Source organism: Venturia canescens, chromosome 11 (genome assembly GCF_019457755.1).
Source record: "Venturia canescens isolate UGA chromosome 11, ASM1945775v1, whole genome shotgun sequence".
Classification (NCBI taxonomy): domain Eukaryota; kingdom Metazoa; phylum Arthropoda; class Insecta; order Hymenoptera; family Ichneumonidae; genus Venturia; species Venturia canescens.
The window spans coordinates 16,340,605-16,412,693 of NC_057431.1; the positions used below are offsets into that span (position 1 = coordinate 16,340,605).

The 72,089-nt window shown below is 36.6% G+C and overlaps 3 protein-coding genes across 3 annotated transcripts; 2 read left to right on the forward strand and 1 right to left on the reverse strand.

Annotated features, from left to right (window-relative positions):
• The first annotated feature begins 2,839 nt into the window (after positions 1 to 2,839).
• LOC122417787 (uncharacterized protein K02A2.6-like) lies at positions 2,840 to 7,210 on the forward strand. The gene is made up of 3 exons (XM_043431585.1): positions 2,840 to 2,961; positions 3,012 to 3,079; positions 3,465 to 7,210. Exons 1-3 carry the CDS (start codon positions 2,840 to 2,842, stop codon positions 7,208 to 7,210), a joined length of 3,936 nt encoding a protein of 1,311 aa, XP_043287520.1.
• A 6,610-nt stretch (positions 7,211 to 13,820) lies between these two features.
• LOC122417788 (putative uncharacterized protein DDB_G0291812) lies at positions 13,821 to 15,563 on the reverse strand. The gene has a single exon (XM_043431586.1). It carries the CDS (start codon positions 15,561 to 15,563, stop codon positions 13,821 to 13,823), a length of 1,743 nt encoding a protein of 580 aa, XP_043287521.1.
• A 33,718-nt stretch (positions 15,564 to 49,281) lies between these two features.
• On the forward strand, positions 49,282 to 51,880 carry LOC122417789 (uncharacterized). Its single transcript, XM_043431587.1, has 4 exons — positions 49,282 to 49,902; positions 50,024 to 50,518; positions 50,674 to 51,684; positions 51,785 to 51,880. Exons 1-4 carry the CDS (start codon positions 49,282 to 49,284, stop codon positions 51,878 to 51,880), a joined length of 2,223 nt encoding a protein of 740 aa, XP_043287522.1.
• Positions 51,881 to 72,089: the final 20,209 nt, after the last annotated feature.

Sequence of the window (72,089 nt, forward strand, 5' to 3'; positions counted from 1 at the left end):
CGAAAAATAGGTCTTTTTTTTGTGGAAACTAACGATATAAGCCGAAAATCATATCGCAGCCTCCAACCCGCTTTCGACCGTGCTCTTTGATTCCTAATTGATAAAACACATTAGAGTACATGGAAAAAAATCCTCAAAGTCCAAGGACAGACCTGTGACGAAATATTTTCAGTACTATTTTGACGAAAAATAGGTCTTTTTTCGTGAAAACCAACGTTATTAGTATATAGCCGAAAATCATAAATAATTCGTAGAAATTTAAACTAAAATCCTATAGTCAACTGAACATAAATAAGGAACTTTAGAGAAAAAATACGTGATATCAAACCATAAACTTCCCCTAGGAAAAAAAAGGTTGGGACAAGTACATTGATGGTGCCTCGTTTGCTGATAATTCCATCCATAAAAAAACTTTAAAAAAAAATTTCTTTAAAAATTGTCAAAAAAATTATTTTATAAAAAAAAATACAGTACAATTCGAAAAAAATTTCACAAATCTAGAAAAAACATTATGTTTAAAAAAAAAATATTCTGTATCTATTTTTTAAAGTTCAAAAAAATCAAATAACAAGTAAAATATAAAAAACCGAAAAATCGCGTTTGAAATCATTATGCAAACCGATGCCTCATCCTTCTTATTTGATTCGAACAGCTAAATCAATTGAAAAAAATTCCATCTAATTTACGTGCAGCATTAAAATTTATTATATCAATTCGAGGCCAAGTATTTTCTAATGAATTGAAAAAAGTTACCACTTGAATTACGTACAGCACTAAAATTTATGATATCAATCAGTGGACAAGTATTTTATTAGTAACTCCAAATTTTGACATTATTAAAATGTTCTAAGAAGCTTTTAAATCCAAAAAAAATTACATGAAAGCTAGTCATTCGTTACTCTATGGTGGCAAAGACTTATAAGAAAATCGATTTTTCTCAGACTTTCAGGATCCTTTGGTATTATTCACAAAATTCAACGTCGATTGGATCGATACAAATTATGTTTAAATATGTGTTAAAAGTACTTGTCCGGCCCATCACTATTCATTCAATAAAAAATCAATCATAAAAAAATGAAATTGTACGGCAGAATCTGGTTAAAAATTTGTTGAAATGCGATTCATTATTAGTTTAATGCTTTTAATAACAGTAGAGGTTAGTTCTTAGTCCGTATGGAATTCGTTCGCTGGAAGAATAAGTAGGAAGTAAAAATTGACATCATTGAATATAAACTGGAGAGTTATTTTGGAAGCTTGAACATATATATTATATACAATTTGTTTCATTTATCGATGCAGAATAAAATCCCTTGTATATTGCAGAATAATTTGTTTCCGTTTTTTATTAAATTAGTGCAACTAAGTAAAAATTACGTGAAGATAATTCTCTCAATTCCCTCTGCATGAATACTTGTGACTTGTGAACCATCAGTTCTAGACAAGCCCTGATTTTTATTTGGATAAACAATTTAATCGGAAAGTGATGGGCCGGACAAGTACTTTTAACACATATTTAAACATAATTTGTATCGATCCAATCGACGTTGAATTTTGTGAATAATACCAAAGGATCCTGAAAGTCTGAGAAAAATCGATTTTCTTATAAGTCTTTGCCACCATAGAGTAACGAATGACTAGCTTTCATGTAATTTTTTTTGGATTTAAAAGCTTCTTAGAACATTTTAATAATGTCAAAATTTGGAGTTACTAATAAAATACTTGTCCACTGATTGATATCATAAATTTTAGTGCTGTACGTAATTCAAGTGGTAACTTTTTTCAATTCATTAGAAAATACTTGGCCTCGAATTGATGTAATAAATTTTAATGCTGCACGTAAATTAGATGGAATTTTTTTCAATTGATTTAGCTGTTCGGAACAAATAAGAAGGATGAGGCATCGGTTTGCATAATGATTTCAAACGCGATTTTTCGGTTTTTTATATTTTACTTGTTATTTGATTTTTTTGAACTTTAAAAAATAGATACAGAATATTTTTTTTTAAACATAATGTTTTTTCTAGATTTGTGAAATTTTTTTCGAATTGTACTGTATTTTTTTTTATAAAATAATTTTTTTGACAATTTTTAAAGAAATTTTTTTTTAAAGTTTTTTTATGGATGGAATTATCAGCAAACGAGGCACCATCAATGTACTTGTCCCAACCTTTTTTTTCCTAGGGTATTATTTTAGGTTACAAAACCGGATAAATGCGAGGAACAAGAGCAAGGAATCGAGCAGAAGAATGAATTGGTGGTGGATAGTACATTGAAACTTCACTCAGAACGATAATTATTGTTGTAACAATTGGTTCGTTTATTCCAAATATAACGAACGCTTTAGGGATGGCATCAATGCTATTCGTGCAAGTGGTGCTAATGTTGACCTCATATTTCTGGTCAAGAAGAAAGAGATCAGCCTTTGTGGTGCGTTTGCTTCATGTATTAGCTAATGTAATGTATTACGTCCGTTGGGATAAGCCTACGACAGTAACTTGGCAACACTGTAAAGCGTTAAGCGTTAGCAAAGCAATCCAAGCCCAAGCTCCGGGCAGTCAGTCGTTGATCGCACCTTGTCGAAACTAGTCCGTCTGCAAAGCGATTTATAAGAGGAACACCGTATAATAAAAGATATACATCTAAGACAGTAACAGCGTGTGGTGGCTTACTCCTACCCCCATCCCACTACATTACATTGGCGACGAGGATAAAAAGTGTATTAAAAGGTGACATGGAGTCACAGGAATAAATATAAATATATAAAAAAAAAAAAAGTTTTTTTTATATAAAAGTATAAACGGAAAAACCTCACGAAGAAAACGGATTTCTGTCGAAAATCATGCCGACCAAGGAGGAATTAGACAAAAGGCAGCAATTTCTCGAGGCAAAGCATGCGGAACAAGAGAGTTTTAAGGAAAAACTCATAGAGCAGCAAAAACTCCTACAAAATCAACAGAAGGAGCAAGTAAGGAAAAAGGAGCAGCTTGATGTAGAACGACAACGGTTCGAAGAAGAACGACGGCAATTCGAAGCCTCAAGGCCGAGCGCTCGAACTACGACAATAACACCGACAGACCAGGTATCGAACATAAATTTTTTTTCTACCATTGGTGCCTTAACGGAATTTCGTATAAGCGAGGATTGGGACATATACGAAGAGCGTCTCAACCAGTATTTATTAGCAAATAAAATCGCAGAAGATCGTTGGGTAGCTGTTTTGATAACGTTGGTGGGTCAAGAAGCATACAAAGTGTTGAAAGACTTGTGCGATCCACAGCTACCATCAACAAAATCATTTGCTCAGCTGTGCGAAATTCTGAGAAAACAATTCGCTCCAAGGGTCACGGCTTTCAAAGAAAGAAGAGAGTTTTTCAATATGACCCAAGGAGATTCAGAGTCGGTAAATCAATGGTACGCTCGAATAAAAAAAAAGGCGTCTAACTGTAAATTTGGATCTTTATTAGACGACAAAATCAAGGATGGATTTATAACTGGTCTGAAAAGTGGACCTGTGTTGGACAAGGTGTTCGAACAGAGTCCAACCGCTACGCTAGATGAAATTCTCGAAGTGGCGAGAACGAAAGAGGCATCGCTGGCGATATCATCGAGATCAAGTGCATCGGAGTTACACAAGATCCAGTCGAGGAGTCCGAAGGAGCGAACGAGTAAAAACATCTCAGACAACAAGAAGTCAACGGAAGAGCGCCTAACAAGACACCCGGCATCGAGATCTTCGAACAGTCGAGCCAAGGAGGCTGACTCCGAATCGTCCTGCAACCACTGCGGCGGCGTGCGTCATAATTATAAAACATGCAAGTACAAAGAATATCGGTGCAAGATTTGTAAAAAGATTGGCCATTTGGCAAAAATATGTCGCGAAAACGTCAGATCGCATAATTTTATCGAGGTCGAGTCAGAAGAATCGTTCGAAATCTCCGATATGTTGAATCTCGAGATAGACAATAGCGAAACGACACACGAATTAATAGAGTTAATGGTTGAAGACAGTAAAATTAAATTTGAAATTGATTCCGGGGCTGGTAGATCAATAATTCCAGAGAAAATTTACAAACAATTCCTTAATCGCTGCGTTTTAGAAAAGACATCAGCTCGTTTGAAAATGTACGATGGTACAGTACTAGTTCCAAGTGGTCAAATAAACGTGAGAATAAGTAATAAAAAATGCAAGGTGCAAAGTCAATTAATAGTCGTAAAAGAAGGCTGCAGACCACTTTTGGGCAGAGATCTAATGAAACCATTGGGTTTTTATATCGCATCGATAAATTGCATTTCGACTGAGTCTGAAGTCAAAGAAATAATCAAACAATATACCGAACTTTTCGACGGAAAATTAGGAAAGTACAAATACGAGAAAATCAAGATCAAACTCCAACAAGACGTAGCGCCAAAATTTTTCAAACCGAGGCCAGTGCCTCTAGCTATGAAAAAACAACTCGAGGAAGAACTAAAAAGACTAGAAAATGAGGGAGTAATTTCACTAAAAAGCGTAAATGCATGGGGAACTCCTCTAGTACCGATCCTGAAACCGGATGGTAAAATTCGAGTGTGTGCTGATTATAAATTGACGGTCAACCAACATATCGAGGACATTAGACATCCATTCCCCCGAATCGAGGAGATTTTTGCCGCATTAAGCGGCGGGGAAAAGTTTACTAAATTGGATATGTCGTCAGCTTATAATCAGCTTGAACTTACCGAAGATTCAAAAGAAATTTTGGCATGGAGCACACACCGAGGCGTTTATGCAATAAATAGATTGCCGTTCGGTATCAAATCAGCTTGTGCGATTTTCCAAAAAACGATCGAAAAGATACTGCAAGGAGCAAAAGGCGTAGTCTCGTTTCTTGACGATATTATAATTACAGGTAAAAATCGCGATGAACATTTGCAAAATTTGAAAGAAACTTTTGAACGTCTTTCGAAAGCAGGTTTAAAATTAAATAAAGAAAAATGCGTTTTCTTTCAGTCCGAAGTGCGTTATTTGGGGCATATTTTAAACAAAGATGGGTTAAAGAAAAATCCTGAAAAAGTTGAAGCGATTATAAATGCTCCAAAACCAACAAATATCAAAGAATTGCAGGCTTTCATTGGAATGGTCAATTATTATGCAAAATTCGTGCCGAAATTCGCGGACATAATTTCGCCTCTTTATAATATACTAAAAAACAAGGAGTTTAAATGGTCAAGAGAAGGCGAACTTGCGTTCAATGAAATTAAAAAGAAAATGTCAGGCGAATGTTTTTTGACCCATTTCGACCCAAACCTGCCAATTAAATTGTCATGTGACGCCTCAAACGTGGGAATTGGCGCAGTGTTATCGCATATTCTTCCTGATGGAGCAGAAAAGCCCATAGCTTTTGCATCGAGAGTCTTGAGAGACTCAGAGAAAAATTATTCCGCTATTCATCGTGAGGCGTTGGCAATTTATTGGGCCGCGAACAAGTTTTTTCAATATTTGATCGGGAACGAATTTTTGCTATATTCCGATCACAAACCGCTACAAGCCCTATTCGGGGAGAATAAAGGATTGCCACAGTTGGCCGCCGGTAGGCTCCAACGGTGGGCACTATTCTTGAGTGGTTTAAATTACAAATTCGCGTACGTGAAAGGCACAGAAAACGGCGGAGCCGATGGGTTATCGCGACTCCCACTGCAAGTTGAGAAAAACGTAAATAACACAGATTTCGATTATTTTCACTTTGTTGTCGAAGATCACGTGCCAGTCTCAGCCGATCAAATTCGCAGAGAAACAAACCGTGATGTTGTTTTGAGTAAAGTATTACTGTATACAAGAAACGGCTGGCCTGAAAGCATTAACGACAACGAATTGAAACCATATGCTTATAGAGCAAACGAATGTTATATCGAAAATGGAATCGTGATGTGGGGTTATAGAGCTATAATACCGAAAAAGTTATGGCCGATTTTCTTAGCGGAAATTCATAGCACGCATATTGGCATGGCCAAAATGAAAATGTTAGCGAGACAATATTTTTGGTGGCCTAATCTCGACAAAAACATCGAAGAGTATGTAAAAAATTGTAATGCCTGTATGTCGACGGCGAAGGCACCGCCGAAAGCAGCGCTGATCAAATTTCGCGAGGCAGAAGCACCCTACGAGAGAGTTCATATAGATTTTTTGGGGCCCTTTCATGGAAAAAGTTATTTATTGATCATCGATGCGTATTCAAAATGGCCAGAAATTTTCGAAATGAACAAGACAGATTCTAATAATACAATCGAAAAGCTAAGGGAATGCTTCGCGAGATTTGGCCTGCGGCAAATAATTTTTTCGGACAATGGTCGACAATTTACATCTGATGAATGTGCAAAATTTTGCGAACTAAACGGCATTCTTCACCGAACGTCGGCGCCGTATCATCCGTCGACAAACGGACAAGCCGAAAATGCGATAGGTACATTTAAACGAAGCATCACGAAAACTTTAAACGAATGCGACAGCAGAATTAAAATGACGACTATAATAAGTAGATATTTGTTAACGTATAGGAACATTCCACATTGTACGACCGGGGAAACCCCCGCGAAATTATTATTAGGATACAACGTCAGAACGCGTTTGGGATTTTTGAACAAAACGATATCGCAAAAAATGAGAGAAAAACAAATTAGACATTTTGGAGGCAAACGAGAGATCGAGTTTAAAAAAGGGGAAATAGTATATGCCCGTTGTTACAAGAATCCAAGTAAACCGACGTGGCGAAGGGCTGTGGTCAAAGAAAAGTTGGGAGAAAGAAATTATTTATGTAATACTGAAGAGGAAAATGTGGAATGGAAGAGGCACGTAGATCAATTAAAGAAAAGTGGTACTTTTTACGAAAACGAACTTTCAGAACCTAGTTCCGAACATCGGGTATCAGCTCAATCGAGAACGGACCACCGGGTGTTAGAAGAGTGCGAAGAAAAAACGCAAAATTCCGGGGAAATGTCTGGCGAATTAATCGCGAACGGAGAACCCGAAGGAAAAAATGATCAAGGATCGAAAGACAGTTTGTGCGAGGAAAATCAGGCGCAGTTAAATGCTCCGAATGTCGAGATAAGTCGAAATACATTGAAAAATGACACGTTAATCTCAGCGTCGAATAAAGATGTTAAACGCGACGAGAGCCTAAACGTGAATAGTAGACCAAAACGGGTAGTCAAACCTATAAAACGCTTGAACTTGTAAATACAGGGATAAACCCTTATAGGATTAAGTAAGTCCTCGCGATAGGGTAGAATTCAAAGTGTAATACGAGGTTAGCAACGTTTTGTAAAAGAGCTGCGTATCGAGTAAGCATCCGTAATACAAATTTAAAAAATGCCTTATGTGTAACATAAACTAGTCGAGGGGGAAATGTAATGTATTACGTCCGTTGGGATAAGCCTACGACAGTAACTTGGCAACACTGTAAAGCGTTAAGCGTTAGCAAAGCAATCCAAGCCCAAGCTCCGGGCAGTCAGTCGTTGATCGCACCTTGTCGAAACTAGTCCGTCTGCAAAGCGATTTATAAGAGGAACACCGTATAATAAAAGATATACATCTAAGACAGTAACAGCGTGTGGTGGCTTACTCCTACCCCCATCCCACTACATTACAGCTAAATAGTTTAAAATAAATAAATCAGACACGATTAACATATGCTAGCGAGACAATAAGAGTGGAAGTGATTATTGAGCGTCACATTCGAAAAATAACATGAATACACAAACACACAATCCAAATCTTGTATGGCAAACAGCAGCTGAAAGTATTGTGCAAAGCGCTAAGCAAAGCAAATATCGAGTACCAAATGACGTTGCTCAAGGTTCTTTAAGAGATCTGGAAAACGTCGGTAATTGAACATTTTGGTGCATATTATTTGGGAACCTTTTATCAACATGGTGCACATAAATTGGAAAACACTTTATCAAGTCTCATGAGGAATTTATTCGTGCAAATATGTTCACGGAAAAACCACGTGAATAGACAAATTCAATTTAACGATCGCATATTAGTGAAAAAAATTCGTTCTCAAATTCTGTCATGAAAAATACTTTGTTTCATTTAATTATATATATGCCTAACTTGAAAATAAAAATCTGTTTCACTGATTGATTAATACTTTTGACCAGCATTGTCCTTTTTTGCATTCTCATCAATTTACTGGTATATTCACAAACAGAACGAAAACGACCCAAGGAATAAAATAAAATTCCTAATATTCCCAAAAATTAATTATATGGAAGTATCACTGGAAACTTTCAAGGCCATTCACTTGTTAATTGTGTATATTGTAACGGTACGTTTATGCTTGTGCACACCGTCACGCCAAGATTCGAGCAATTCGATAATAAAGAAGAGCGGGCATGAAGGAAAAACAAAAGTAAAATGAAATTAGATTGAAATGACAAATGCTTTATTCAATTTTAAATCGTTTTGTACCAAATTACAAAAATAAAGGCTTTTTATTTGAAATCGTGTTTTTAGCTTTATTTTAATTGCATGAAAAATTTTATTTCCGGTATTTTCCTTTGTGACAATTTTCGCAATTATTTAATGTCAAATTTCTAATACTTTTCGCAATAATAATCACGACAGTGAATTTACGCTCGCACTAATAGTCTCGCTCGTAATAATTAATTTCTGATTTATTTTGCCAACGCTATTAGGAATTGAACAATTGAGCTATGATTCTTAGAGACTCACTTTTTGACTCTATACAATACAAATTGATTGTTCGAGTGGATTTCTTGCTGATCTCACTCTTTTGACTCGATATAATTCAAATAATGATTTTTAGTGAGTGATTTCGCTTTTTGAAATAATTTAATTGGCTCAAAATAATAAATGACTCGCAATTGTCTCGTTATGAGAATAAAGAAAATTTGTTTGATTTTAATGATTTCTACTGAATTAGATCACCACTCAGAAAACAATAACTCATTGATGGAAAAGAATCCACCCAGAGATCTTGAGACAGAACGAACCCGAACTGTCCCGGCCCCTCTGGCGTGGAAAGGTAGGAGTCCTACCCAAGAATCTTGTGACCGAACGAAATCGAACGGCCACGGCCCTCTTGGATAGAAAAAGGATTGGAAATCTACCAGGAATCTTGAGACAGAACGGAATCGAACTGTCCCGGCCCTCCTGGATAGATCGGAAACTCTCACCTAAGAATCTTGAGTTCAAACGAAATCGAATGAACCCGGCCCTCTTAGCGTGAGAGAGGAAAGGTGTTATTCTATTTGAATTCTGAGTGGGATAATAGCGATGTTATTTTGCTCTTTGTTTTTAGAGCTATTTTTGAAATGAGTGAAAATTCTAGGTTTCTTTATTCTCGATTTTATGGCGAGTTCACGCGGCGAGATCCGGAGGCAAGACTGGCTTTTTGTTTTGGCATGCGAGTCGAGCTCTCAGGGATTCGAGACGTGACTGGCTCTTAGCGTGGCGAGATTCGAGACGAGACTAGCTACCGGAGCTTCTGCGCTCGGGTTTTTATACTCTCTCAAACAAAGGAAATAATAATAATAATGCGCTTGGACTTTGTCCCTCACTCTAATTCGCTGCGCGACTTAATCTCAAACCCGGGACTCCCACTCTAAATTCTCTGATTGGTGCGCTAACTCCCCCGCGTGGGTCCCAATTGGCTGAGTTGAGCTGCAGTCACACTGCGCATGTGCGAGAATTTAATGAAATTTAATAAACTCAATTTTTATCGTTTTTATGCACAATTCGTATCTTTCTCAATTATTTTGTTATGATTTCTAACAAATTTCTAAACAATAACATTTTTATTTCATTTTAATTAATTATTTGCTCGTGACTGCGCCTATTGCACGTGCCTATGAAAGTAGGTCATCGCGCATGCGCATTGTGCACACTCAAACTTGTAACGAAAAGTTTTCTTAAAATTTTAAATAATTTTACTCTGAAATTTTCACCCGTTTATTCAAAATATGTTTCTTTAATAGTTCGCATCATTATTTTTAATAAGAAAAAGATTATTTAATTGATATTCAATAAAATAAAGAATTTCATGAATCTAGGGAATTTTGGTGGAACGAAATTAAGTTGGCAGCGCTGAGCGCCTCGCTTCCCGAGCGCCGCTTCGCGAAGTGACAGTTTTTCAACATGGCCGCCGGTGTAAACACTCGTGCGTGCCATGGCGTCAAATAAAATAAAGTTCTCGAGTCAGTGTTTCGCTTCAACGCCCCCCAGAACAAAAAGAAATTTTGAGACTCTAAATTGATTTTTGTTCTCAACAGAAAATAATAAAAAAAATGAAATTTAATTTGGGATAGTGGGAGGACAGGGCGATGATCTCTTGAAGATGATGATAATTTTGATGATTTGCAGCTTTTTCTCTAGGATCTTGATGTTTTTTCAGCTTGGCTCAAGATGACAGCGATGTTGATTTTCAGCGGAGTTCTCGATGGTGATTAGTCGCTCCAAAAATCGACCTCTCTCTCCTGCTCTTCCTCCAAGTCCATAAATTGCAGATGTTCTAATTGCCTCAGCTCAGCCTCGATTGGATCGAAAGGTTCCTGCCGTTGTTCTCCATTTACCAGTCTCTGTATTTCTTCTGGTGTTGCACATTTGATGTCATTTCGAAGCGAAAATGCATATTCGCCTTCTGTAGCGTATCCACGTTGAATGAGGCTTTCCCGCAGGTTGACGTAGTGTGGAGTGATAAAAAGATCGACCTCATGTCCATCTAGGGTTGGATGATCCCTGAGGATGTTGACTTTTGCCCTTTGATTGACTAGCTTTCGTTGATAGTGAAGGCTGCAAACCATATCCCATCGATCCCCAATGTACGGTTTAATGTTGGTGATGTATGCCTTTGTACAGAAAGGTGGCACGCTGGCATATTGATGTGGTAAATTATGAAGTTCATCAACCGGATGCATGAGCGTCATCCCTCGATCAATGAGCATCAAGGTAGCTTCTTCATCCTCGACGTTGGTCAATCTCCCACGACAGGCACGGTCACCATTTATAACAGCGTACATTCGATCTGTTTTTAGAGACACCCTTTGATCGTGTCGTCCGTTTGTGAGTTCGATGAATAATTTTTCTTCGAAAATACGCAGCTCTTCAAATTTTGAAGGAGTTGTATACGAAAAGTTGGTTGGATTAAGAAATTCCAAGATCTTGACGTCATGAACGCCCTCCCAAGTCGCTGGCCATGGAGAAGGTGTTGGAACTCCCGGAATGACTTGTTCGATTCTCATTTTGAGATAGTTTTGGCAATTGGGTGTGAGCTGGTAGAAGGTTCGACTCGAGGTGTTGCTTGTAGCTCGTCTCGATGTGGACTGAAGGATCGCTGCTCCGCTCGGCTGCTTTTATACTGCTCCGGCTTCCCCCACTCCTCGCTCGGTGGTGCTGCCCTCTGGTGGCCCGTGATGAGTCGAGTTGGTGGTTTGGGGAAAGGGAAATTACATTTTTTTATCCCTGGTACTTCTTACAAGTGCTGCCCTCTATAATTTTTTAATTTTCATTTAACCCCTTAAATGACTTCCCCTTCTTCACTGTTTCTCCCCCTTAATTTCTCAAGGTAAGTAAAAATTTTGCTAATGTTCTTCTTTCAGGTTTAGGTGAAAATTTCAGGTAAGTGGCGCTTTTTGTGTTTCATTTTTATCGCTTTTTTATAAAAATAATAATAATAACCTTTTTTATTTTCAGGTAACTCAAAGAAAGAAAAACACCGGAAATTTCGTGTGTAACAAAAATAATAATGACAGTATTTATTCAATGATTTTGTTCAGAAACAATAACAATAATAGTAAACTTTGTTTTTCTTGTAACAAAAATAATAAATAATTTGTTCTGATTAACACTTTGTCAACAAATGGTGCCTTTTGGTCAATCAAAATAAAGAATTTGTTTGAGAAAATAGTTCGAAATCCTTATTCTAATTTTCCTTGGATTAAGGATCTTTTTTTTTTTTTTTTTTTTTTTGACGTTTGGCTGCCATGTCCTTCTGACAAAAATCGATTTCACGCCCTGAAGCCTCACATTCGGCAAAGGAACAAACAAAAATCCCATAATTAAAATTATTTGATTGTTTGGGAATATCGTTTTTTAATAATGATCGACCAATAAATTGGATCGAAGGACGCTTGTTTTTTATTGGCTGCTTTTAAGATCAAGAATTCGAAGTTAAAGGTAGGATACTCTTTGTTATTGCTCATCAAGCTATCAAAATATTTATTTTTTCAACTTTTGAAGTCAATGGTTGTGAGGCACCAATGTGCTCCCGAGTGTACTAGAATGAGGACGAGATTGAATTCGAAGATGTTGACCTTTCTGGTCCAACCTTTAATAGACAAATAACCTCCATTTAATAATTTTTCAATTTCTTTGTTAACTTTTTCACGATGCATCAATGGTACCTCGTTTGCATGAGCGACAATCGGTTTCTCCGATGTAATGTTCAATTGATGCTCATAAACGGAAATTCTACCAGTGTCCTTGCGAAAGACGTTCCGTCTATTCCAAAGCACCTGTTTGTGAATTTCTTTTTGGTTTTCAGGGAGTCCGGTTTGATCTACGATTTCATTAATTTCTTCGATTGTAATATGATCATCATCATTTTTATCATTAAAAATCAAATTTTGAATTGGCTGAACATTTTTCTCACTAATAATTTCAATTGTTTTTAATTTTGGCATTGGCTTAATAATTTTCACTCGACTTTTGATTTTATCATTTGATTCTCCCCTTAATTCTTCATTTTTCTTTTCAATTTGTACAGTTTTGATTGCCCCCCAGTTAACAACATTTCTTTCTACTTCTTTTGCTTTTTCAATAACTTCATCTTCAACAACATTTTCTTCACTTTCAACATTCTCCTCTTCATTAACATTTTTCTCAACATCAACTTCTTCCTTTTTAACTTCATCAACTTCAATTACTTCTACTTCTACTTCTACATTTTCAACTTCTTCATCAATAACATTATTCTCATCCATAACTTCTTCAATAACTTTTTCTCCCACTTCAATAATACTTTCTCCCACTTCAATAACTTTTTCAATTTTTTTAATTTCTCCCAAAACATTAACTTCATTTTCTCCCTTTCTAACTTCAACTTCATCATTATCAATTACTTCTTCTTTTTTAATCAAAACTGTTTCTAAATTTTCCCCAATTTTTTCTTTTATTTCTTTTTCAATCAATTTTTCTTTTTCAAATGATCCCACTGTGGGAATGATCTCAGTTACATCATTATATTTTACCTGGAGAGACATCTCTCCCAGATCAATCAAACTCTTTAACGGTTGGAGTGAATCTACTCCCAACAATACATCCCTTATTAAGCCAGGAATAATCAAAAATTTGATAAATGTTTTTATTTTGCCAATTTGAGTTACAGCCATAATTTGATGTTTAATTTTTGTCAATTTGCCTTTAATAGCACCTTTCACCGTGACTCCCGTCACAGGTAAAAGAGGACAATTTTTCAAAATTTCTTTATTTTCGAGATAGAATTCTTCCGAAATCGTAGTCACCTTGGATCCCGAGTCAACGAGAGCTGTCACCTGAATGCCTTCAATTTTTGCGTAAATTTCAGGACATTCAATAATCGGGACTGTTTCACCGTTGATTTCCTCTCCCATCAAATACTCTCTAGTATCAGTGAAAATTGTATTTATTGGAATTTGTTCATCGCGACTGAGGTCCATTTTTAATGCGTCGTGCGGGTAATTTTTAATTTTATTCCTTTGATTTTCATTATTGTTTTCCGTTGTACCTCGCACTTTTCTATAATTTTCATTTTCTCGATTGTTTGTATTTATTGCGGGTACAACGCCTACGCGTTTCCCGCTTTCGATGTTGATGGTTGAGGTTCTATTTGCGCCTCAATCGTTTGAATCGGTGGTTGCTGCGTATTATTATTCGCAGGTGGCCGATATCCCCCGTTGTTTTGAGGTGGTCCTCTATTTTGGTTTGGCGAACCCCAATTTTGATTTTGATTTTGTGGAGGATTGTAATTTGGGCGATTGTTTCCTCTGTTTTGCCCGCCATTTTGTTGATTCCGATTGAAATTTCCGTTGTTCGGACGCTGGTTATAATTTTGTTGGAAGCTCTGATTGTAGCTCCTGTTTTGTTGCTGATTCCAATTATTGTTATGGTAACCTCGATTATTTTGGTAGCCTCCATTGCTTTGATTCCAATTCTGGCGGTTGTTCTGTTGCCAGTTTGAATTTCCACGGTTATTGTTCTGGTAACCATTGTTGTTCCAGTTGTTTGGCGGAGGCATTTTGAATGGACGCTGCTCATTTTTATCGTTATTGTGAGTCGGGTTTTTCGGACTTTGAGTCTTCTGCTCGTCCGTCCCGGTGTTAACCGGCCCGCTCTGATCGAGTTTTTCCAGGAACTCGATCAGCTGCTCGAGGGTTTCGAACCCACGACTTATGATCGTGGCTCTAATCTCCTCGGTAAAGTGCTGAGAAAGCGATGCAACAATGTCCGGATCGCTCGGTGGTGGAATCAAATCACGGGCCGCTCCGAACGTCCGAGTTGCATATTCCACTTTTGTTAATTTGCCTGGCTTTTCAGGATATTTCCCGAATTCCAGGTCTTTACGCACTCTTCGTTGCACATCATGGCTCCAAAATCGATTTATAAATCGTTTTTCGACGTCTTCAAAACTATTAACCTGGTCCTCGACCAGTTCCCACCATTCCTTGGCGGCTTTCTCAAGCGATTGGCTGAGTAAGTACTTCATTTCGGTGAACGTCGGGTTCGTCACCTCGCAATAATGCCGAAATTCTTTTATAAATTTGATTGGCCGCTTGTTGCTTGACCCATCAAATGTTGGAGGCTTGATTTTAATTTTGTTGGTTGACGTCATCTCGTTTCGGAAAGTTGGCCTCTGCTGTTGTTCCTCATCGTCCTCCGAATCTTCATCTTCTTCCTGTTCTTCCGGAATTTCCTTCTGCCGTGGATGGATCCGGGTGCTCTCTGTATTTGGACTTTGTAATTTGTCCGTTGACTCCAAATTTTCTACCCTTTTTTTGATTGCACTCACGTCGAGTTGAATTTGGGCTACGTTTACTCCGATTACGGCGCTTTTGGCCTCGTTTTCTTGTACAATTCTAGTGAGCCCCGTAACATAACGTTTGATTGGATCGTATATGCTATGAACGTCCGAAGCTATTTTAGCCTGCATGACGGTCAATTTTTCAGAAAATTCTGTTCTCAAATCGATCGTTGCCTGATTATTTTTCGCGACTTCATTCGCCATGCTTTGAATTTGCGATTTCATTTCTTGTATTGATTCAATCAAATTAATTAGCAACTCATTGTTTACTGTTACTGTGTTGATTTTAGCCCGATCAGATTTTGGTGTACCGAATTCCTCTAATCTGACATCTTTTTCATCGCTTTGATTTTCAAATTCTTCCCCAAAATTAGCTCTAGATTCATTGAAAATATCTCCCGCACCGGGATGAGGCAACGTGGTCGTGAAATCGCTTTGAATATCATGCTCTGGATTTTGAATTCCCGAATCGCCAGTGGCGCTATCAATTTGTTCTTTATTTTCAGCCATTTTGAGATTTCGAATAATTTTCATGTATTAAATTTATTGACCCTTGTTTTTCCTACGCAATGCCCGTCCCTGTTCGGGCGCCAATAGTTGTAACGGTACGTTTATGCTTGTGCACACCGTCACGCCAAGATTCGAGCAATTCGATAATAAAGAAGAGCGGGCATGAAGGAAAAACAAAAGTAAAATGAAATTAGATTGAAATGACAAATGCTTTATTCAATTTTAAATCGTTTTGTACCAAATTACAAAAATAAAGGCTTTTTATTTGAAATCGTGTTTTTAGCTTTATTTTAATTGCATGAAAAATTTTATTTCCGGTATTTTCCTTTGTGACAATTTTCGCAATTATTTAATGTCAAATTTCTAATACTTTTCGCAATAATAATCACGACAGTGAATTTACGCTCGCACTAATAGTCTCGCTCGTAATAATTAATTTCTGATTTATTTTGCCAACGCTATTAGGAATTGAACAATTGAGCTATGATTCTTAGAGACTCACTTTTTGACTCTATACAATACAAATTGATTGTTCGAGTGGATTTCTTGCTGATCTCACTCTTTTGACTCGATATAATTCAAATAATGATTTTTAGTGAGTGATTTCGCTTTTTGAAATAATTTAATTGGCTCAAAATAATAAATGACTCGCAATTGTCTCGTTATGAGAATAAAGAAAATTTGTTTGATTTTAATGATTTCTACTGAATTAGATCACCACTCAGAAAACAATAACTCATTGATGGAAAAGAATCCACCCAGAGATCTTGAGACAGAACGAACCCGAACTGTCCCGGCCCCTCTGGCGTGGAAAGGTAGGAGTCCTACCCAAGAATCTTGTGACCGAACGAAATTGAACGGCCACGGCCCTCTTGGATAGAAAAAGGATTGGAAATCTACCAGGAATCTTGAGACAGAACGGAATCGAACTGTCCCGGCCCTCCTGGATAGATCGGAAACTCTCACCTAAGAATCTTGAGTTCAAACGAAATCGAATGAACCCGGCCCTCTTAGCGTGAGAGAGGAAAGGTGTTATTCTATTTGAATTCTGAGTGGGATAATAGCGATGTTATTTTGCTCTTTGTTTTTAGAGCTATTTTTGAAATGAGTGAAAATTCCAGGTTTCTTTATTCTCGATTTTATGGCGAGTTCACGCGGCGAGATCCGGAGGCAAGACTGGCTTTTTGTTTTGGCATGCGAGTCGAGCTCTCAGGGATTCGAGACGTGACTGGCTCTTAGCGTGGCGAGATTCGAGACGAGACTAGCTACCGGAGCTTCTGCGCTCGGGTTTTTATACTCTCTCAAACAAAGGAAATAATAATAATAATGCGTTTGGACTTTGTCCCTCACTCTAATTCGCTGCGCGACTTAATCTCAAACCCGGGACTCCCACTCTAAATTCTCTGATTGGCGCGCTAACTCCCCCGCGTGGGTCTCAATTGGCTGAGTTGAGCTGCAGTCACACTGCGCATGTGCGAGAATTTAATGAAATTTAATAAACTCAATTTTTATCGTTTTTATGCACAATTCGTATCTTTCTCAATTATTTTGTTATGATTTCTAACAAATTTCTAAACAATAACATTTTTATTTCATTTTAATTAATTATTTGCTCGTGACTGCGCCTATTGCACGTGCCTATGAAAGTAGGTCATCGCGCATGCGCATTGTGCACACTCAAACTTGTAACGAAAAGTTTTCTTAAAATTTTAAATAATTTTACTCTGAAATTTTCACCCGTTTATTCAAAATATGTTTCTTTAATAGTTCGCATCATTATTTTTAATAAGAAAAAGATTATTTAATTGATATTCAATAAAATAAAGAATTTCATGAATCTAGGGAATTTTGGTGGAACGAAATTAAGTTGGCAGCGCTGAGCGCCTCGCTTCCCGAGCGCCGCTTCGCGAAGTGACAGTTTTTCAACATGGCCGCCGGTGTAAACACTCGTGCGTGCCATGGCGTCAAATAAAATAAAGTTCTCGAGTCAGTGTTTCGCTTCAATATATATATGATTTTTTTATAAAAATTCCGTTTCTCAAAGATATTTTTAGTGGATCTCTACGGTTTAATGACAAATTTAAATAAAACTTTTTGGATTTATTTTATTATAAACTTTCGTGGAAATCTTGGAAACAAATATATGAGTTGCCCGTTTTAAACGTCTGTGGAAATTTTTGAATCATAAAAATTTTTGGATATATAATATAATAATAATTTATTAAACAGCAATTTTCACTTTATTGAACAGCAATTTTTATTCAATATACTTTCGTCGTCGAGATCTCATTCTTGGACCCATCCACCTTGACCACGCCGGTTACCTCGCTGTCTTGAAAAGTTTCCACGATGCTGCCTTCCTCGCAAAACTTGCATGGCCAAGTGATCAGCCGCCAGGTTATGAAATTGGTTGAGAAATTCCATTTTCAATGATTCGTGAGCCTTCCATTGCATTTTTTGTGATTGACGGACCCTCCACCCAGCTCTTACACCGCGTCCTGAAATTATGAAGAAAAATTTTTTCATTGAAAATGAAAAATAAATATGCACATTGTGAGTCATATTTTAGTTTGAGAACAAAAATAAGCATCCCCGGTTACTCACTATTTGGTGGTTGTTCAAGAACGCCTTGCGAACCAGCAGGTGGCAATTCTACAGTGGGTCTTTGCAGTTGTCCTGCCGGTGCTCCTTGCAGTGGTGCTGCAGGTGGTACTGCCGGTGGTGCTGACTGTGGTTCTGCTGGTAGTTCAGCCCCTGGAGGTCCTGCTGGAGGTGTCGGAGGATGTTCACCATTGGCGAAACGCAGTCGTTCAACTTCATTATTGAGATCGTCCATTACCTTGAAAAAAAAGGTTTGAAAAGTTTGAAATGTCGGCATTACGCCATCCATTGGTAAGTCTCAATTTTTTTGTAAAAACATTTTATTTCAGTTCTGAGATTTCCACGGCCTCTGTTGTCGGAAAAGTTTGAGGCTATATGCGGTAATATATCCATTCGAAAGCTTCAATCTTTTGTACAAATATATATTATTGGATATATTATTGGAAACAACTTTTTATCGAGAAACTGGGTGAAAACATCTCCATATACAGCGGTTACAATAATTATAATGAACTGATAATAGATAAAAAAGCATTCGTAGATTTGTATAATAAAGAAATACTTACTTCTTTTCACATTCGCTGCTGTGACTTAAATGCTTTTTTGGCACCAACGGTTATTTGGTTCGCACTAGTCTTTTTCGTTAGCTAGATAGCGTTGTTATTACGATCGCCCGTGCTGTCATTAGATGGCAGCACTAAAGCACGAGTAAAAAATCAAAACCTTTGTGTTTTTCTACTTTTTCTTAATCATCGTAAACAATCGAGATAAATGTTAATAGGTTGTTTACGTGAATTGTTTACGTGTTAATAGTGAAAATCAAACAATAATCGAGATAAACGTAATGAACGAAGTAAAGTTCGGTTACGTGAATTATTTATGTGATAACGAACAAAAAACAGTGATCGGGATAAACTTAACGGATTAAGGGCGGGTTGTTCCAACTTCTTGGTAGCTTATCTGGCGGGTAAAAGCATTGACTTGTAGACCTTTAACTGTCAGATAGGCTTACCTAGAAGTTGGAACAACCCGCCCTAAGGAAAACTCGTTATTTACGTGTGTTTATATGTAAAACAGTAACTTTTTCCTTTAGTTTTTTCGGTAAATACAGTAGTAGTTGAATTGAAAAGATTAGTAAGTGTAGGTGAGAAGTTTAATTCTAAAAGTCAAGTGGAAGTGAAGTTGACTGAATCAATAAACAATCGTTAAATAGGAAATGTGTGCCGGAGAGAAAGCGGGGAATCCCTCCCGCGCGCTGACATTTACTGAACATTTGTTACCGATTGGTGGTAACTTCATATAATTCGATTGATAACTAGCTCCCATGTATTATAGAAATATTTTAATCCAACTTTGTTTCATGTTAATAATTTTAAGAAACTTAATTGAAAACTCCGTCAAAGTTTGCCCCAATAATTAATTTGTTATTGGTTATTATTAATAGTAAGCCCGAACAATTAATCTCGAAAATTATTGTTGTTCTCATAATTTTTATTGTAATCATTCCATAATTGTTTGGTAGTGATTTTGTTCGATCAATTGAAACAATTTTTTTTAATAATTCAAAAATTCGTAATTAAAAATTTCGCTGAGCACCATATGAATACATAGATACGAACATTCGTCTTACTTAACGTGATCTTTCAGTTGTTCAGTCGATAAAAATCCTGCTGCACGTTTTATTCCGAGTAGGTTGATATTTGAAAGAAAATATGAGTTACACGATATTCTCATTTAATCAGAAAACAAGATGTAACTTTTATTTTTCTCCAAAAATCAACGATGTCCGAGTAAAACATGCACCACTTTGCAGCTATCTCTCTCGCACTCACTCAAGTGATAGATCACTTGAAACAGATTAAATTGCTTCAATGAATTTGTTGATAAATCTCTAATATATTATCAAGCGGAAAGTCATTCCAAAGCAAAGATTTCAACGTCTATGCATTAATTTCGCTCAATTTTTATACTTAAATGAACATTTTTTTTTTAATTCGTGGCTGATAGAAACGTTCAAATAAAAATATGAAATAAATTAGATGAGTTCGTGTGAGAGAGCTCTTTTTGAGAGAAAAAAAATTTCGATTATCTCGCAAAGGGCTTGCGTTACAACTAAAAAAATAGCTGCGTTCCGAATTTTTGAAAAAATGCTATTTTTGTCAGTCCCTTATCGGGTTATTTCAGGTCTTATTTTCTTCGTATTTTAGTTTTCTATTTTTCTTTTATCATTAATTCATCTTCTACCTCTGTATTTAAATTTGGCAGTTAACACTTACTGATAGAAAAATTTCAACTGGTTTTTCTCATAAATGTCTCGAAAGAATAGGTTAATGTTACAATGCATTTTATAATTGTTGAATTCAATCAATAATTATATAACAAAAAATAAAATTGTCAACCAATTAATAATTAATGGTATAATTTTTGAATACCAATCAATATCAATCATTCCATTTCAATAGCAATTACAAAAAAACTTTTTTCCAGCTGGTACTTTCCCGCATCCGTTCTACTAGAGTTAATTGTTGAATACCAATCAATACCAATTTTTCCATTTCAATACCAATGACAAATAAACTTTTTTTCAGCTGGTACCATCTCACGTCAGTTATACTAGAGTTCGGCGTCACTAGACCACTCTCCAATAGTTTAGTTAATCAATGGAAAACGGGAAGACAAATCCGAATCGTGCGCAAATAAAGTATAGTTAATAATCTTCTTGGTTTGTCATGATAACTATTTAGCTAGCCATTCTTTTTTCTACGCGTTTATCCCATCGATAATCAAAAAGTGATAATATAATACAAGTGATAATAATCTGTAAAGGTATGCTCTTTATTTATGAACATTAAACAATAAAACTTTGTCATAACTCAGTATTTTCTTATTGTTTACACTATTTTTTCGTGTATTTGTATAAAAATTATCATATTTCTTTTAATTTGTCTTATATTAAACAAAAAAATATCGAAGAAAATAGAGGCTAGTGTGGTGATTAATTCAATCCACGATTTCAATCATTGCGAATTTTTATGATTTCGATGAAATATTTTGTCTTTTAATAAACCTTTTATTAAAAGTCAAAATGAAAGGTGCAAGCATCATTTCAAGCGAAGTTTATAGCCGCATAGAAATGATCGATTTCCATTTGTTGAAATATATTTACATGGAATGTTTCAATTAAGGATGTTCGTTTTCATTTTGATTGTGCGCTAGTAACTACTCGCAGGTTAACTATCTCTACCGTTTCTGCGTTCAACGAGGAAGGGAAAACAGGAAGAGAAAAACGTTAATGCATCAAAAACAAACTCCACTATCTCTCCGTTGAACCTCAATTTGACTTCCATTACATTATTGTTGGACTTTTCTTCAAACAAAGGTAACAAAAAGTTGTTATACATTCAGTTATGTATGATTCTATTTGGTAACCCAATAAATAAAATTGTCAACCGTTGCCAACCAAGAATTAATTCTGATAGGTTGTGCGTAGAATTGACATAATGTCAGTTTTCTTGGTAACCATCAAGGAATTGTGATCAGGAGAGTGATATATTCTTTTAATTCATTGTCATGTTAAATTCATCACCATGTAAAAAACTTATTCTGATATATAAAAAAGCATGTTTTGTTATTGTTTTATTTACAATATTGTAAGCTATTAACTTGCTGGCAGATGATCTATCTTAACTTTGATCTAGTTCAAAGAACAAGGGAAAAAAGAAAGTTAATGCATCTGAAACCAGCTCCGTTAGCTCTTAGCTGAACCCCAGTCTAACTTTCAACCTTGCGTCGAATCTAAATTTAACTGTGATCACTCAGTTGATTTACAGTATTGTGTACTATTTTTTTAATATAAAAGTATGTTGTGTTATTTTTTTATTTGCAATATTGTGTGCTATTTACTTACTGGCAGGTGATCTATCTCAACTTTTTTCAAAGAACAAGGGAGAGAAAGGAAGTTAACGCATCTGAAACTAGCTCCGTTAGCTCTTTGCTAAACCTCAGTCTAACTTCCAACCCTGCGTTGAATCCAAATTTGACTCTGATCACTCCGTCGTCCACATCAATCTGTCTTTATTTACGCCTTGAACATCAATCCTCTATCTACCATTCGACCAAATTTTATCTTCAGTTAAAGGTAAAAAAAAGTTCTTATGCATTTTGTTCTGATTTTTATTTTTGGATAGTCAGAAAATTGGACAGTCCCATTAGTTTGTGCGTGAGACCAACAAAATGTCATTTTTTTTGGTTGATCCAATTTTTAATTTTCAATACTGATACATAACACATGATCCCAGAATAATTTTATTATGATATAAAAAGTGGGCTATTTCTGTTAACAAGTTACATGATTTTAAATGATTGGAAAAACATATTTTTTGAACCTTTATTGGAAACTTCATACAATATCGAAATACTTGATACAGCACTGTCCATGTGTGCTCTATCGTATAACAAACTTCATACCGTTCAATCGGTATAGCATAGGGGAGCAAATATTTATTTACTTATCTGTTTGACCGATCATCGAGTCCCGGAGGATTTGAATTGAATAATGGAAAGTGAATAAAGTTTCAACCTATTTCTAACTTATTCATTGTTCACATTGTACTGAAACTCTTTTCTCACCACAGTTGAATCTAGCCTGTCCAGTTGATGAATCTTCTAGTAGAAAAGGTTTCCCTACTATTGTTGTTGGTATTCAACAAATATGAAATTAACTCTTACTTGCAAGCACCATAAACCGTTCACTGATTATCATAATGATTCGCGTTATGATTTGATAATTGTCCTGCACCTTGAAAACAGCAACTTTTAAAGAATATAAAATTCAGGTATATTTGAAAATGTAGTGACAATTCAGGGCAGATTTACACAAACTTTAATACTAATTTTTAAGAAATAGATAGATAAAATCTCGTAACCTTTTTCAAGTTTATCGTAAATAGAAAAATCAATAAAAATATTCGTATACTCTAAGAGTAATCCCAATGGTCTTAGAATATTTTAAAAATGACCATGTAACAATAGTGCATGCTAGGTAGAGAAATAATCATGAACAACTTTTATGATAATAAAATATGGAATTATAAAGAAGACTGGTACGATATAACTCCTTTTCATCACACCTGCACGAAAAGTTCACTTCCGCTCCGCGCAAGTTGAAATTTCCGTGAAGGTGTGGTGAAAAATAGTATACGCTACACGGGAGTGAAAGAAAACTATCTCAAACCTCGTACTTGTCAACCTCGTCCACGGCTCGGATGACAATTTTGCCCGCGGTTTGAAATAATCTACTTTTCCTCCCTAATGGCGTATTATATTATTTCATAAGAGCCGTCCATTTCTATACAACTACAATCTTTAAGTGATTAACTATATAATAACTACAATCTTTAAGTGATGTAAGTTTCCGAAAAATCTGAACTACATGTTTGAAATTGATAAAGTTAACAGCGAAAAAAGATAATGCTCTGTAAAAATGGGAATCCTCGTGTCGTCTGGACACAAACGAACGACAAGAAACATTATGAATTTAAGAAACAGCACACGTTAAAATCGAGCGTCTAATTTTATATAGCTTCGTAACCTATTGATGGTCAACTGCAAAACAAATTACATCGATAGATGTCAAAAAAAATCCTCATTGCGCTGGAGACAAGCTAAGGCAACGGTTTTTCACTTTCAATTTCGTGGAAAAATAAATTTTTATCATGAAATTGGATGTTACAAGCCGAAATTCACATCTTAGCTAAAAATCAAGATTATCCAATGATTTTCTGTTTTGAATGAGCAAAGAAACTCAAGTTTTAGAAAAAAGTCCTTATTGCATTGAAAAAGTAAATGAACAAGAAACTTTGCATTTTAATTTCGACTTGACTTCGCATACGAAAATACGATAAAACAAACTTGTGGGAAATCCAAATTTCCACATTTTTCGTCCCTAGACTTTATCGTCAACAATCGATACTTATCGGAGTAAACCTGTATGAATCATGGTCAAAACCGAATTATCACGTTCAATTTAATTTTCAGCGCTTGAGTCGATATGACTAAATTTGTGGAAAATGTCATTCCTTATTTTTCGTTTACCTTATCGTTTATATCCTTTATGGCAATGATTTTATTTGTAATTCTAATTTTTTATTATTTTTACTTTTTAATTTAATAATTTAATCTTTTGTCACTAACTTTCTATGTTGGGAGTGAATAAAAATCGTACACGTATTGAAATATTTCATTAGTTTTCACGGCTCCTCTTCAGATCCCCGTCAAACGTACACTGCTCGAACTTTTTTTCTGTCAATCGGTTCAACATGAATAGAAGTTTTCATGAAATAAAAAATTAAAGAATGATAGGGTATCATAACAAGTGAGATAATAAATGAATTGGAGCCGAATTCCTTTATTTTTAAATGAAGTAATGAGAAAATTGCCTTAGACCTTTGCCTTAACCGGTTGACTGGTGAGCTTTTTTCCAGTTTTTGTGCCAAAACTGGTACGAGCCAATATGTTACCGAAAATCACGATAATTTATTTCTGAGGGTTTTCGAGGTTGCTGATTTCATTTTCATGTGATAAAGCATGAAATTTTTGCAGTGAAAAATTAACAATTTCCACCCTGAACCCTTATTTTTCACATTTTTGGGGGTAGCGAATTTTGTTTGATTTCGATGAAAGAGTCCAGTGTGCTAAAAAACTAAAAAATGTCATGTCATATAGCATGAAAATCCATTGAAAAAACTAAAAATTTCACCCTCAACCTTTGATTTTCCCCATTTCCAAGGGTAGTGAGGTGAAAATCAAGTTCAAAAATCGACTCGGTGACCCAAAAAGCCATTGTATACCAATTTTTGTCCAAATCGGTTGAAAATTGAAAAAGTTATTTCATTATGTACACATATGATACAAAACCAGAATGGGCCCGACTTTTTTTTGTACATATATGATCCAATACCAGTCAATCGGTTAAATTGCCTGTCAATTAATTGACCATTTTTCACATGTAGAGGGTAGTGTGCGTGACGATTTTGGTTAAACAAAAAAAATACATGAACACGGTATTCTGCGTTTTGTTGTACTCATCTCTGACAAATTTAATTTTTCTTTGCAGGTTTTCCCCGTGTCAGGAGACATTTTCCTTCCTTTAGTTGCTACGTGCTTCCTTTAGTTTCGAAAGCTGCTTCTAGCGCTATTTCGAAAGCTGCTTATAGCGCTATATCAAAAGCTGCTTTTAGCGCTATTTCAAAAGCTGCTTCTAGCGCTATAATAAAAACTGCTACGTGTGCTGTATAAAAAGCTACTGCACGCGTTCACCTGAAATTCGCTATTAGCGGTGCTAAATATTCATCCCAATAATTTATTGAAATGTGAAAAAAAGTGAGTGTGCTTTAGACCACACAACTGAAGTAAAACTTTTTCCACAATTCAAATAATATTTCAAATAATTTATTATGAATATGAATGAATTGGGAACCAAAGATATGAATGAATTGAAAACCAAAGATCGAAATATTGTAGCCAGAGGTGAGTGGCTTACCGAGGATCACATTGACATCTTCGGTCGCCTTTTAGCAGAACATTCCAATTCCGAATTCGTTATGCAAGGAACATGGAAAGTACAATTGCCACGTTATATTGATGCAAAGAGTGCTGATAGTAAATATATTCAAATATTGCATAGCGCTGATGGTCCCAACAATGCAGGAGGGCATTGGGTGTGTTCCTATTATGATACGCACTCCATTTTCATTTATGATTCTCTTAACAGGAAAAAGTTGCATCAAAATCATAAGACATATCTTGAAAGTTTGTTTCCGAACTATCCGTTCGATCGGTGTCCCGTGAAATTCCCAGTCGTAACCAATCAACCTAATTCCAACGATTGCGGCGTGTTTGCCATCGCTTTTGCAACATCCCTTTTTTCGGCGTAAAACCAGAAAAAATAAAGTATGATGTTAAAAATATGCGCCAACATTTATTGAAAATATTCGATACGGGAATTATCAGTCATTTTCCTCGCATAGTTGAAGAAGGTGATTCCATTAGAATATGTTCATTGAGTGAATTAAAGAAACGGAAAAAAAAAATTTTGACTACTAAAACTCGACGACAAATCCATAAGCACTCTCAAGATTCTCCTTCTATAAGCAGAATCAAAGTTTATGATTGTGTAAATGGTATAGCAAGTCAAAAACCGACTACGAGTGAAAACCATTCCCCACGCCAACGAAATCTCTCGCTTGTACCGAAAGACTGTCAAGTACCCAGTTCGTATCCAGCACAGCAGACATTAATGCGTCCTCATCATAATTGTAATGTAATACCGACCTTGACAGTGCCAGCAACGTTAACTAATTTGAGTGATCTGAGATGTCCTATCAAGGCAAAAATAGAAAATACATGCTTCGGCCCCACAAAATTTGTACCTCTAACAGTCACAACTTTGACTGAGACTAAATCTGATGAAACGAGAGAAAAAAAATTCGTTATTGAGAGTGAGAATATAAAAACTATAAATAAAGGATTTGTTGAATGTTTGATTTCCGAATGCACTAAACTTGGAATAAAACAGGGCGACTCTATTGATCGTGGAAAAAATTTTCAAATTAAAATACCTATGGATAGAAAATTTGATATGAATCTTCTGTCTCCAACTAAGATTCTGCACGAAAACCCTGAACAAAATAAAAAGCAGAAAATTTCTGTTTCAATCAATGCAACGGTTGATAATCTTGAAGAACAATCGAATCCCCTGTCTTCAACAACGACTCTACATAAACATCCTCAGCAGAACAAAAAGCGGAAAATTTATGTTTCAGTCAATACGGCGCCTAAGAACCCGCCAAAACGTCGGAAACTTGTAGCTCTAAATCCTATAAAGACCAATGCGAATAAAAAAGGTCGCTGGCTATTTCAACAGTGCATAGATATTAAACTCAAATTGCTGAAAGCTAAGTCGTTATCCCGAAAGTATTACCGAATTAGAGAAACTAATAATACCATAAAAATGTCTACAACTAGAGGGGAGTACGTGAATCAATTGATGAAAAAATTACATTCTCATTCGTTTGCGGATTGCCTCTTTGAAGCTGAGCGCATTATCAAATGGAATTTACGATTGAGAGGCAAAAAGATTTTCGCTCTTAGACAAGCACTGCAAAAGCTGAAATGCAGGGCAGAAATTGGTTTAACACTTCAAGCAGCCATATCAAACCCTGATATAAATAGTCGAATAGTTGCTCTATGTGGCTTTATTAGAAGGCATACAGCGGCGTCTGAATCTTATTACGAGGAAACCGCTTACATTCATCCTCGGGAAATCACCGAGCCGATTGCCTTGAATCTTCAATCTAAGGCGACAAATGTACTCCCGTTAATTGTTACAAAGAAGACTCGTCGTAGATATCAGGCATGGGTTTGTTCTGAGCATTGCCGAATTCCGGACGATATTGTTTTAAATAAATTTAAAAAGTTCCTAACCATCATGCGGGATATTTCTGTGCGTAGATTGAAAACAGTCTTACCGAAAATTCGAAAATGTACCGTGAAACACACTCAAAATATATTGGGTCATAGTCAAGCATGCTATATGCAGCCGTCTCTATGCGAATCATTATTATTGTCTCTAGAATTCTTATCGCCACATTTTCCACAAGTAAGGTTGATGAAGCGATTATTTTACCCTAGGGAAAAAAAGGTTGGGACAAGTACATTGATGGTATCGTGTTTGCTGATAATTCCATCCATAAAAAAAAACTTGGAAATCGATGCCTCATTCTTCTTATTTGATTCGAACAGCTAAATCAATTGAAAAAAATTCCATCTAATTTACGTGCAGCATTAAAATTTATTATATCAATTCGAGGCCAAGTATTTTCTAATGAATTGAAAAAAGTTACCACTTGAGTTACGTGCAGCACTAAAATTTATGATATCAATCAGTGGACAAGTATTTTATTAGTAACTCCAAATTTTGACATTATTAAATTGTTCTAAGAAGCTTTTAAATCCAAAAAAATTCACATGAAAGCTAGTCATTCGTTACTCTATGGTAGCAAAGACTTATAAGAAAATCGATTTTTCTCAGACTTTCAGGATCCTTGGTATTATTCACAAAATTCAACGTCGATTGGATCGATACAAATTATGTTTAAATAAGTGTTAAAAGTACTTGTCCGGCCCATCACTTTACGTTTAATTTGTTTATCCAAATAAAAATCAGGGCTTGTCTAGAACTGATGGTTCACAAGTCACAAGTATTCATGCAGAGGGAATTGAGAGAATTATCTTCAAGTAATTTTTACTTAGTTGCACTAATTCAATAAAAAACGGAAACAAATTATTCCGCAATATACGAGGGATTTTATTCTGCATCGATAAATGAAACAAATTGTACATAATATATATGTTCAAGCTTCCAAAATAACTCTCCAGTTTATATTCAATGATGTCAATTTTTACTTCCTACTTATTCTTCCAGCGAACGAATTCCATAAGGAATAAGAACTAACCTATACTATTATTAAAAGCATTAAACTAATAATGAATCGCATTTCAACAAATTTTTAACCAGATTCTGCCATACAATTTCGTTTTTTTATGATTGATTTTTTATTGAATGAATAGTGATGGGCCGGACAAGTACTTTTAACACTTATTTAAACATAATTTGTATCGATCCAATCGACGTTGAATTTTGTGAATAATACCAAGGATCCTGAAAGTCTGAGAAAAATCGATTTTCTTATAAGTCTTTGCTACCATAGAGTAACGAATGACTAGCTTTCATGTGATTTTTTTTGGATTTAAAAGCTTCTTAGAACAATTTAATAATGTCAAAATTTGGAGTTACTAATAAAATACTTGTCCACTGATTGATATCATAAATTTTAGTGCTGCACGTAACTCAAGTGGTAACTTTTTTCAATTCATTAGAAAATACTTGGCCTCGAATTGATATAATAAATTTTAATGCTGCACGTAAATTAGATGGAATTTTTTTCAATTGATTTAGCTGTTCGAATCAAATAAGAAGAATGAGGCATCGATTTCCAAGTTTTTTTTTATGGATGGAATTATCAGCAAACACGATACCATCAATGTACTTGTCCCAACCTTTTTTTCCCTAGGGGAAGTTTATGGTTTGATATCACGTCTTTTTTCTCGAAAGTTCCTTATTTATGTTTTAATGAATATATAATTTTAATTTAAATTGCTATGAATTATTTACGATTTACTGCTTATAACGTTGGTTTCCACGAAAAACGACCTATTTTTCGTCAAAATTGTGCTACTTTGGCGATTTTTTTCCTTGTATTCTAATATGTTTTGTCAATTAAGAACCAAAGAGCATGGTGGAAAGCGGGTTGGAGGCCGAGATATAATTTTCGGCTTATAACGTTGGTTTTCACGAAAAAAGACCTATTTTTCGTCAAAATTGTACTGGAAATATTTCGTCACAGGTCTGTTGTTGGACTTCAGCGATTTTTTTCCTTGTACTCTAATATGTTTTGTCAATTAGGAACCCAAGAGCACGGTGGAAAGCGGGGTGGAGGCCGAGATATGATTTTGGCTTGTAACATCTGATTCGTTGAAAAAAGACTGATACCGCACAATCAGTATACTAGTGAAGAACATTATACACTAATGCTGTAGGATTGTAATATATTTGATATTTTCTTACGGTTCGAAATCATTTTTGTTGTGTGATTTAAGAAGTTTTGTTTACATTTTTTGTGGTATAATGCGAAAACGAGCGATCATCAATGTAATTGTCCAAATTTTTTTTTCTCCGAGAAAGGATTTTTACGGCTTGATATCAAATCTTTTTTCTGTGGTAGTTCTAAACCACAAAAAATATTCTTAAATAAGATTTTCTCAAGTTCTCCAATGTTTCTATTGTGATATTTAAAAATAATTCTCCTTTCTCCAATGATTTTCTTTAAGTTTTGTACAATTTATAACAGTTTGATATTCTTCGAATGTTTGAAGTGATATCCTGAATTTTTCAACCATTTCGAACGTGTCTATAATTTTGTGGGATTAAAATCATATTCCGTAAGGTTTTTCAATATTTTGTATCATTGTGGAATTTTCCCCCTTCATTTATAAATTTTGTTTTCATCTGTTTTGATGAAATCATTGTGAATAAAGAAAACATGAAGATTTTTCAATGAAACGAATTTTTGGATTGATTTTCCTTCAAATTTGACAGAAGGAGAAAGAAAAAAATATATATAATGTTCACCAAGTCCACCAGAATTCGCAATTTTCACATATGTTTAATGAATTCTAATGCTAGTTATTTTTATTTCATTAAAAAACGTGCTTCCAAGGACTTTTTGAAGCAATCTTTTCCATTCGTATTATCATTCCCAGAGATAGAAAGTTGACGCACCTACGTCGATGCACAAAATTTTCAAACTCTGCATGTAGCCACCAAGGTTCAACCGGACAAAAGAAAAAGTATGAAGTGCGTCAAGACCAACAGAATTGCTTACTTTTTAATATGAGCATTGCATTTTGAAAACATAACTTCGTATGCCATTCATAAACAGGCCATCGCTGACTTTTTGTATCATTCATCATTATTTTTTATTATTGATTATTATTTATAATCCATTTCCAAATCCTATAATTCATGTATAATTTTTATTATTTGTAGATATCCATATTCCATAATCAAAAAAAGGAAGTACTAATACCTGGCATGCATGTCAATACACAGAATTTTCCAAATTTGCAAGTATTTGCTGCGATTTATTCATCTAAATTTTGGTACAGACAGAAAAAATTACCACCGATTCATAAAATTTATTATGCCAAATCTAAAAGGAAAAAAGACAGCGCACTTGAAAGTGAACAGAACGCATAATTGTTTCATGTATCTCATTCATATATTACAGTTGGAACCAAAAAGTGAAAAGATTGGCACACCTACCGCTTCGCAGGAATATCAAAGTTCATAGGTATTCGCTGCGTACCAGTAATACAAACTTTGGTGCTATGGGGCAAAAAACTTTAAAATTACCCGAACCACATTTTTGAAACTTATTATGGCATATTCAATAAATAAAGTGACAGATACGCTGCATGTTGAAGTAAATCAAATAGTGTAAAAAGTGACAGACAGATACGCTGCATGTTGAAGTAAATCAAATAGTGTAATTTAGTATGTCTCCATGTTTATACACAGACAAAATATTTGATCACATCCAGAAATGATCAGGCGTAGACTCACACACATGAATTTTTTAATCCATAATGTCAATCGTAAACATGGTCTGGAAATACTCAATATACGTGTCGCTTCATCATGTTGTCAAACTTAAGATGTGTTCATTGCATTTGGAAGATACAAATTTTGATATCACGAAAAATAAGTAACCAATGACTTATTGAAATGAATTTCCAAATTCATCATGCAACAATTCAAGTGAATATCTATGTATTTACATGGCCCAAAGATTTTTTAAAACTCGTGTTTGTAAACAAGCAATCATGAAAACTTTTTGCTATGAATTTTCCAATTTATTGACATCAATATGAGGAAATAGAAATACGAATGTCACTCGAATTGTCTAGAAAATGAATAGAAATTGGTATGGATACACTGTAAGCTAAGGAGGTGGGAAAAAGGGCCTGGTGAACACGGCCAAACGAAATGAAAGAAAATATGACAACAATACATTGAATTAGACACTTTTACTTGACCGAAGTTTTTCAACATTTATTTGCTTTCATTTACATACAATCACGCATATTTTTTCTATAATGTAATTACACAACATGAAATTTCTGTTTGGAAAGAACGTTTGAGAGGTTATATAATGAGCGAAAGTTTATTTTTCTCACATAACTCCCGTTGAAAATTTTTGAAGAACCAGAACCAGGATTGCAACAAAATTATGTCATAAATAAACGTAAAATCAAAGAATTTGTACAAGGAGAAATTTCCCAATACTAATATATGTTCGATATAACAAACACTCGCGAACCGATTGCGATGAGCGTAAACTAACCCACATGGTTTTCACAAAACTTACATAACATTTTTTTTTTATAGTCATATAAGAATTTTGAATCGAATTCATACAGCTCGCACTATTTCTCCGAAATTTTATCATTCAGATCGCTGTTGCTATTAATTTGCTCATGCCATCAAAAACTGACAGATGGCGATGTACTATATATCACGTCAAAGTCACTATATGTCTGGTTTTCGTAATACTGTATGACACCACATACCACTATTTTTAATAAAATAAATACATATTTAACACTTTATTAGATGAAAAATATTTTTTTGTCACCCCGCACTTCGTAATGTCGAAAATCCGTTTGTTATAACATCAATCCAAATAAAAATCAGGGCTTGTCTAGAACTGATGGTTCACAAGTCACAAGTATTCATGCAGAGGGAATTGAGAGAATTATCTTCAAGTAATTTTTACTTAGTTGCACTAATTCAATAAAAAACGGAAACAAATTATTCCGCAATATACGAGGGATTTTATTCTGCATCGATAAATGAAACAAATTGTACATAATATATATGTTCAAGCTTCCAAAATAACTCTCCAGTTTATATTCAATGATGTCAATTTTTACTTCCTACTTATTCTTCCAGCGAACGAATTCCATAAGGAATAAGAACTAACCTATACTATTATTAAAAGCATTAAACTAATAATGAATCGCATTTCAACAAATTTTTAACCAGATTCTGCCATACAATTTCGTTTTTTTATGATTGATTTTTTATTGAATGAATAGTGATGGGCCGGACAAGTACTTTTAACACTTATTTAAACATAATTTGTATCGATCCAATCGACGTTGAATTTTGTGAATAATACCAAGGATCCTGAAAGTCTGAGAAAAATCGATTTTCTTATAAGTCTTTGCTACCATAGAGTAACGAATGACTAGCTTTCATGTGATTTTTTTTGGATTTAAAAGCTTCTTAGAACAATTTAATAATGTCAAAATTTGGAGTTACTAATAAAATACTTGTCCACTGATTGATATCATAAATTTTAGTGCTGCACGTAACTCAAGTGGTAACTTTTTTCAATTCATTAGAAAATACTTGGCCTCGAATTGATATAATAAATTTTAATGCTGCACGTAAATTAGATGGAATTTTTTTCAATTGATTTAGCTGTTCGAATCAAATAAGAAGAATGAGGCATCGATTTCCAAGTTTTTTTTTATGGATGGAATTATCAGCAAACACGATACCATCAATGTACTTGTCCCAACCTTTTTTTCCCTAGGGGAAGTTTATGGTTTGATATCACGTCTTTTTTCTCGAAAGTTCCTTATTTATGTTTTAATGAATATATAATTTTAATTTAAATTGCTATGAATTATTTACGATTTACTGCTTATAACGTTGGTTTCCACGAAAAACGACCTATTTTTCGTCAAAATTGTGCTACTTTGGCGATTTTTTTCCTTGTATTCTAATATGTTTTGTCAATTAAGAACCAAAGAGCATGGTGGAAAGCGGGTTGGAGGCCGAGATATAATTTTCGGCTTATAACGTTGGTTTTCACGAAAAAAGACCTATTTTTCGTCAAAATTGTACTGGAAATATTTCGTCACAGGTCTGTTGTTGGACTTCAGCGATTTTTTTCCTTGTACTCTAATATGTTTTGTCAATTAGGAACCCAAGAGCACGGTGGAAAGCGGGGCTGGAGGCCGAGATATGATTTTGGCTTGTAACATCTGATTCGTTGAAAAAAGACTGATACCGCACAATCAGTATACTAGTGAAGAACATTATACACTAATGCTGTAGGATTGTAATATATTTGATATTTTCTTACGGTTCGAAATCATTTTTGTTGTGTGATTTAAGAAGTTTTGTTTACATTTTTTGTGGTATAATGCGAAAACGAGCGATCATCAATGTAATTGTCCAAATTTTTTTTTCTCCGAGAAAGGATTTTTACGGCTTGATATCAAATCTTTTTTCTGTGGTAGTTCTAAACCACAAAAAATATTCTTAAATAAGATTTTCTCAAGTTCTCCAATGTTTCTATTGTGATATTTAAAAATAATTCTCCTTTCTCCAATGATTTTCTTTAAGTTTTGTACAATTTATAACAGTTTGATATTCTTCGAATGTTTGATGTGATATCCTCAATTTTTCAACCATTTCGAACGTGTCTATAATTTTGTGGGATTAAAATCATATTCCGTAAGGTTTTTCAATATTTTGTATCATTGTGGAATTTTCCCCCTTCATTTATAAATTTTGTTTTCATCTGTTTTGATGAAATCATTGTGAATAAAGAAAACATGAAGATTTTTCAATGAAACGAATTTTTGGATTGATTTTCCTTCAAATTTGACAGAAGGAGAAAGAAAAAAATATATATAATGTTCACCAAGTCCACCAGAATTCGCAATTTTCACATATGTTTAATGAATTCTAATGCTAGTTATTTTTATTTCATTAAAAAACGTGCTTCCAAGGACTTTTTGAAGCAATCTTTTCCATTCGTATTATCATTCCCAGAGATAGAAAGTTGACGCACCTACGTCGATGCACAAAATTTTCAAACTCTGCATGTAGCCACCAAGGTTCAACCGGACAAAAGAAAAAGTATGAAGTGCGTCAAGACCAACAGAATTGCTTACTTTTTAATATGAGCATTGCATTTTGAAAACATAACTTCGTATGCCATTCATAAACAGGCCATCGCTGACTTTTTGTATCATTCATCATTATTTTTTATTATTGATTATTATTTATAATCCATTTCCAAATCCTATAATTCATGTATAATTTTTATTATTTGTAGATATCCATATTCCATAATCAAAAAAAGGAAGTACTAATACCTGGCATGCATGTCAATACACAGAATTTTCCAAATTTGCAAGTATTTGCTGCGATTTATTCATCTAAATTTTGGTACAGACAGAAAAAATTACCACCGATTCATAAAATTTATTATGCCAAATCTAAAAGGAAAAAAGACAGCGCACTTGAAAGTGAACAGAACGCATAATTGTTTCATGTATCTCATTCATATATTACAGTTGGAACCAAAAAGTGAAAAGATTGGCACACCTACCGCTTCGCAGGAATATCAAAGTTCATAGGTATTCGCTGCGTACCAGTAATACAAACTTTGGTGCTATGGGGCAAAAAACTTTAAAATTACCCGAACCACATTTTTGAAACTTATTATGGCATATTCAATAAATAAAGTGACAGATACGCTGCATGTTGAAGTAAATCAAATAGTGTAAAAAGTGACAGACAGATACGCTGCATGTTGAAGTAAATCAAATAGTGTAATTTAGTATGTCTCCATGGTTATACACAGACAAAATATTTGATCACATCCAGAAATGATCAGGCGTAGACTCACACACATGAATTTTTTAATCCATAATGTCAATCGTAAACATGGTCTGGAAATACTCAATATACGTGTCGCTTCATCATGTTGTCAAACTTAAGATGTGTTCATTGCATTTGGAAGATACAAATTTTGATATCACGAAAAATAAGTAACCAATGACTTATTGAAATGAATTTCCAAATTCATCATGCAACAATTCAAGTGAATATCTATGTATTTACATGGCCCAAAGATTTTTTAAAACTCGTGTTTGTAAACAAGCAATCATGAAAACTTTTTGTTATGAATTTTCCAATTTATTGACATCAATATGAGGAAATAGAAATACGAATGTCACTCGAATTGTCTAGAAAATGGATAGAAATTGGTATGGATACACTGTAAGCTAAGGAGGTGGGAAAAAGGGCCTGGTGAACACGGCCAAACGAAATGAAAGAAAATATGACAACAATACATTGAATTAGACACTTTTACTTGACCGAAGTTTTTCAACATTTATTTGCTTTCATTTACATACAATCACGCATATTTTTTCTATAATGTAATTACACAACATGAAATTTCTGTTTGGAAAGAACGTTTGAGAGGTTATATAATGAGCGAAAGTTTATTTTTCTCACATAACTCCCGTTGAAAATTTTTGAAGAACCAGAACCAGGATTGCAACAAAATTATGTCATAAATAAACGTAAAATATCAAAGAATTTGTACAAGGAGAAATTTCCCAATACTAATATATGTTCTATATAACAAACACTCGCGAACCGATTGCGATGAGCGTAAACTAACCCACATGGTTTTCACAAAACTTACATAACATTTTTTTTTTATAGTCATATAAGAATTTTGAATCGAATTCATACAGCTCGCACTATTTCTCCGAAATTTTATCATTCAGATCGCTGTTGCTATTAATTTGCTCATGCCATCAAAAACTGACAGATGGCGATGTACTATATATCACGTCAAAGTCACTATATGTCTGGTTTTCGTAATACTGTATGACACCACATACCACTATTTTTAATAAAATAAATACATATTTAACACTTTATTAGATGAAAAATATTTTTTTGTCACCCCGCACTTCGTAATGTCGAAAATCCGTTTGTTATAACATCAATAACTGACGGCTGACTGATGGTCTTGTATATATATTCATAAACTGTATTCCGCTGGAACGGTACAGCAAGTGTCCTGACCAATCACAACTCATTATTTCTGTAGCCGGGATCCCGGGACCCGAGCTTCCATAGAAATGGGTTATAGCTGGCATCAAGAGGCCTTTGATGGTGTTCTGTACAGACACAGTAAATCCATAGATGTGTTAGTAACTTTTGCATAATCTTGAGCCCGTGCAAAGTTTTTTCTCAGCAATTACACCACCGATCGTATTGATTTTGGACGCAATCGAAAGAGAATTTCTTAATTAGCTGAAAGTTCAATTTTCAAAGTCGTACATAACTCATAGGCTTCGCAATTAAAGAAAATCACATGCCAATTTTACCCCCACCACCGCGAATCGTTTTATTCAGAGAAAGTATAGTCTCGGCGAGAGCCTCGGGCCAGCAGACGACAGGGCTGTCAATGTACTTGTCCCGAGACTCTACCGAGTCTCTTGATTTCGAATAACTGATAAATACTTGACCTCGAATTGATATAATTCATTTTAGTACTGCACGTAACTTCCGTTATGACTTTTTTTTCATTAACTTTTTTCTTGAAAATAATTATCAAGAATTTCAATTAAAGTTTGCGATTTGTTCGATAAATATTTCAAATTATCAATAAAAACTTGGCCTCCAACTGATATCATACATTTTTGTACTGCATGTAACTTGGATAGTTTATTTTTCAATTTGTCCAATATTTATGAATTTTTTTGAAAATTTTTTATTTTTCTTTACAGAATTTTTTCGATTGTTTTTTATTTTTGTTGAATTTTTTTGAAGTTTTCAATTTTTCGTTTATTATTTGTATAGAATTTTTTTCCTGGTTCTGAATCTTTTTTCTATGTCATCCAGAAACAAGAGACCATCAATGTACTTGTCCCAACCTTTTTTTCCCTAGGGGAAGTTTATGGTTTGATATCACGCCTTTTTTCTCAAAAGTTCCTCATTTATGTTATGACGGTTATAGGATTTTAGTATAAATTTCTATGAATTAATTGCTTAGTACATTTTTATAGATTCCATTCTCATACGAACATTTTTTATGGGATAATCTTTTTCATGAAATTATCAGCAAATAAGGGACCATCAATGTACTTTTCCCAATCTTATTTTCCCTGTGTATGATGTTCGGCTTATAAAGTTGGTTTCCACCATAAAAAACCAATTTTTCGTAAAAATTGTAGTGAAAATATTTCGTCATAAGTCTGCCCTTGAACTTTGGCGATTTTTTTCCTCATACTCTAATATGTTATGCCTATTAAGAACTCAACAACATGGAGGAATCCGGGATGAGGCCCGAGAAATGAATTTCGGTTTATAATGTTGGTTTCCACGTAAAAGACCAATTTTTCTTCAAAATTGTACTGAAAATATTTCGGCACTGGTTTGGTCGTGGACTTTGGTGATTTTTCTCCTTGTCTTCTAATATGTTTTGTCTATTGGGAATCCAAGAGCATGAAGAAATACGTGTTGTGGGCCATAATATGATTTTCGGCTTATAACGTTGGTTTCCACGAAATAAGATCTATTTTTCGTCAAAATTGTACTGGAAATATTTCGTCACAAGTCTGTCTTTGCACTTTGGCTTTTTTTTTCTTCTACTCTAATATGCTATGCTTATTGGGAACCCAAGAGAATGGTAGAAAGCGGGTTGGGGGCCGAGATATGATTTTCAGCTTATAACGTTGGTTTCCGCGACAAAAGATCTATTTTTCGTCAAAATTGTACTGGAAATATTTCGTCTCCTGTCTGTCCTTGGCCTTTCGCGATTTTTTCCAAGTCTTCATACCAAGAAAGAACTGATGTAAAGATTTCCTTAATAGAACAGATTTTATTTATCCCTGTTCTTTAAAATTCAAATGAAAGATAGATCAAATTCATAACACGAAAAATCCAACGGATTTGCCCACTTTAAATGTCGCTTTTGCATTCTGAATCTAGAGATTTCATTTCATCCAAAACGTGCCCTCAATGAAATATATTTCCAAAGTTTGCAAGTGGCCGCTGAGGTCCAATTATCCACAATTTGATAGTTGCTGAAAAAAAGTACCCGAAAACTTCTAACATTTATTATGCCAGAACTCAAAGCAGCAAAAAAACTAAGCGAACTTAATTCAACAGAGCAACAGAATTCAAAGACGTTTAAGGTACCTGCATTGGTTTTGGAGGAAAACCATTTCAGGACAATTCAGAAATGAATTTAGAAATTCGAAAACTCACAATGGAGTAGAAAAAGGAGAATTGAAGTATTTAGAAAAGCGGAAGACTTTTGTAATGAATTTTCTAGATTACATGAGACGGTTGGAGTAAATGATTTGAATGTTTGGCACACATGCTGCAACACAGAAATTAAAAATTTTGGAAGTATTCGCTGTATATCAGTCATACAAACTTCAATACTATTTGAAAAGGAACACTTAAAAACTTGCATTTACCTTACATATTACCATAATCAAAGATAAGGGGTGATCCGTCGCATATATATTTATCCACAGAAATTTCAGAGTTCGCAGGTATCTGCTGCGGTTCAATGTATCTGCGCAATGAGCTTCGAAGACAGCAATTTCAAATCTATCCATAAATGAGCAACTGAAGACTTTTATAATCAATTTTTTACTTCATATAGATGTTACAGTTAGAGTCAAAATGTAAAATGAATGGCACAGTATTTAAATTGTATAGTTTGCAGATTTTTGCAGTATTTTAATGATCCGAATCTACAGCATTATAATGAAAAGTTGTCAAAAGTCATGATGTTACATTAAAATGACATAGCGCACATTGCATTCAGCAATTCTGTAAGTTTCTGGGGATGTTGGTAGGCATCATATTTGATCGCATCCAAAACTGAGCAACAGTAGACTTATCGGAATGAATTTTTTTTATAATAATTCCATATTTGTAGTTTGCAAAGTGGAAATACTCAACATACATGTCATTTTATAAGTTTTGTTATCAAAATTTGTGTTTGCATACCGCATTCCTAAGATATGGCTTTTCATATCATCAGTAAAAAAAGCATCCATAGGCTTTCTGGAAAAGTTTCCAAATTTATCACTCGTCAGACCTAATGGGAAAAGAATAACTACACACTATACCAAGACCAGATGTTTTTTTGAAAATCTGATTTACAAAATGTGTAATTCAAGATCATGGTCAGAAACCTCTCGAATCATGTTTCCACAATCATCATGAAGGAGTAGAAAATCATAGGACACATATTAGGGAACGAATTAATAATATGAATCGATCCGCTGCAAACTGATGGGGTGGAAACAAGGATCGGAGAGGGCAGAGCCAAACTGAATATCAAGCAAAATATGGGGATGTTTAAAAATAATGACGACATAAGAAATAAATTAGAAAACATTTATTCAATTAAAGTTTCTAATATCATTCTAACAGTTGCGTGTATTTTTGTTCTATTTATTCGTATATATAACCTATGTACACATGATATATAATCACGCCACTGACAATATATTCGCACTGGACAATATTTCTCGTATTCTGGTTTAATTGAAGGATTATTTCAGTTAACACTTATTTCCAATCGAACGAAATGATGAAATCTTGAAAAGTTTCGTTGACATATGCATCGCGCATTTTTTATATTCTTTTTCACACACACATCACAGACTACATTTACGCGGCCGCTTTGATACCGGTTTAATATATCACAAATAACAAAATAAATAGTAATATGCACTTCTTTAGATGACGAAAATTATTTTTTTATTGATCCCGCACGTACTTCGTAATGTCGAAACTCTGTTCATACGATCAAAAACTGACACATGGTTTGTACATTATTATATGTATATCGATCGAATTTATGACTGCTGTTACCAGCTGTGCTGCGCCGTGTGCTACGTTCTGAAGTTGACGTCAGATTTCCAATCATCAACAACTAATTTTTCAACAACCAATGACAACGTTTAAAAATGGATGTCGTCAGATCCAACCAATCAGAAACTCGAGAGCATCAAAGTGCCTTTGATTGTGTTGTAAATATAGACGCATAAATTCTAGAATGTGTTGGTAACTTTTGGATAATCTTGAGCCTGTGCAAAGTTTTTTCTCAGCAATTACGCCACCGATCATGCTGATTGTGGGTAGAATCGAAAGAGAATTTATTAATTAATCTCCAGTTCAATTTTCAAAGCCTCAGATGACTCAGGAGTTTCGTAATTGAACAAAATGACATGCCAATTTTACCCCCACCACCGCGAATCGTTTTATTCAGAGAAAAGATAGTCTCGGCAAGCTCGGGCCAGCAGACGACAGGGCTGTCAATGTACTTGTCCCGAGACTCTACCGAGTCTCTTGAAACGACAAAAAATATTCTTAAATAAGATTTTCTCAAGTTCTCCAATGTTTCTATTGTGATACTTAAAAATAATTTCTCGAATTATTTGCTTCAAGTTTTGTACAATTTATAACAGTTTGATATTCTTCTAATGTTTGAAGTGATACCCTCAATTTTTCAACCATTTCCAACGGTGTCCATAATTTTGTGGGATGAAAATCATTTTCCATAAGGTTTTTCAATATTTTGTATCATTGTGGAATTTTCCCCCGTCATTTATAAATTTTGTTTTTAATAGTTTTGATGAAATCATTGTGAATAAAGAAATATCTTTAAAAAAAACTGAACTGTATCTATTTTTTAAAGTGTTAAAAGAATCAAATAACAAGTAAAAAATAAAAACCGAAAAATCGCGCTTGAAATCATTTTGCAAACCGATGCCTCATTCTTCTTATTTGATTCGAAGGGCTAAATCAATTAAAAAAAAATCCATCTAATTTACGTGCAGCATTAAAATTTATTATATCAATTCGAGGCCAAGTATTTTCCAATAAATTGAAAAAAGTTACCATTTGAGTTACGTGCAGCACTAAAATTTATGATATCAATCGAAGGACAAGTAATTTATGAGTAACTCCAAATTTCAACATTATGGAACTGTTTTAAGAAGCTTTTAAATCCAAAAAAATCACATGCAAGCTAGTCATTTCTTACTCTATGGTGGCAGAGACAATCGATTTTTTTCAGATTTTCAGGAGCTACTGATATTATTCACAATATTCGACGTCGATTGGATCGATAGAAATCATGTTTAAATATGAGTTAAAAGTACTTGTCCGGCCCATCACTTTCCATTAAACTTATTATATTTAAATAAAAATCAGGGCTTTTTTAGAACTGTTGGAGCACAAATATTCATGCAGAGGGAATTTAGAGAATTATCTTCAAGTAATTTTCTCTTAATTGCACTAATTTAATAAGAATGGAAACAAATTGTCCTGTAATATACAAAAGATGTTATTGTGCATCGATAAATAAAAAACATTTTGCACATTAAATATGTTGAAGCTTCCAAAATAACTCCCCAGTTTGTATTGCTATGACGGCAGTTTTTAATTCTCACTTCTTCCAGCGAACGAATTTCATTCGGCATAACTAACCTAAGTCGCATTTCAATAAATTTTTAACCGGATTCTCCCGTACAGTTTCGTTTTTTTATGATTGATTTTTATTTGATTTAAATGAAAAGTGATGGGCCGGACAAGTACTTTTAACTCATATTTAAACATAATTTCTATCGATCCAATCGACGTCGAATATTGTGAATAATATCAGTAGCTCCTGAAAGTCTGAAAAAAATCGATTGTCTCTGCCACCATAGAGTAAGAAATGACTAGCTTGCATATGATTTTTTTGGATTTAAAAGCTTCTTAAAACAGTTCCATAATGTTGAAATTTGGAGTTACTCATAAATTACTTGTCCTTCGATTGATATCATAAATTTTAGTGCTGCACGAAACTCAAATGGTAACTTTTTTCAATTTATTAGAAAATACTTGGCCTCGAATTGATATAATAAATTTTAATGCTGCACGTAAATTAGATGGATTTTTTTTTTAATTGATTTAGCCCTTCGAATCAAATAAGAAGAACGAGGCATCGGTTTCCAAAATGATTTCAAGCGCGATTTTTCGGTTTTTATTTTTTACTTGTTATTTGATTCTTTGAACACTTTAAAAAATAGATACAGTTCAGTTTTTTTTAAAGATAATGCTTTTTCAAGATTTGTGAAATTTTTTTCGAATTGTTCTGTTTTTTTTTATAAAATAATTTTTTTGCCCATTTTTTATAAAAATTTTGTTTTAAAGTTTTTTTCATGGATGGAATTATCAGCAAACGAGGGATCATCAATGTACTTGTCCCAACCTTTTTTTTCGTAGGGGAAGTTTATGGTTTGATATCACGTCTTTTTTCTCAAAATTTCCTTATTTATGTTCAGTTGACTATAGGATTTTAGTTTAAATTTCTATGAATTATTTATGATTTTCGTCTTATAACGTTGGTTTTCACGAAAAAAGACCTATTTTTCGTCAAAATTGTACTGGACATATTTCGTCACAGGTCTGTCCTCGGACTTCGGCGATTTTTTCCCTTGAGTAGTAGGTGGTGCACTATGGCGAGTCCCACTCCTATCCCCACTACTTTCCCCCACTAGGCCGAGCGGCCGGCGTTGTGGGCGAGAGGTTTGCGGGTGTGCGGAGGGGGGATGAGCGTGTCGCCATAGTGCACCATCGTTTTTTCAGGTATATATATATATATATTTTTATTTTATATTTCTGAAAAAATATAAAATAAAAAATCTCTCTCTCTCTCTCTATATTAATTTTATTTTTAAAATGGATAAAAAAAGCAGAAAATAAAAATAAAAAAATAAAAATTAAAAAGAAAAAAATTAAAAATAAAAAATATATATCGAGAAACTTACCAGGGTTTCGTGCCTCTCTCTCTCGCCCCGATCCAGACTCCACGGCGCTGGCTCGCACGCCACTGTTTTTTTCACGCGCACACACACACACACACACACACACACACACACACACACACACGCGCGCGCGCGCGCGCTCACGCACACACACGCTACTCCTCAGGGTCGTCAGGGGCTGCAGCAACGCCGACGAGCCCGTCTTCAGCCCCTTCGTCGTAGCCGCGATAGCCGTCCGGTAACTCGTCCACGAGAACACCCCCGAGCTCCCGGCCGTCCTCGTCAAACAGCTGGATGCTCAGGGGGTGGCGTGTAGGAGGGCTCATGGCCCTAGCCGTAAGAGGCCCCTCGCACAGCGCTTCCATCTCATGGGCCGGATAATGGAAGGCCTCTAAGTAGGCGACGCTGCGGAGGGAACACTCTAGCACGAGCGCCGGTATCGCCTCTAATGCCGCTGACGTGTGGTACAGGCAGTTTAGCTCGTAAAACTCACTGTCACCATGATCCACCAGATGCACCTCGACAAAGTCACCGCTATCACGGTACACGATCTCACCACGGTACGCAATACGCGAGCCCCGCAATACCACCACACAGCACACACCCGGCGTTGCCTCCTCGCGTTGGATGGGCCGGCCCAACCCCCTGTCTATAAATTCACTGTGCATTAAATTTACCACGTGGAGGTACAATTGTTCAAGAGCGTCGGTACGGATGTATAGGGACGCGACGCTCAAGAACCGTATGACGCGGCACGTAAATGAGTGGCACAAAAACTCATAATCCCGGTAGCGCGTATACATTTTTGGCGAAAAAAATAAAAAACTTGTAGAGGAGCGGTATATAAACGAGGCCGGGACGAGATACTCGCGCACGGTTCGGTTGAAGACTGACGGCTAAGACGTTCATGCAAATACGTGCTTATGGTGAGCACATCATTGCAGGGGCAAAAGAAGGACAGGAGGGGTGTAAAACAGCTGACACCTCGGCCCGATGCAGTCATCCTCGTATACGGGGCAAAGGAATCACACATGCCCTCTCGCTCACTCTCGCGCTTAGATAAGACCGTTCGCGAGGCGCGATGCCTCGCGAGAGCTTGAGGTATTCGCTGCTTCATCAAAACTGCACGTGGCTGCAATCTCGACGGCGTACACCCTCTTACTCGCTCTCGTGCTAGCATACGCGTCAACGTATACGCTCTCGCTCGCTCTCTCTCTCGAGATACGGTACCTCGCGCTCACAGTGCACAGCCTCTAAGCAGGCGGGGGAGTACGTCATCGTAGCATTGACCTTAAGTCATAGCATCGCGCTGGTTCTTTAAGCAACAGCCAGCAACGATGGCGTATACCGTCTCCCTCGCTCCAACGTCATGCTACATCCTCTTTCTCTCTCGTGAGGCACAATACTCGAACATTTGAGAGTCGTCGCAATGATAGCGCATGCTATCTCGCTCGCACCCGTGTCGTGATAAAGCCTCTCGTTCGCTCTCTCATGAGATGCGAGGCCCTGCGCTCTCGCGACGCCGTCGTGCAGCGTCATCAGAATTGCACGTGCTTCGGCCGAGCGCTTCAGAGCTGTAACGAGGATAGAGCACAGCCTCTCGCCCGCACCTGGAGACATGATACATTTTCTCGCTCACTCTCTCTCTTGTGAAGCGCACGAGCGCGAGAGCAGCAGCAACAGCATATGCCCTCTCGCTCACACTCGCGACACCGTGCATTCTCTCACTCGCTCTTTCGCTAGATGTAGAGGCACAGTGCTTCAAAGCTGCAGCAGTGATACCATATACCGTCTCGCTCGCTCCAGCGTCATGATATATCCTCTCTCTCTCTCTCTCTCGCTCGTGAGGCCCAATACTCGAGCATTTGAGAGTCGCGGCAATGATAGTGTATGCTATCTCGCTCGCGCCCGTGTCGTGATAAGCCCTCTCACTCGCTCTCTCATGAGATGCGAGGCCCTGCGCTCTCGCGACGCCGTCGTGCAGCGTCATCAAAATTGCACGTGCATCGGCCGAGCGCTCCAGAGCTGTAACGAGGATAGAGCACAGCCTCTCGCCCACACCTGGAGACATGATACATTTTCTCGCTCACTCTCTCTCTTGTGAAGCGCACGAGCGCGAGAGCAGCAGCAACAGCATATGCCCTCTCGCTCACACTCGAGACACCGCGCATTCTCTCGCTCGCTCTTTCGCTAGATGTAGAGGCACAGTGCTTCAAAGCTGCAGCAGTGATACCATATACTGTCTCGCTCGCTCCAGCGTCATGATATATCCTCTCTCTCTCTCTCTCGCTCGTGAGACCCAATACTCGAGCATTTGAGAGTCGCGGCAATGATAGTGTATGCTATCTCGCTCGCGCCCGTGCCGTGATAAGCCCTCTCACTCGCTCTCTCATGAGATGCGAGGCCCTGCGCTCTCGCGACGCCGTCGTGCAGCGTCATCAGAATTGCACGTTCATCGGCCGAGCGCTCCAGAGCTGTAACGAGGATAGAGCACAGCCTCTCGCCCGCACCTGGAGACATGATACATTTTCTCGCTCACTTTCTCTCTTGTGAAGCGCACGAGCGCGAGAGCAGCAGCAACAGCATATGCCCTCTCGCTCACACTCGCGACACCGTGCATTCTCTCACTCGCTCTTTCGCTAGATGTAGAGGCACAGTGCTTCAAAGATGCAGCAGTGATACCATATACAGTCTCGCTCGCTCTCATCACACTGATCCTTTAGCGAGCAAACCTCTCTCTCGCTTTCCCGTGAGACGCGATGTTTTATACAGAGCTGTCAAAACGACGCATACGGCTGCAGCCTCTTGATACCTCTAAACAAACCCCACCGATATATATTCTTTATTATATGCTATTTTTGCGGATTCAACCGATTCACTTATGAAGGGCGTATCTCCGGGAGCTAAAGACACAGCTCGGTCTTCGGGAGAAGATGCTATACAGGAGATGGAGCAATATGCTCGGAAATATGCTTGCACAGGCATAAACAAAGCTGTCTCACTCGTGCGCGTGCTTTTTCACGCAAACACCGGGGACCATGCAGAGTACTGTAAAACTTCAGCGACTGCTCCTTTGCCGTCTTGAAAAAAAAAATATCGCTAGCATTTTAATTATGATTCACACCTATCTTCTCGCTCGAGATATGTCAGTAGCGATTCAACCGTCATATAGAGCGGTATTTAACGATTACCCCTTACAATGTCGGATGAATCAGTGCGTTCTTGTATTTTGGGTCTTTTACGTCTAACAAAACCGCATAGCGCTCAGCTGAGACGTCGGTGTAATGATCTATGGTGTTACGAGCTGCTGTGTTTATCGGGTGATCGACTCGTGAACAGACTTAAATACGTGATCTGGTGGGCCCCTTTACGCGCTCTAGTGGTGGCCTATAACAGAGGCATATTAAGTGGTCAACGAGTGCTGGGTGTTGTGTATGAAGAGTTACAGCGCCGCGGTGTTTTAGAAGCTCCCCGCGTAAGAGGCCTTGTCGATGAAATCAGATGTAAGTACCATTAGCTCGATAAATCACTGTTGTTGGCGGTTAGCAATACAGCAGTTATTTTCACCATAGGCCATCGGCAGTTTTACGATGCGGTGAGCGACGAAGAAGAAGAAGAAGAAGAAGAGGCTCTCGCTGAGGCGACGAGAGCTGTGGAGGAAGCAGAGCATCAAACCGCCCTCTACCATGCGTATTCAGCTCTGTTTTGACATTATTATCCTCTATTTTCGTTTTTAGACATAAAAACTACTGGGGCGGTATTTTTTTCAGAACCGCAGTATGAGGAGAGGGCTGAGGAAGAGCCTAGGGCGAGCACCTCGGCAGCATCGGCCGAACCGATACCGCTGCAACCCGAGTCTGATGACGACGAGGCGTCGACTATTCTCAACCCCTCCTTGATGTTTAGCGATCGGTCTGATATACTGGGTAAGTATAGTCCTACAATGATAATAAAATAAAAATAAACCGCGTTAATAAACAGAAATTATGAAATAACCCAAACAGCTGTGTACCGGCAAGCCAGAGCAAACGATGACGACGGAGCGATAGCGGGTCCATCGTATCACCACCATCGTCAGCAGGAAGATGACGTCGTACAGCCCGAGAATCAGCTGGGGGTGTATCCGATGGATGCTCGACAGGAGGAGGAGGAGGAGGAGGAGGAGGAGGAGGAGGAGGGGGAACGTCTAAACGAGGAGCGATTAGAAGCTAGACGCTTCGGCCTATGGTTTCAAGAGCTGATGGAGTGTGATTCAGGTAAAGAAATAATATCGTCTTCTCTCTCTTTCTCCCTCACTCGCGCGCTTTCTCTCTCTTTATCTCTAGCCCTTGCGGTATATATAGGATATGTTTAAAAAGGCTTTATTATATTTACCACAGGGTACTCGTCAGCTGACTCGTCAGCTATCTCGTTATAGGCGTACCGCGATTAGTACGAGGTACACTAAAGTTACAATATGCCTTTTTATCGACGATCTCTACTCTATAACTCACGCCTTTGTTTGATTACAGATATACAAACGGACGGGGGAAGAACACGCAATATATAGGGGAACGAGGCTTTCGGGGATGCGCAACCCCCGGGAGGGCGGATCATCATCACGCACGATACAGCCCGTTATTTCAAACGTTTTCAACTACGTGGTCGGGAGATAATATTGCGTATCCGCCAGCCTCACGCTGGCGCAAACGTGACAACATGGCTTGAAGGAGCATTCCGCGATCTTCTGACGCATCTCACGAGTCACTCTGAGAGTGGTGACTACGCGGGGATCTCGTTCTCCGCGAGCTGCTTAGCGCACGGCCCCGTCTGGCTTTCATTCCGTCCTGTCCGCGCCTATACATTTGTAGATATCTGGCAATTAATAACAAACATAGCTCAAAGTGCAGCGTCTCTGGATATTAATGATTCTTTCCATATAAAAGTATGTATCGTTAAAGGTTTGGAGGGTAGGGGGCGAAAAGGTTTGACACACGAGGGCGTTGGTAAAAAATCAATTTTAACGATTCGAAATACCGACAATCTGTGTCTACCGCGCTCGTTAGTAACAGCACGCGCGTACGCGGAAAGGGGTGAGATACGCTCGGGGGCTCTGCATTCTGGATGGCAGCGTATACGACAGATTAACGGGTCACTTCAAAAAGAGGCGGCGCTTGAGCTCACGAGAAGCGCAAATGTTGTTATACAGCACGCTGGCTGCGGTATGCGCGAAATTGCTATATACCAGAATTATTTGGCTCGCGAGGGGTTAGCTATCGTGGTTTTCGAGTTTTTGACTTTGGGGTGACGCGAAAGACCGGTGTTTGACGGTACACAGACGGTTATGGATACAGTAGGCTCAGTCCGGCACACGTTATACATTCTGTATTATGAGCGGTCGCATCATTTCCAGCCTATCTTGAATCTGCGTGGTGCTGTAGGCAGCTTAAACTTCTGCGCAATCTGTAACGCCCGTTCTCGTCGGGATCATAGATGTTTAAAAAAGAAATGCCCTCGCTGCCTTCAAGCACCGCCCTGCGCTCTGGGAGCAGCTGCCGCGATCAGATGCGAGACATGTAACCGCGATTTTTTTGGGGAGCAATGTTTAGAAAATCACAGGGCTATTACCATCCGTCGTAAACACAGGGTAAACACTGTTTGCGAGTCTCTTCAGCGGTGCCGTAACTGCTTTCGCGCGATAAGACCTTTAGAGAAAAAGACGCATGTGTGCGGGGAGGGTTTCTGTATAACGTGTAAATCGCGGCACCCCTATAATCGCCTGTGCTATATGAGGCCTATTCGCGTCGATGAGAGGCCAAAAGAGAACATATTCATATTCTATGATTTTGAAACGCAGCAGTGTACCCCTGTAAAAGGTGATCCTACAACGCGCGTTCACGAACCGAATCTTTGCGTAGCTCAACGTGTCTGCACCAAGTGCTGCGATAATGCTTCTATAGACGAGCCGTGCGAGCATTGCGGGGATCACGAGTTTCTATTTAGGACGAACCCTGTGTGTCAACTTGTGGAGTTAGCCATACAGAGTATGCCGAACTTCTCTCACGTATTTTTAATAGCCCATAACGCCGGTGGTTTTGACGCCCAGATTATCCTGCGCTACTTCATCGAGGAGAAAAAAACGCAGCTCCCGTCTTTAATAATGAACGGCACTAAAATCATCACAATGCGCGTTGGCAAACTCGTGTTTCTCGACAGCTTGAACTACTTTCACATGCCTCTGAGTGCACTGCCTAAATCTTTCGGTCTAAAAACTGCTCTCGCCAAAGGATCTTTTCCGCATCTGTTCAATAGACCCGAGAATCAAAATTATATTGGGCCGATGCCGCCCGCAGCCGATTACTCTCCCGACACTATGCGCCCGGAGGAACGCGAGCGTTTTTTTTGCATGGTATAACGAGTTAAAGAATGCCTCTTATGTATTTAACTTTTCAAACGAGCTCATAACCTATTGTAAAAACGACGTTACGATATTGAGACAGGCCTGTGTGGTTTTCCGGAAAATGTTCAAGGACAGCGGACGCGTTTGCCCGTTTAGCGAAAACACAACAATCGCGTCCGCCTGCTTCCAAATCTTTCGAAAAAATTTTTTAAAACCTAACACGATCGGTATTATACCTACGGGTGGTTACAGATGGGCTCACAATCAGTCAAAAAAAGCGATCTCGTGGCTCGTGTGGATGGAGCATTCTTTAAATCGTCGTATCATTCACGCAGGACGCTCGCGCGAGTTTAAATTGCCTCAAAATTTATTAGTAGACGGTTACTACGAAACACCTGATTCAGCCCACGTGTTACAGTTTCACGGTTGCTATTGGCACGGGTGTTTGAGCTGTTTCACTGTAAACAGAGACCGTGTACAAAGCGACGGTGATACACTGAACGAGCGTCTCGAGAGAACAAACGCTATATCGCAGAGAATCCGCTCAAGCGGCTACACGTTAACCGAGATTTGGGAGTGCGCGTATAACCGGATGATAAAAACAGATTTAGAGATGAGCGCTTTTGTGAGTGATCACCCTCTGGTTCGAGCGGAGCCTCTCAATCCGCGCGATGCTTTTTTCGGTGGTCGCACGGAAAACATGGTCACTCTGTACGACGTGAAAGACGGGGAGCAGATACGATATGTTGACGTTTGCTCTTTGTACCCATACATCTGCAGGTGCCGAACATGCTGACAGGTCCCGAAAATAATATCAGTCTTTCCCGCGTCGAGGGCCTTGTTAAATGTACAGTGCTTCCACCGCAAAATCTTTATCATCCGGTGCTGCCGGTGCGAATGCATCAGCGCCTGTTATTCGGGTTATGTCGTAGCTGCTGCGAAACAATGAACCAGGACGCGTGTCCTCATGAAGACCCCGCGGAGCGTGTGTTTAGCGGTACTTGGGTAGTGGATGAATTGCGAAAAGCTATTGCGTGCGGGTATAAAATATTAACCGTGAGCGAGATTTGGCAGTATAATATAACGCAGTACAACCGCGATACACAGAAGGGGGGCCTTTTCACCGGGTACATAAACACTTTTCTTAAAATCAAACAAGAGGCTAGCGGTTGGCCCAAGGGTTATGCAGATGACGAGGCTGCCCAAGAGCGTTATATAACTGCTTTTAAGACAGCCGAAGGGGTTCAGCTGGAGCGGGGTGCGGTAGCGAAAAACCCGGGGCTGCGCTCGGTAGCCAAACTTTGTCTTAACTCCTTTTGGGGTAAATTTGGACAACGCGAAAATTTACCACAAACAGAAATAGTGTCGACACGCGAAAAACTTATGGAGCTGCTAAATAGCCCCGAGCACGAGATCACTGGTATGCTACCTGTTAACAACCAGGTGCTGTATGTTAATTATACGAAAACCGATGATGCTGTAATACCGTCTAATATAGCAAATACTGTCATAGCTGCATACACCACAGCCCAAGCCCGTTTAAAACTTTACACCTATCTCGAACCGCTGGGTAAGCGTGCTCTGTACTGCGACACCGATTCCGTTATTTATGTCACGAGAAAAGAGCCTGGAGAGTATGAACCGCCAACGGGTCAATTGCTAGGGGATTTAACCGACGAGCTAAGCTCTTACGGCGAGGGCAGTTACATTAAGTCTTTCATCTCAGGCGGCCCTAAATTTTATTCTTTCATAGTTAATACGCCGAGCGGCGCGGAAAGCGAGGTTTGCAAGGTTAAAGGCATAACGCAAGGTTAAGGCATTTATAATAGGTGAGAGAGAAAATCCTGTTGTACTACAGTTTGATTCAATACGTCGTACACCGTTCCACCAGGTTGTCACACGACCCGAAAAGAAATCGTGCATGCCTCTGAGCGTCAAGCGAAGACGTGATGGCGAATACGGCTCGCTCCCTTACGGCTACAAATAACCGTTTATAAAAACTCTCGCTTTAAACATTGTTAAGCAGCGTTGTAAAATATCTATGTTATTACTGTAAAATATTTATACTGTTACCGGAAAATAAAAGCTCTATACATGTTTCAACTGCTCGAATTCTTTATATTATACTGCCCCGCAGGAAACGTGGTCATTCGCGCAGATGGATGTACGGTGGAAGCATCCCTGGACCTCAATTATCTGTGGTCCCACAGGCTGCGGTAAAACGTACTTTGTAAAAAAGTTTTTAAAGTTTATTTCACGGATGAACAGTGAGCCGTTTGAGAGAGTCATTTTCTATTACTCCGAGTGGCAGTCAGCGTACACGGAGTATGGTGAATCAATAGAGTTCCACGAGGGGCTACCTCAGAGTGCCGATTATGCTAACGACCCTCGCGCAAAACTTCTCATAATCGATGATTTGATGCGCGAGGCGTCTAACAACAATGTTGTGGATCTTTTCACCAAAGGCAGCCATCATAAAAATCTGAGCGTTATTTTTATTACCCAGAACTTATTCCATCAAGGACACGGCCAGCGAGATATCTCGCTGAATGCCAACTATATAGTGATTTTCAAAAATCCCCGTGATCGTGCTCAAATTCAGCATCTCGCGCGACAGGTGTATCCTGAAAATCCGCGTTTCCTACAGGAGGCGTACCACGACGCAACAGCCAAGCCGCACGGTTATTTGCTACTCGACCTGAAACAATCGACGCCTGACAACTGTAGATTCCGTACCTGTATTTTTCCCGACGACCCCCATCATTTTGTCTACGTACCGCGGAAAAAGTTTAAAAGCGGATGCAATGCTGGTGAATTACCAGTTCAGCGCATGTCATGGCGCCCAAAGGGCTATCGCACTGTGATAAATGCATGATCGTTTTGAGCGCACTTCAGCGAGCTAACAAGATAACGCAAGGACCCAGCACCGGTGGAAACACCTCCCACCCTTATTATTGTATTGGTCTATGCGTGTGGTATATTCTTAAAGGCACCGCTACCCCCCATCCCTATAGGTCGAAAAAATCGGCTAAAAGGGGTGATACGTCGAGAGGTTAGACAGTTTGACACGCGTAATGGAGCGAAACGGTGCACCGCTCTGTAAAAAGCACGTGACGATACTACGGGCTCTTCAGTATCTCAATAAAGAGCAGCGCGAGGCTGTCCTGCGTAAAGCGGACCCAAGCATCGTCCGCTGTATCTGCGAGTGTGCCTTGAACGTTCTTTGCGGTAACGTTCCTTTGAAGGCTGATCAGCGAAAAAAGCTACGACGACACGCTCCCGCTCTCCGTCGTTTAGCCGCGAAAAAAGGCTGCTGGAAACGTAAAAAACGTTTTGTTATCCAGAGCGGCGGGTTTCTACCGCTCCTACTAGCACCGATACTAGGCACTGTTCTATCGAGCCTGATTGGCGGACGGGGATGATGGAGCACGCGAGAAAAATGGTTCTTATCCCTGAGGAGCATGTGGCACAGCTGGGCATGCAAAACCAGAGACAGCCAACGGCCGGCTGGAACGCCTCGGCACAACCGCCACAATCTACTGATACCGTATTATCCAGACTGGACGCGGAGATGAATGAAATTTTGAACTCTAATACCTACAAGAATGAGAGGGAAAAATGGACAGCGTACCTGGTTGTGCTACAGCGTTATCTCCATTTTTCTGATGACGAGAGAGCTCGACAACACAGCGATCTTATGAAGAACGACCATGCAACGACGCCTAATTATGATAAAAGTGAAAAAGGAGAAACTCGTAACGGCATGAACGACTCCGTCATAATTGAAAGCATACCAGCCAAATATCGCACTAAAGCGAAGTTGCTGCTCCGCCGTTTACATGACGCGCCACGCAGCAATTTTTCTTGGGATTCCGGAGGAGTCGTATCGATTGAGGGTAGCCCGATTCAGGGCTCGAATATTGTTGATCTTGTGAACGACGCCATGAGAGCTAGAAAAATATCTAAACCGGCGGGGCGTGGTGCTTTCGCTAAATTTCTGAGAGCAATACAAACACCAAATTTCTCGTCAACATTGTACAGAAAACATTCCGTCACAGGTCTGTCCATGGAGTTGGGCTATTTTTTTTCTTCTACTCTAATTTGCTATGCTTATTGGGAACCCAAGAGAATGGTAGAAAGCGGGTTGGGGGCCGAGATATGATTTTCGGCTTATAACGTTGGTTTCCACGAAAAAGGACCTATTTTTCGTCAAAATTGTACTGGAAATATTTCGGCACTGGTTTCTTCTTCCACGTTGGTGATTTTCCCCCTTATCTTCTAATATGTTTTGTGTAATAGGAACCCAAGAGAGTGAAGAAATGCGTCTCGTGGGCTGTAATATGATTTTCGGCTTATAACGTTGGTTTCCGCGACAAAAGATCTATTTTTCGTCAAAATTGTACTGAAAATATTTCGTCACCTGTCTGTCCTTGGCCTTTGGCGATTTTTTCCAAGTCTTCATACCAAGAAAGAACTGATTTAAAGATTTCCTTAATAGAACAGATTTTATTTATCCCTTTTCTTCAAAATTCAAATGAAAGATAGATTAAATTCAAGACACGAAAAATCCAACAGATTTGCCCACTTTAAATGTCGCTTTTGCATTCTGAATCTAGAGATTTCATTTCATCTAAAACGTGCCCTCAATCAAATATATTTCCAAAGTTTGCAAGCGGCCGCTGAGGTTCAATTATCCACAGTTTGATAGTTGCTGAAAAAAGTACCCGTAAACTTCTACCATTTATTATGCCAGAACTCAAAGCAGCAAAAAAAACTAAGCGAACTTAATTCAACAGAGCAACAGAATTCAAAGACGTTTAAGGTACCTGCATTGGTTTTGGAGGAAAACCATTTCAGGATAATTCAGAAATTAATTTAGAAATTCGAAAACTCACAATGGAGTAAAAAAAGGAAAATTGAAGTATGTAGAAATGCGGAAGACTTTTGTGATGAATTTTCTAGATTACATGATACGGTTGGAGGAAATGATTTGAATGATTGGCACACATGCTGCAACACCGAAATATCAAAGTTTGGAAGTATTTGCTGTATATCAGTCATACAAACTTCAATACTATTTGAAAAGGAACACTTAAAAACTTGCCGAACCAAGTTCCATTACATATTACCATAATCAAAGATAAGGGGTGATCCGTCGCATATCAAGAGACTCGGTAGAGTCTCGGGACAAGTACATTGACAGCCCTGTCGTCTGCTGGCCCGAGCTCGCCGAGACTATCTTTTCTCTGAATCAAATGATTCGCGGTGGTGGGGGTAAAATTGGCATGTCATTTTGTTCAATTACGAAACTCCTGAGTCATCTGAGGCTTTGAAAATTGAACTGGAGATTAATTAATAAATTCTCTTTCGATTCCACCCACAATCAGCATGATCGGTGGCGTAATTGCTGAGTAAAAACTTTGCACAGGCTCAAGATTATGCAAAAGTTACCAACACATTCTAGAATTTATGCGTCTATATTTACAACACAATCAAAGGCACTTTGATGCTCTCGAGTTTCTGATTGGTTGGATCTGACGACATCCATTTTTAAACGTTGTCATTGGTTGTTGAAATTAGTTGTTGATGATTGGAAATCTGACGTCAACTTCAGAACGTAGCACACGGCGCAGCACAGCTGGTAACAGCAGTCATAAATTCGATCGATGTACTTATAATAATGTACAAACCATGTGTCAGTTTTTGATCGTATGAACAGAGATTCGACATTACGAAGTACGTGCGGGATCAATAAAAAAATAATTTTCGTCATCTAAAGAAGTGCATATTACTATTTATTTTGTTATTTGTGATATATTAAACCGGTATCAAAGCGGCCACGTAAATATAGTCTGTGATGTGTGTGTGAAAAAGAATATAAAAAATACGCGATGCATATGTCAACGAAACTTTTCAAGATTTCATCATTTCGTTCGATTGGAAATAAGTGTTACCCCTAGGGAAAAAAAGGTTGGGACAAGTACATTGATGGTCTCTTGTTTCTGGATGACATAGAAAAAAGACTCAGAACCAGGAAAAAAATTCTATAGAAATAATAAACGAAAAATTGAAAAGTTCAAAAAAATTCAACAAAAATAAAAAATAATCGAAAAAAATTCTGTAAAGAAAAATAAAAAATTTTCAAAAAATTCATAAATATTGGACAAATGGAAAAATGTACTATCCAAGTTACATGCAGTATAAAAATGTATGATATCAATTGGAGGCCAAGTTTCATTGATAATTTGGAATATTTATCCAACAAATCGGAAACTTTAATTGAAATTTATGATAATTATTTTCAAGAAAAAAGTTAATGAAAAAAAGTCATAACGGAAGTTACGTGCAGTACTAAAATGTATTATATCAATTCGAGGTCAAGTATTTATCAGTTATTCGAAATATAATCTCCGGCGACAAATGAGCGTTGAGAATCCTTGTCGGGCTCACAACGTTTTATCAAAATTACTAAAAAATGAATGAAAATAAAATCATTAAAAATTCACATGAAAATCATTCGTTACTTCAATAAGGTACATACTTTAAAGAATCGATTCCCCTCCGACTTTCACGATCTCCTGGTATTATTCACAACATTCAACTTCGATTGGATCGGTACAAATTATGTTCAAATACGTCTTAAACGTACTTGTCCGGCCCATCACTTTTTATTCAAATTGCTCATTTTTTTTCGATTATTTTTTATTTTTGTTGAATTTTTTTGAACTTTTCAATTTTTCGTTTATTATTTCTATAGAATTTTTTTCCTGGTTCCGAGTCTTTTTTCTATGTCATCCAGAAACAAGAGACCATCAATGTACTTGTCCCAACCTTTTTTTCCCTAGGGGAAGTTTACGGTTTGATATCACGCCTTTTTTCTCAAAAGTTCCTCATTTATGTTATGACGGTTATAGGATTTTAGTATAAATTTCTATGAATTATTTGCTTAGTATATTTTTATAGATTCCATTCTCATACGAACAATTTTTATGGGATAATCTTTTTCATGAAATTATCAGCAAATATGGGACCATAAATGTACTTTTCCCAATCTTATTTTCCCTCGGTATGATGTTTGGCTTATTAAGTTGGTTTCCACCATAAAAGACCAATTTTTCGTAAAAATTGTAGTGAAGATATTTCGTCACAAGACTGCCCTTGAACTTTGGTGATTTTTTTCCTTATCCTCTAATATGTTATGCCTATTAGGAACTCAACAGCATGGAGGAATCCGGGATGATAGGCCCGAGAAATAAATTTCGGTTTATAATGTTGGTTTCCACGTAAAAGACCAATTTTTCTTCAAAATTGTACTGAAAATATTTCGGCACTGGTTTGGTCTTGGACTTTGGTGATTTTTCTCCTTGTCTTCTAATATGTTTTGTCTATTGGGAACCCAAGAGCATGAAGAAATGCGTGTTGTGGGCCGTAATATGATTTTCGGCTTATAACGTTGGTTTCCACGAAATAAGATCTATTTTTCGTCAAAATTGTACTGGAAATATTTCGTCACCGGTCTGTCCTTGGCCTTTGCCGATTTTTTCCAAGTCTTCATACCAAGAAACAACTGACGTAAAGATTTCCTTAATAGAACAGATTTCATTTATCCCTTTTCTTCAAAATTCAAATGAAAGATAGATCAAATTCAAGACACGAAAAATCCAACAGATTTGCCCACTTTGAATGTCGCTTTTGCATTCTGAATCTAGAGATTTCATTTCATCCAAAACGTGCCCCCAATGAAATATATTTCCAAAGTTTGCAAGTGGCCGCTGAGATCCAATTATCCACAGTTTGATAGTTGCTGAAAAAAAGTACCTGAAAACTTCTAACATTTATTATGCCAGAACTCAAAGCAGCAAAAAAAACTAAGCGAACTTAATTCAACAGAGCAACAGAATTCAAAGACGTTTAAGGTACCTGCATTGGTTTTGGAGGAAAACCATTTCAGGATAATTCAGAAATTAATTTAGAAATTCGAAAACTCACAATGGAGTAGAAAAAGGAAAATTGAAGTATTTAGAAAAGCGGAAGACTTTTGTGATAAATTTTCTAGATTACATGATACGGTTGGAGTAAATGATTTGAATGATTGGCACACATGCTGCAACACAGAAATATCAAAGTTTGGAAGTATTCGCTGTGTATCAGTCATACAAACTTCAATACTATTTGAAAAGGAACACTTAAAACCTTGCCGAACCAAGTTCCATTACATATTACCATAATCAAAGATAAGGGGTGATCCGTCGCATATATATTTATCCACAGAAATTTCAGAGTCAATGTATCTGCGCGATGAGCTTCGAAGACAGGAATTTCAAATCTATCCATAAATGAGCAACTGAAGACTTTTATAATCAATTTTTTACTTCATATATATGTTACAGTTAGAGTCAAAATGTAAAATGAATGGCACAGTATTTAAATTGTATAGTTTGCAGATTTTTGCAGTATGTCAATGATCCGAATTTACAGCATTATAATGAAAAGTTGTCAAAAGTCATGATGTTACATTAAAATGACATAGCGCATATTGCATTCAGCAATTCTGTAAGTTTCTGGGGATGTTGGTAGGCATTATATTTGATCGCATCCAAAACTGAGCAACAGTAGACTTATTCGAATGAATTTTTTTTATAATAATTCCATATTTGTAGTTTGCAAAGTGGAAATACTCAACATACATGTCATTCCATAAGTTTTGTTATCAAAATTTGTGTTTGCATACAGCATTCCCAAGATACGATTTTTCATATCATCAGCAAAATAAGCATCCAAAGACTTTTTGGAAGAAGTTTCAAAATTTATTACTCGACAGACCAGGTGGAAAAAGTATAACAACACTTATATCAACACCAGAAACTGTTTTAAGAATCTGATATATAAAATGTGCGATTGATGATCATAGTCGGAAACCACTTGAATCATGTTACCACAATCAGCATGAAGAAATAGTAGAAAATTATAGGACACATATTAGGCAACCATTTAATACTATGTATCGATCCGCTGCAAACCGATGGAGTCAAAACAAGGATTGGAAAGAGCAGAGCCAAACTCAATAGGAAGCAAAATGTGGGAATATTCAAAAATACCGATGACACAAGAAATAAATTAGAAAACATTTATTCGATTGGAGTTTCTTACATTATATATATACTAACAGTTCCGTGTGTTCTTGTTTTATTAATTATCAACCATAATATTTCAGATCGCAAAAAGAAAATTTGACGTTATAGGTTGACGAACATTTTTTCTTACAACTTCCAGACCTATTTTGATAAACTGATTTGCCTTATTTATATTATTCACTAACTATGCGAACGTTTGCTACATTTGTCCCACACTTCGTAACGTCAAACCCCGGCCGGTTCGTTACCACACAGCTATCAAAGGGAACTCGTATATATGACCTACATTATTACACATGATATGTAATCACGCAACTGATGATATATTTACACTGAACAATATTCCGCGAACTCTGGTTTAATTGAAAGATTATCTCAGTTGACACTTATTTCCAATCGAACGAAATAATGAAATCTTGAAAAGTTTCGTTGACATATATTGAAGCGAAACACCGACTCAAGAACTTTATTTTATTTCAACGACATGGCACGCACGCGTGTTTACACCGGCGGCCATGTTGAAAAACTGTCACTTCGCGAAGCGGCGCTCGGGAAGCGAGGCGCTCAGCGCTGCCAACTCAATTTCGATTCCACGAAATTCCCTAGATTCATGAAATTCTTTATTTTATTCAATTTTAATGAAACAAACCTTTTCTTGTTCGGAAAATTGACGCGGACTATTAATAAAACATATTCTGAATAAACGGGTGAAAATTTCAGAGTAAAATTATTTAAAATTTTAAGAAAACTTTTTATTACAAGTTTGAGTGTGCACAATGCGCATGCGCGATGACCTACTTTCATAGGCACGTGCAATAGGCGCAGTCACGAGCAAATAATTAATTAAAATGAGATAAAAATGTTATTGTTTAGAAATTTGTTAGAAATCATAACAAAATAATTGAGAAAGATACGAATTGTGCATAAAAACGATAAAAATTGAGTTTATTAAATTTCATTAAATTCTCGCACATGCGCAGTGTGACTGCAGCTCAACTCAGCCAATTGGGACCCACGCGGGGGAGTTAGCGCACCAATCGGAGAATTTAGAGTGGGAGTCCCGGGTTTGAGATTAAGTCGCGCAGCAAATCAGAGAGAGGGACAAAGTCCAAAAGTATTATGATTATTATTTCCTTTGTTAGAAAGGGTATAAAAACCCGAGCACAGAAGCTCCGGTAGCTTGTCTCGTCTCGAATCTCGCCACGCTAAGAGCTTGTCTCGTCTCGAATCTCGCCACGCTAAAGGCTAGTCTCGTCTCGAATCTCGCCACGCTAAGAGCCAGTCACGTCTCGAATCCCTGAGAGCTCGACTCGCATGCCAAAACAAAAAGCCAGTCTTGCCTCCGGATCTCGCCGCGTGAACTCGCCATAAAATCGAGAACAAAGAAACATAGAATTTTCACTCATTTCAAAAATAGCTCTAAAAACAAAGAGCAAAATAACATCGCTATTATCCCACTCAGAATTCAAATAGAATAACACCTTTCCTCTCTCACGCTAAGAGGGCCGGGTTCATTCGATTTCGTTTGAACTCAAGATTCTTAGGTGAGAGTTTCCGATCTATCCAGGAGGGCCGGGACAGTTCGATTCCGTTCTGTCTCAAGATTCCTGGTAGATTTCCAATCCTTTTTCTATCCAAGAGGGCCGTGGCCGTTCGATTTCGTTCGGTCACAAGATTCTTGGGTAGGACTCCTACCTTTCCACGCCAGAGGGGCCGGGACAGTTCGGGTTCGTTCTGTCTCAAGATCTCTGGGTGGATTCTTTTCCATCAATGAGTTATTGTTTTCTGAGTGGTGATCAAATTCAGTAGAAATCATAAAATCAAACAAATTTTCTTTATTCTCAAAACGAGACAATTTCGAGTCATTTATCATTTTGAGCTAAATAAATTATTCAAAACTAATTTAACTCACTGAAAACAATTTATTTGAATTATATCGAGTCAAAAGAGTGAGATCGATCAGAAAAATCCACTCGAACAATTAATTTGGATTGTATAGAGTCAAAAAGTGAGCTCAATTATCAAATTATCAAATGATCGAATTATCAAACAAAATTAATTAAAAATTTATCAAGACCAGCGTTGGCGAGAGAATGAGAATTATTGAATTATTATTATTGCAAGCGAAACTATCATTATTCAAATAAAAGCGAGCTTAAATTCATTGCGAAATTCATCATAATTAATTCTGCGAAAATTATTTTCTTTTTGTGTGGAGAAAAATACCGGAAATAAAATTTTTCATGCAATTAAAATAAAGCGGAAAAACTCGATTTCAAATAAAAAGCCTTTATTTTTGTAATTTGGTTTAAAACAATTAAAAATTGAATAAAACATTTGTCATTTCAATCTAATTTCATTTTACTTTTGTTTTTCCTTCATGCCCGCTCTTCTTTATTATAGAATTGCTCGAATCTTGGCGTGACGGTGTGCACAAGCACAAACGTACCGTTACAATATATGAATCGCGCATTTTTTTATATGTTTTATTTGCACACACAGATCACAGTCTACATTTACGCGGCCGCTTTTATACCGGTTTAGTATACCACAAGTTTTAACAAAATATACATTAACCAATTTTCACTAACCATTTTCATTTATTAATTAGAGTCCGCACACAACAGCACTTTGGGGATCATAACCTCACGTGTCAAAATGACGTTCAGTATGAAAACAAGTCTCGGGTGGTTTCGGATGTGCGTATCGATGTATTGATATCTTATAACCTATATTCACAAATGATATAAATGATAAACTTATTTTCAGTCAAACGAATTAATGAAATCTTAAAAAGTTTCGTCGACATGCACCGTGTATTTTTTTATTTTATTCTTTTTCACACACCAGACTACATTTACGCGACTGCTTTTATACCGGTTTAGTTTAGCATTCCACAGGTTTTAGTACTATGCACTTGGTTAGATGATGAAAGTTTTTTTTATATATTCCACACGCATTCCATAATGACAAAACTCCGTTTGTTTATACGATGATCGAAAACTGACACATGGTTTACATATATATATAATATTTACGGAGTCTGAGCGCGGTCGGGGTAAGACTCAAAAGTTAGAAGGCCTAAAATGGCGAACAGGCATTCTGTATAACGCATATATAGATATACAGAATGCCTGTTCGCTATTTTAGGCCTTCTAACACTTGAGCCTCACCCGCGGTCGGCCTAGCAGCTGGAGGAGCCGACATCGTTGAGCCAATCAGAATGCGTAGAGGCAACAACTCTACTACCACTAACTACGTCAAAACGCGTATACGTATACGTCGAACTCGTGATGTGTCAGTAACTTTTGCATAATCTTGAGCCCGTGCAAAGTTTTTTTTCAGCAATTACGCCACCGATCGTGTTGATTTTGGGCGCAATCGAAAGAGAATTTCTTAATTAGCTGAAAGTTCAATTTTCAAAGCCTCAGATGACTCATAACTTCGGTAATTCAAAAAAATCACTTGCCAATTTTACCCCCACCACGGCGAATCGTTTTATTCAGAGAAAGTATACTCGGCAAGAGCCTCGGGCCAGCAGACGACAGGGCTGTCAATGTACTTGTCCCGAGACTCTACCGAGTCTCTTGAACTGAAATAATCCTTCAATTAAACCAGAATACGAGAAATATTGTCCAGTGCGAATATATTGTCAGTGGCGTGATTATATATCATGTGTACATAGGTTATATATACGAATAAATAGAACAAAAATACACGCAACTATTAGAATGATATTAGAAACTTTAATTGAATAAATGTTTTCTAATTTATTTCTTGTGTCGTCATTATTTTTAAACATCCCCATATTTTGCTTGATATTCAGTTTGGCTCTGCCCTCTCTGATCCTTGTTTCCACCCCATCAGTTTGCAGCGGATCGATTCATATTATTAATTCGTTCCCTAATATGTGTCCTATGATTTTCTACTCCTTCATGATGATTGTGGTAACATGATTCGAGAGGTTTCTAACCATGATCTTGAATTACACATTTTGTAAATCAGATTTTCAAAAAAACATCTGGTCTTGGTATAGTTTGTAGTTATTCTTTTCCCATTAGGTCTGACGAGTGATAAATTTGGAAACTTTTCCAGAAAGCCTATGGATGCTTTTTTTGCTGATGATATGAAAAGTCGTATCTTAGGAATGCGGTATGCAAACACAAATTTTGATAACAAAACTTATAGAATGACATGTATGTTGAGTATTTCCACTTTGCAAACTACAAATATGGAATTATTGTAAAAAAAATTCATTTCGATAAGTCTACTGTTGCTCAGTTTTGGATGCGATCAAATATGATGCCTACCAACATCCCCAGAAACTTACAGAATTGCTGAATGGCATGTGCGCTATGTGATTTTAAAGTAACATCATGACTTTTGACAACTTTTCATTATAATGCTGTAGATTCGGATCATTAAAATACTGCAAAAATCTGCAAACTATACAATTTAAATACTGTGTCATTCATTTTACATTTTGACTCTAACTGTAACATCTATATGAAGTAAAAAATTGATTATAAAAGTCTTCAGTTGCTCATTTATGGATAGATTTGAAATTGCTGTCTTCGAAGCTCATTGCGCAGATACATTGAACCGCAGCAGATACCTGCGAACTCTGAAAATTCTGTGGATAAATATATATGCGACGGATCACCCCTTATCTTTGATTATGGTAATATGTAAGGTAAATGGAAGTTTTTAAGTGTTCCTTTTCAAATAGTATTGAAGTTTGTATGACTGATATACAGCGAATACTTCCAAACTTTGATATTTCTGTGTTGCAGCATGTGTGCCAAACATTCAAATCATTTACTCCAACCGTATCATGTAATCTAGAAAATTCATCACTAAAGTCTTCCGTTTTTCTAAATACTTCAATTTTCCTTTTTCTACTCCATTGTGAGTTTTCGAATTTCTAAATTCATTTCTGAATTGTCCTGAAATGGTTTTCCTCCAAAACCAATGCAGGTACCTTAAACGTCTTTGAATTCTGTTGCTCTGTTGAATTAAGTTCGCTTAGTTTTTTTTGCTGCTTTGAGTTCTGGCATAATAAATGTTAGAAGTTTTCGGGTACTTTTTTTCAGCAACTATCAAACTGTGGATAATGGGACCTCAGCGGCCACTTGCAAACTTTGGAAATATATTTCATTGAGGGCACGTTTTGGATGAAATGAAATCTCTAGATTCAGAATGCAAAAGCGACATTTAAAGTGGGCAAATCCGTTGGATTTTTCGTGTTATGAATTTGATCTATCTTTCATTTGAAATTTGAAGAAAAGGGATAAATAAAATCTTTTCTATTAAGGAAATCTTTACATCAGTTCTTTCTTGGTATGAAGACTTGGAAAAAATCGCCAAAGGCCAAGGACAGACAGGTGATGAAATATTTTCAGTACAATTTTGACGAAAAATAGATCTGTTGTCGCGGAAACCAACGTTATAAGCCGAAAATCATATTACAGCCCACGAGACGCATTTCTTCAGTCTCTTGGGTTCCTATTATACAAAACATATTAGAAGATAAGGGGGAAAATCACCAACGTGGAAAAACAAACCAGTGCCGAAATATTTCCAGTACAATTTTGACGAAAAATAGGTCCTTTTTCGTGGAAACCAACGATATAAGCCGAAAATCATATCTCGGCCCCCAACCCGCTTTCTACCATTCTCTTGGGTTCCCAATAAGCATAGCAAATTAGAGTAGAAGAAAAAAAATAGCCCAACTCCATGGACAGACCTGTGACGGAATATTTTCTGTACAATGTTGACGAGAAATTTGTTGTTTTTCATGGAAACCAACGTTATAGGCCGAAAATCATATCTCGGCCCGGAACACACTTTTCTCCATGCTCTTGGGTTCCGAAAAGACGAAACATAATAGAGTACAAGGAAAAAAATCGCCAAAGTCCAAAGACAGACCTGTGACGAAATATTTCCAGTACAATTTTAACGAAAAATAGATTTTATTTCGTGGAAACCAACATTATAAGCCGAAAACCATATTATGGCCCACAACACGCATTTCTTCATGCTCTTGGATTCCCAATAGACAAAACATATTAGAAGACAAGGAGAAAAATCACCAAAGTCCAAGACCAAACCAGTACCGAAATATTTTCAGTACAATTTTGAAGAAAAATTGGTCTTTTACGTGGAAACCAACATTATAAACCGAAATTCATTTCTCGGGCCTCATCCCGGATTCCTCCATGCTGTTGAGTTCCTAATAGGCATAACATATTAGAGTATGAGGAAAAAAATCGCCAAAGTTCAAGAGCAGACTTGTGACGAAATATTTTCACTACAATTTTTACGAAAAATTGGTTTTTTATGGTGGAAACCAACTTTATAAGCCGAAGATCATACACAGGGAAAATAAGATTGGGAAAAGTACATTGATGGTCCCTTATTTGCTGATAATTTCATGAAAAAGATTATCCCATAAAAAATGTTCGTATGAGAATGGAATCTATAAAAATGTACTAAGCAATTAATTCATTGAAATTTATACTAAAATCCTATAACCGTCATAACATAAATGAGGAACTTTTGAGAAAAAAGGCGTGATATCAAACCATAAACTTCCCCTAGGGAAAAAAAGGTTGGGACAAGTACATTGATGGTCTCTTGTTTCTGGATGACATAGAAAAAAGATTCAGAACCAGGAAAAAAATTCTATAGAAATAATAAACGAAAAATTGAAAACTTCAAAAAAATTCAACAAAAATAAAAAACAATCGAAAAAATTCTGTAAAGAAAAATAAAAAATTTTCAAAAAAATTCATAAATATTGGACAAATTGAAAAATAAACTATCCAAGTTACATGCAGTATAAAAATGTATGATATCAATTGGAGGCCAAGTTTTTATTGATAATTTGAAATATTTATCGAACAAATCGCAAACTTTAATTGAAATTCATGATAATTATTTTCAAGAAAAAAGTTAATGAAAAAAAAGTCATAACGGAAGTTACGTGCAGTACTAAAATGAATTATATCAATTCGAGGTCAAGTATTTATCAGTTATTCGAAATATAATCTCCGGCGACAAATGAGCGTTGAGAATCCTTGTCGGGCTCACAACGTTTTATCAAAATTACTAAAAAATTAATGGAAATAAAATCATTAAAAATTCACATGAAAGTCATTCGTTACTTCAACAAGATACACACTGTAAAGAATCGATTCCCCTCCGACTTTCAGGATCCCCTGGTATTATTCACAACATTCAACTTCGATTGGATCGGTACAAATTATGTTCAAATACGTCTTAAACGTACTTGTCCGGCCCATCACTTTTTATTCAAATTGCTCATTCGAAAACAAATTAGGGCTGTTCTATAATGACAAATATAATAAAATGGATAGAAATAAAAATAATATCTCCAAGTAATTTGAACTTGATTGTTCGCAAGTTCGTATAGCAATATCCACTTCTGATTTTCTTCAGTGAACACATACCATTCGGTAAGAACCAATGAAAATGAGAAATAATCCGGCGCATTACTAGAAATTTTCGAACCTACTCAGCCATGCAATGTTTTTTTTTCTATAGTCACGTACACATTTTGATAAATATCACTAGTCGAGTACGACACGTGGATTCCTGGAATTTGAAGAAAAATGATTTTGTTGTGAATTATGACTCCATATAATATAAATAGATTAATCAACTTCATCTTTCATTTTCGTTTCATTTTGACAAGAGCGATTCGAAGGAAAATTATTTTCTCGGGAATTACTGTTCCTTAACCCTCTCGGACCGTATGTTGCTTCTACGCAACACGCGCTTCCAGGCCCAATAAAACTGCATCGGTCAGTAAGGTCGGGGTTCTAACTGCCTATTCCCATGAAGCAAGGTTAGATTGCACCTTAGATACTCCTAAACCAAGAGATAAATTGCTTTAACTCATCGAAATATCAATATGAAGTCGGAGTTTCATGTTGAGCTGGCGTTGTGTGAAATGGTGCTTTAGTTATCGCAAAAGAAAAGTGGGTATACATTCTTTTTTCGTACTCCAAACGTTATTTCCTTTCAAAGGGAAGCTAATATGATGTATTTAAGGTATTCGGTGCTAGATTCATTCGTAAATTTTCCTGATTTTGCTCCCCAAGAACCTGGTGCTGCGCGCAGCGAACATTCAAAAATTCATATTTCCCAACAAAAAAACTGAAATGTCACAATGGATTCGGAAACTACAAAGTATTTTGAGATAAAATTATGAAGGGAAACATTTTCCGTCAACGCGAAATAGGTCTCGGTCTGAGAGGGTTAATATTAACACATGCATTAACTTCGTTTTTGATTTGTTTTCGAATGAGCAATTTGAATAAAAAGTGATGGGCCGGACAAGTACGTTTAAGACGTATTTGAACATAATTTGTACCGATCCAATCGAAGTTGAATGTTGTGAATAATACCAGGGGATCCTGAAAGTCGGAGGGGAATCGATTCTTTACAGTGTGTATCTTGTTGAAGTAACGAATGACTTTCATGTGAATTTTTAATGATTTTATTTCCATTAATTTTTTAGTAATTTTGATAAAACGTTGTGAGCCCGACAAGGATTCTCAACGCTCATTTGTCGCCGGAGATTATACCCTAGGGAAAAAAGGTTGGGACAAGTACATTGATGGTCTCTTGTTTCTGGATGACATAGAAAAAAGACTCAGAACCAGGAAAAAAATTCTATAGAAATAATAAACGAAAAATTGAAAAGTTCAAAAAAATTCAACAAAAATAAAAAATAATCGAAAAAAATTCTGTAAAGAAAAATAAAAAATTTTCAAAAAAATTCATAAATATTGGACAAATTTAAAAATGTACTATCCAAGTTACATGCAGTATAAAAATGTATGATATCAATTGGAGGCCAAGTTTTTATTGATAATTTGGAATATTTATCGAACAAATCGGAAACTTTAATTGAAATTCATGATAATTATTTTCAAGAAAAAAGTTAATGAAAAAAAGTCATAACGGAAGTTACGTGCAGTTCTAAAATGTATTATATCAATTCGAGGTCAAGTATTTATCAGTTATTCGAAATATAATCTCCGGCGACCAATGAGCGTTGAGAATCCTTGTCGGGCTCACAACGTTTTATCACAATTACTAAAAAAATAATGAAAATAAAATCATTAAAAATTCACATGAAAGTCATTCGTTACTTCAACAAGGTACACACTTTAAAGAATCGATTCCCCTCCGACTTTCACGATCTCCTGGTATTATTCACAACATTCAACTTCGATTGGATCGGTACAAATTATGTTCAAATACGTCTTAAACGTACTTGTCCGGCCCATCACTTTTTATTCAAATTGCTCATTCGAAAACAAATGAGGGCTGTTCTATAATGACAAATATAATAAAATGGATAGAAATAAAAATAATATCTCCAAGTAATTTGAACTTGATTGTTCGCAAGTTCGTATAGCAATATCCACTTCTGATTTTCTTCAGTGAACACATACCATTCGGTAAGAACCAATGAAAATGAGAAATAATCAGGCACATTACTAGAAATTTTCGAACCTACTCAGCCATGAAATGTTTTTTTTTCTATAGTCACGTACACATTTTGATAAATATCACTAGTCGAGTACGACACGTGGATTCCTGGAATTTGGAGAAAAATGATTTTGTTGTGCATTATGACTCCATATAATATAAACAGATTAATCAACTTCATCTTTTATTTTCGTTTCATTTTGACAAGAGTGATTCGAAGAAAAATTATTTTCTCGGGAATTACTGTTCGTTAATATTAACACATGCATTAACTTCGTTTTTGATTTGTTTTCGAATGAGCAATTTGAATAAAAAGTGATGGGCCGGACAAGTACGTTTAAGACGTATTTGAACATAATTTGTACCGATCCAATCGAAGTTGAATGTTGTGAATAATACCAGGAGATCGTGAAAGTCGGAGGGGAATCGATTCTTTAAAGTGTGTACCTTGTTGAAGTAACGAATGACTTTCATGTGAATTTTTAATGATTTTATTTTCATTATTTTTTTAGTAATTGTGATAAAACGTTGTGAGCCCGACAAGGATTCTCAACGCTCATTGGTCGCCGGAGATTATATTTCGAATAACTGATAAATACTTGACCTCGAATTGATATAATACATTTTAGAACTGCACGTAACTTCCGTTATGACTTTTTTTCATTAACTTTTTTCTTGAAAATAATTATCATGAATTTCAATTAAAGTTTCCGATTTGTTCGATAAATATTCCAAATTATCAATAAAAACTTGGCCTCCAATTGATATCATACATTTTTATACTGCATGTAACTTGGATAGTACATTTTTAAATTTGTACAATATTTATGAATTTTTTTGAAAATTTTTTATTTTTCTTTACAGAATTTTTTTCGATTATTTTTTATTTTTGTTGAATTTTTTTGAACTTTTCAATTTTTCGTTTATTATTTCTATAGAATTTTTTTCCTGGTTCTGAGTCTTTTTTCTATGTCATCCAGAAACAAGAGACCATCAATGTACTTGTCCCAACCTTTTTTCCCTAGGGGAAGTTTATGGTTTGATATCACGCCTTTTTTCTCAAAAGTTCCTCATTTATGTTATGACGGTTATAGGATTTTAGTATAAATTTCTATGAATTATTTGCTTAGTATATTTTTATAGATTCCATTCTCATACGAACAATTTTTATGGGATAATCTTTTTCATGAAATTATCAGCAAGTAAGGGACCATAAATGTACTTTTCCCAATCTTATTTTCCCTCGGTATGATGTTCGGCTTATAAAGTTGGTTTCCACCATAAAAGACCAATTTTTCGTAAAAATTGTAGAGAAAATATTTCGTCACAAGACTGCCCTTAAACTTTGGCGATTTTTTTCCTTATACTCTAATATGTTATGCCTATTAGGAACTCAACAGCATGGAGGAATCCGGGATGATAGGCCCGGGAAATGAATTTCGGTTTATAATGTTAGTTTCTACGTAAAAGACCAATTTTTCTTCAAAATTGGACTGAAAATATTTCGGCACTGGTTTGGTCTTGGACTTTGGTGATTTTTCTCCTTGTCTTCTAATATGTTTTGTCTATTGGGAACCCAAGAGCATGAAGAAATGCGTGTTGTGGGCCGTAATATGATTTTCGGCTTATAACGTTGGTTTCCACGAAATAAGATCTATTTTTCGTCAAAATTGTACTGGAAATATTTCGTCACCGGTCTGTCCTTGGCCTTTGGCGATTTTTTCCAAGTTTTCATACCAAGAAACAACTGACGTAAAGATTTCCTTAATAGAACAGATTTCATTTATCCCTTTTCTTCAAAATTCAAATGAAAGATAGATCAAATTCAAAACACGAAAAATCTAACAGATTTGCCGACTTTGAATGTCGCTTTTGCATTCTGAATCTAGAGATTTCATTTCATCCAAAATGTACCCCCAATGATATATATTTCCAAAGTTTGCAAGTGGCCGCTGAGATCCAATTATCCACAGTTTGATAGTTGCTGAAAAAAAGTACCCGAAAACTTCTAACATTTATTATGCCAGAACTCAAAGCAGCAAAAAAAACTAAGCGAACTTAATTCAACAGAGCAACAGAATTCAAAGACGTTTAAGGTACCTGCATTGGTTTTGGAGGAAAACCATTTCAGGACAATTCAGAAATGAATTTAGAAATTCGAAAACTCCCAATGGAGTAGAAAAAGGAAAATTGAAGTATTTAGAAAAGCGGAAGACTTTTGTGATAAATTTTCTAGATTACATGATACGGTTGGAGTAAATGATTTGAATGATTGGCACACATGCTGCAACACAGAAATATCAAAGTTTGGAAGTATTCGCTGTATATCAGTCATACAAACTTCAATACTATTTGAAAAGGAACACTTAAAACCTTGCCGAACCAAGTTCCATTACATATTACCATAATCAAAGATAAGGGGTGATCCGTCGCATATATATTTATCCACAGAAATTTCAGAGTCAATGTATTCGCAATGCGCAAAGCGCAATGAGCTTCGAAGACAGCAATTTCAAATCTATCCATAAATGAGCAACTGAAGACTTTTATAATCAATTTTTTACTTCATATATATGTTAGAGTTAGAGTCAAAATGTAAAATGAATGGCACAGTATTTAAATTGTATAGTTTGCAGATTTTTGCAGTATTTCAATGATCCGAATTTACAGATTATAATGAAAAGTTGTCAAAAGTCATGATGTTACATTAAAATGACATAGCACACATTGCATTCAGCAATTCTGTAAGTTTCTGGGGATGTTGGTAGGCATTATATTTGATCGCATCCAAAACTGAGCAACAGTAGACTTATTCGAATGAATTTTTTTTATAATAATTCCATATTTGTAGTTTGCAAAGTGGAAATACTCAACATACATGTCATTCCATAAGTTTTGTTATCAAAATTTGTGTTTGCATACAGCATTCCCAAGATACGACTTTTCATATCATCAGCAAAATAAGCATCCAAAGACTTTTTGGAAGAAGTTTCAAAATTTATTACTCGACAGACCAGGTGGAAAAAGTATAACAACACTTATATCAACACCAGAAACTGTTTTAAGAATCTGATATACAAAATGTGCGATTGATGATCATAGTCGGAAACCACTTGAATCATGTTACCACAATCAGCATGAAGAAATAGTAGAAAATTATAGGACACATATTAGGCAACCAATTAATACTATGTATCGATCCGCTGCAAACCAATGGAGTCAAAACAAGGATCGGAAAGAGCAGAGCCAAACTCAATAGGAAGCAAAATGTGGGAATATTTAAAAATACCGATGACACAAGAAATAAATTAGAAAACATTTATTCGATTGGAGTTTCTTACATTATATATACTAACAGTTCCGTGTGTTCTTGTTTTATTAATTATCAACCATAATATTTTAGATCGCAAAAAGAAAATTTGACGTTATAGGTTGACGAACATTTTTTCTTACAACTTCCAGACCTATTTTTGATAAACTGATTTGCCTTATTTATATTATTCACTAACTATGCGAACGTTTGCTACATTTGTCCCA

Excerpts from the sequence above, each read along its gene's own strand:
- LOC122417787 (XM_043431585.1), top strand. The coding sequence starts at position 2,840 with ATGCCGACCAAGGAGGAATTAGACAAAAGGCAGCAATTTCTCGAGGCA. Across the intron at positions 2,962-3,011 it reads CTACAAAATCAACAGAAGGA|AAGAACGACGGCAATTCGAA; the intron begins GCAAGTAAGGAA and ends AACGGTTCGAAG. Across the intron at positions 3,080-3,464 it reads CAATAACACCGACAGACCAG|ACGACAAAATCAAGGATGGA; the intron begins GTATCGAACATA and ends GATCTTTATTAG.
- LOC122417788 (XM_043431586.1), bottom strand. The coding sequence starts at position 15,563 with ATGGCTGAAAATAAAGAACAAATTGATAGCGCCACTGGCGATTCGGGA.
- LOC122417789 (XM_043431587.1), top strand. The coding sequence starts at position 49,282 with ATGAGGCCTATTCGCGTCGATGAGAGGCCAAAAGAGAACATATTCATA. Across the intron at positions 50,519-50,673 it reads ATTTAGAGATGAGCGCTTTT|GTGCCGAACATGCTGACAGG; the intron begins GTGAGTGATCAC and ends ATACATCTGCAG. Across the intron at positions 51,685-51,784 it reads CGGAAAGCGAGGTTTGCAAG|GTTGTCACACGACCCGAAAA; the intron begins GTTAAAGGCATA and ends CCGTTCCACCAG.